Source organism: Primulina tabacum, chromosome 5 (genome assembly GCF_025594145.1).
Source record: "Primulina tabacum isolate GXHZ01 chromosome 5, ASM2559414v2, whole genome shotgun sequence".
Classification (NCBI taxonomy): domain Eukaryota; kingdom Viridiplantae; phylum Streptophyta; class Magnoliopsida; order Lamiales; family Gesneriaceae; genus Primulina; species Primulina tabacum.
The window spans coordinates 24,131,881-24,203,969 of NC_134554.1; the positions used below are offsets into that span (position 1 = coordinate 24,131,881).

The 72,089-nt window shown below is 38.1% G+C and overlaps 1 protein-coding gene, 1 long non-coding RNA gene and 1 pseudogene across 2 annotated transcripts; 1 reads left to right on the top strand and 2 right to left on the bottom strand.

The window, feature by feature from the left end:
- Positions 1-12,109: 12,109 nt before the first annotated feature.
- On the bottom strand, positions 12,110-17,069 carry LOC142547347 (putative serine/threonine-protein kinase PIX13). Its single transcript, XM_075655606.1, has 7 exons — positions 17,028-17,069; positions 16,841-16,913; positions 16,410-16,744; positions 13,469-13,604; positions 13,148-13,287; positions 12,953-13,076; positions 12,110-12,859 (listed from the first exon to the last, which is right to left on the bottom strand). Exons 2-7 carry the CDS (start codon positions 16,902-16,904, stop codon positions 12,510-12,512), a joined length of 1,149 nt encoding a protein of 382 aa, XP_075511721.1. The 5' UTR covers positions 16,905-16,913; positions 17,028-17,069; the 3' UTR covers positions 12,110-12,509.
- Positions 17,070-23,481: 6,412 nt separating this feature from the next.
- Positions 23,482-24,458, bottom strand: LOC142547348 (uncharacterized). Its single transcript, XR_012820666.1, has 3 exons — positions 24,169-24,458; positions 23,978-24,075; positions 23,482-23,766 (listed from the first exon to the last, which is right to left on the bottom strand). It is a non-coding gene; the product is annotated as an uncharacterized LOC142547348 (long non-coding RNA).
- A 770-nt stretch (positions 24,459-25,228) lies between these two features.
- On the top strand, positions 25,229-26,676 carry LOC142547349 (putative ribosome biogenesis protein RLP24; annotated as a pseudogene).
- The last annotated feature ends 45,413 nt before the right edge of the window (positions 26,677-72,089 follow it).

Here is a 72,089-nt window from a genome sequence, read left to right on the forward strand (position 1 = left end):
TAAATAAATTATTTAAAATATCTCATCCCCAACTTAAAATAAAATACTGCATTTTAAAAATTGCCAAACTCGTCACCGGTCTCTATTCCTCGATCCCGCCTCGAATAATCGCCTGAAATATGAAACTTGAAAAACAATACAACGTGCATCACATAAACATTAAAATAATGCAATTTAAATAAATCATGCATCACTAAAAATCATTTTAAACTAAATAAATGATTTAACAATTAAATATATGCATGGGTTATACGTGTACTGAATTTGGGCACTACAGTTTATGGTATGCTATAGATTCATAGTTCAATTTAGTTGGATTTTCTGATACAGATTATGCAGGGTGTAAGCTTGACGGAAAAATTACAAGTGGATCATGTCAGTTTCTGGGAGACCGACTATTTTCTTTGTTCAATTGCAGAATAAGAATACCTAGGAGCAGGGAGCTATTGTGCTCAACTGATGTGGATTCAACAACAATTAAAGGATTATGGAATTGATGCCAAAGAATTACCTATCTTCTGTGACAATTCAAGTGAAATATATAGTACTTACAATCCAGTCTTAACTCATGGACTAAGCACAATGACATTCGTCATCATTTCATTCGAGATCATGTATTGAGAAAAGGATATTAGATTATAATACATCTCAAATGAACAAAAACCAACAGACATAATCACCAAACCACTACCCGAGAGTAAGCTTTTTATTTCAAAAATATTTTAGGAATTGTTGATTTGTCCTAATACATGAATTTATGGGGAATGGTGAATCATAGAGCCCTACTAATGAACTGTTTGTCAATTAGCCTTTGGATATTTAGTCATCAGTTAGGCTCGCAATCGGCGTACTAAAAATATTTTCAACCTGACTGACTCAATCATTTAATAGTGTCGTTTTGCGTTAATTAATGTTGTTTATCACATTATTAAGCGTCTTAATGATTTTGTCTCTCACTTGATAATGAATCAAAATTTTCACAATTTTCCCTGACAGGGTAACACGTGTCTAGTCTCTTATCATATTTAAAATCGCACATGATATATATTTCAAATACCTAACGTAGGCATTTTATCTCTATCATCCTCTTCGTATTATTTGAGCTTATCTATTTTCTTTCACTTTGAAAATCACCTAATTTCTATATATAATATCATAATTTAGATATGGCTGCTCCAGCAACTCCTTCCTATATCATGAACTTACTTGCAGTTGATTTCGGGCTATGGAAGATGTTGTTGTGTCTCGAGTCTTCAAATCTGTTGAGTCATCTAGAATCAGAGCTTTCCCCAGTTCCTCTTTTGACGTCTATGTGGAAGAACTGAAGAATTTCTATGCCAGAAGAGTTACTAGCAACTGAAGATAGGAAGATTCTGATGCCTCTAGGAGAAGATAGTTTGTTGATCGAGCATTATTATTTCTCTACATTATTTCATTTTCCTATTGAAGGGCTAACTGATTTCTCTCTAGTTCCTTAGCAAGCAGTTAAGGAAATGAAGCCGAAGTTCTCTGCATCTGGCGAGAGCATCAAGAAATTAGTAAAAAATAAAGAGATGAAACTGGAATATCAAATTTTGGCCGATGTTGTGGCTAAGCCAATTCTAGCAAAGGCGGGTTCTTTGGAAGCCTACACTACCGAGAAGTTCTTAATAATGACAGCCATTTACACATGACTCAACGTCAACTAGTCAGTTATACTTTTCAAAATTCTCAAGGAAATGAGCATTAATGAGAAGCAATCAGTTGGATTTGCCATCCTTTTAAGCAGAATGTTTGAAGACTCAAGAGCCTTACTAAGTAATTCAGCAACTATGCAAAAGTTCAAAGTTCTCACTGCACCGAACATTCTTTCTTTCAAACCTAAAGGATATAACATCTGAATATTACTGTTGCTAGGATGATAGTCATCAAGAACGAGATTGACAAGGCTCTGGCTACAGAAAAAACTAGATGATAGAACGGGAAACAAGGTAACCAGACCAAAATCAAAGAGGAAAGTAATTTTACAATCCAGTGACTCTTACTAACAACTCCTTACCCTCTTCCGAAAAATGCCAGAACAACTCAAACAAGACCAGTGTCTACACCAATCAAGGTCGTTCCTTTATTTCAGATCCAAGTGGCAGAGGGTTTTGATCTGCCAGCCGGAAAACTAAAACCGATAGCAGCGGAAGCTCCTCTCAGAAAAATCAATATGTCATTGGATCTTGCTCCTCCTAGACCAACAACATGAGTAATAATTAGAGATTCCATCCAGTTCACCAGTTCAGGACTGACTTCTACTTTCTCCACAGCTTCAGGGAAAGGAAAACTAAGATAACTGAAATTCCTATCTCAGAATCTACATCAGCTGTTCAGACTCAGATAGACCAACTAATGTATGAAGTTAATGAAATTGCTGAAGAAAAGATTCAATTCTTTGATGAATTGGTGCAATTCATGACAGTCTTCCTTCCAGCCAAACTGAAGAAAAAGGAGGTACTAAAAAGATTTATAGCATTAGAGAAAGTAGTTCTGCATCAAGTAAAGACTGTAGTAATAACTGAAGCTCTTCAATGACGAGATTATCTTCTAGATCTTCATTCAAAAGCTGACTACAGTTTGTACTGAACTAAGATCTAACTATGATCCATCCAACCCAACTACATTTGATTATATAGATGTGATCAATCAACTAGATATGGATCTGGTCTCTGCAGATAAATATCAAATTTTGGGAGAATGATCATACATTTTTTGAACTAGTGGATACCAAGAAGTGGAAAGTGAATGGACCTTCATATCAAGCTGCATCTAAGAAGCCAACTGATTCTGAACCCAAAGAACCCAACTGATCGACCAGTCAGTCATTTCTCTTTCCCCATCTACGAGGTCATTACTTTATCAAATGTTGACGATTCATTGCACAACAACCAATTGAAGATGATGAGGATAATTTGATTCTGAGTACACTTCTTGCCTCTTCACCAAATAAAAAAGATATTGCCGTTAACCCCACTGAACAGTCACCTCATATAAGGATATCCTGATGTTAGAATCAGCTGAAAATGTTTTTATTCAAGGCCGGGCTTGTTCAAGAGATAGTTGAAGTGGCAATGAGTGAGCATAGTGATCCAATGTCAGCAAAACTCTTCAGTCAGACAATGGAAGAATCGGCTGCTTCAGAAATCTTACTAGTTGATCAAGCAGGACCTTCTACCAGTCTAGGTGTTGAATTAGCTGGTCCCTCTTCCAAAGAGATGCCTCCAGTAGAGCCATCCTCACCTGATCTGACCTAACTGATGGAACAACTCAAGATCAGATCAGCTCTAGCCTAATTGCTATCTCCTCTTCAATCACAATTCTTAGAAGAAACAATTTAATACTGAAGAATCGTTCAAAAAAAAATCTCAAAGAGGTGTCCAAACTATCCATAAGTATGATTGATATTTTTAGTCGACTGGAACAGATCAAAAAAGGACATGCAACAACAACTACTAATCTTGATGGGAAAATTCAAGCCAATAAATTTCAACTTCGCACCAAAATAGAAGACGTTCAGGTGAATTTCAGTGAAAAGATTGATTGTGTTAGTTCTTAGTTAGCCTCCATTCTTGCCTACCTCAAGCTATAATCTGTTAGTTGACAAAAAAGGAGAAGAGAAGAAGTCAACTAGTTCTAGTCAGTCTAGATCATCCTCTGAGCAACAAAAGAAATCTATCGGTCAGTTTAGAAGATAATCAATGCCGATCTAGTTAGTCAGTCAGTCAGTTTAGTTGTGTTCTTTTTTATAAAATTATTGAATTCAGTATTTTGGCATAATTTTATTAAACACCAAAAAGGTAGAAATTGTTGAAACATTTTAGTTTTGATGTTTGGAACCAAACTGAATTCTAGAGGTAAACTGAACTACGAAATCTAACTGGCTAATAATAAGGATAACATGAGCTAAACTGATTTTGGATCGACTAATTTAGACATACCTAAAGTCTATCATTCAATATAAAATCTTTTCACTTTCTGGTAAATCAGCCCGATAAGTGATTAAGGATCAGTGTCAATTGAAAAAACTTTCCGTTTTCACCGATCACTGATTAAGACTCGGAGTTGCAATCAGAATTCTGCATATATCAGAAAGGATGATGACATGACAACAAAAACATCAACATTCACAATCATGAACGATATATTTGGAACATGTTACCATTGTCAAATTGAAGGTATAAATAGATCAGTTAACGTGAATCACTTACAGTTCCGACTCTTGATCATAAAAAGAAAACTGGTAATCTCTCTGTAAAGCCTTCAAAGCCCAACTGAAAATCAACACATACAGACAATTCATTATCAGATCAGTTCAGGATCTCAATCGTAATTAGAACATTTCAATTCTATTTGTAACTGATAGTAAGAAGTCTTACTTCTCAAAATTCTTTATATATTTGCTGATTTGCTGAAAAATCTACTGACAAAAATCAAATTTCAGTATTGCTAACCCAACCAAAATATATTTAGATAAATTTATTTATCCCCTCTGAATTTTAGCTTCAATCCTAATAACATGCAGTTTTTTGAATACGTAAATTCCACTCCAATTATTTCATCTTATTCAAAGAAAGTTTCTCTCTCTGAGGCCCCACAAGTGGCCAAACCCATTTTCCACCCACAATCCGTAAAGCATTAAAATTTAAAACTAACACATTCTTTGCCCGTAATTAATATAACTAATAAATAATAATATATAATTACATTCAAATAATAGCATTGGAATATTTTGAAGGGCCAAAAAATCCCCCGAAAAAGGAATAATCCCAGCGGCGCACGTCGTGGAGCATGCTCAATCATGTTCATTAATTTTAATTACTCTATTGTTAGCATAAATTAAGTTTCTGGTACGGGTATATGTTAATTGTCCCACGTCGGTTGGATAAATAATTTGGTAGTTGTATATATGGGCTTGGACAATCCTCCCCCTTGAGCTAGCTTTTGGAGTTGAGTTAGGTCCAAGTTCCAATCTTAACATGGTATCAGAGCCTGTGTTCCACCGTTATGTGTTGGACTGCCTATAATTAGGCCGCCCGTTCAGCCCATAATTAGGTCATTTGTTAAACTTCACGCTCCATTTGTTCATTTCTGGGCGTGAGAGGGGTGTGTTAATTGTCTCACGTCGGTTGGATAAATAACTTGGTAGTTGTATATATGGGCTTGGATAATCCTCCCCCTTGAGCTAACTTTTGAGGTTGAGTTAGGTCCAAATTCCAATCTTAACAGCATAAACATATATAGCCTTTATTGTATATATAATATTATTTTTAATGCCCTTTTTATGTTGTGATATATTAATTAAAATCCTTTTAATATTATTTATAATTAAGAGTAAAGAGTAATTAAATGAAAATTTCTCCGCAAATTTAAGATTTATTATATACAAAAATGGAGATTTGTTTTAAATTCACACATATATATATATATATATATATATATATATATATATATATATATATATATTTGTGCAAATTTCTTATCAAAATAATTATTATACAAGTCTACGATTACTTTTTTTAGTCAGATGGAAATATAATACTACATGATCAATCAATTAATTAATTGAACAATTAATAATTAATTAACACATGGAAGGAGTTTTAAAGTTGGTGTAATGATTGTTGAACATGCTTAGGGATTTGAGTCATAACATATGATATCATATCGTACTACTAAATTAAATCATACAAAAAAATCAGTATATATCAAATATAAATAATTATGTCACATAAAACAAATCATATATAATAATCTATAATTTTATTTTTTTTTGGCCTCAAACTACAACCAATATTTTTTGCCCAAATGTTGTTCTCATAATGTTTAGAAAAAAAATAAAATTTTTAAAAAGCAAACAATAATTTTGAGTAGAAGAAATGAAGAATTGCTCTAACATCGTTAATTACATTTCAGACAAAAAACAATATTGTGTATAAATTTATATCCTTATTAAAAATCAGTAAACATGCATGTATCGCATGCCAATATCTTATAAGTAATAAAATATTAATTTTTTAAAAATATTAAAACTTAATTCGTAAATGTAAATGGGTCCATTGCTAAACAAGGTGTAAAAAACCAATAAATCATAGAATTAATTCAAACTGAAGAACTTAATTATCAAATTTAAGTCAAATGACACTGGGACCAAATCCATTTCCCGATATTGGACTCATTGTCAACTAAGTTAAAGTACAAATATTTTTGAATTATTTAACGCATGCATCATATGGATTCATAATATATTTGCGTAACAGGGAAGCAAATAATTTTATAAAGGTAATAATAATATTTTGACATCTGGATAGAACCGAAAATGATAGTAAATCATGAATCAATATTACGGTCAAATGTGTTGTCTTGAACTATAGTGGGGTTGGTTCAAGAAAATAACAATTTTTATGATAGAAAATTATATTTTTGAAAACATTATCTATTGTAACATTTTAAGTTTTGTTGATTGAATAAGTTTGTTGGTTCGAAAGATAAATACAGAACTTAACCGAACTGATTCAAGGAAGAAAATTGAACTGAGAATTCTAACTGATTACGAATCTAGACTGATAAAATACAAGAAAAATACTGCTGATTCCAGGCGGATTGCTGAAGCTTAACTGACAGCTTGTCTAGTTGATAAGTCAGAAAAAAACATATATTTCCCGAGCAATCAGTATGATCAATGATTAAGGACCAGATCTCATCTAAAATATCAGATAAAGCTTTCCGTACTAACAATCAATGAACCTTAAAAAGAATGTCAGGTTTCGGCACACTACCAGAACCGTCAGAAAGGACAATGACATTACAACAACGACATCTTCATTTGGAAACAGATATATTTTGAAATATTACCTTTCCAGATTAAATCTATTTATCGGTTCAATAAGCTCTAAATGAGTGATACCATCTATCTTTGGATTATAAAAAGAAAACTTATATTCTCTGTAAAAGCTTTTTGAGAGTCAAACTGAAATAGCAAGCACACATTGATATATCATTACCTGATCATTTTGAGGATCAAATTTGTGCTTAGGATTTCTTTGTGAAATCTGTGTAATTGAGAGTAATAAGTCTTACTGCTATTTAGATTGAAATTTTACTAAGAGTTTCAGTTAGGAAATGTTAAGTCCCTACTGACGTAAGTGATTTCAAATTACTTGTACTTATCAAAGTCTTTTAGGGCAAATCTTCTATGAAGAAAAAAAGAGTGACGTAGGAGTTTTGAAATTTCCAAACATTCAGAAACATCCTTGTGTTTATTTCCTTTTCATTCTACATCCCTTACCGACCTTCTTGTTAAACCATTTATTCAACCAATTTCAGTAAGCATACTTCCGCACGGTTTACTGATTGACTTTCTGAGAACCCAACTGACAAGAACAAAATTACATTGTTGCTAACACAATCGAAATTTTTATTGATAGACTTATTTACCCCCCTTCTAAATTTATTTTTGATACTAAGAAGTGGTATCAGAGAAGTTTATTATTGTCTCTAAACAAAATATTCTAAATGACATCCTTTAGTATGATCTCAGTGTTTTCTACAGAAGATTTTGATTATTAAAATATCAGGATGTGGGCTCATCTAGCAGCTCAAGACGATCATATGTAGTATGTCATCACAGACGGACCAATGAGAATCATGAAAACGAATATTGCTACTGTCATTTCTGATGGTGCTCATATATTATCGAAAAACCAAGGATGAAATGGACTAGTGAGGAAAAGAAGAAGATCTGGATAATATAGCCAAAGACATATTATAAAAAACTTTGGACAAGAATACCTTCAACAAGATCAAAATGTACCCCATTGCCAAAGATATCTGGGATAAAATGATACAATTATGCGAAGGAAATGTGATATGAATCTGGCCGGGTATGATGTACTAAATCTTGTGATTCGAAACTTCAAAGAATTCGACATGCATAATAATGAAGTTGGAAGAATCACATCATTTGGTACCAGAGCTTTAGGTTCCCTTTGATTCAAGTAAGCTTATCCTTTTTTATTTTCAAATATGTCTTTATCCTTCGTTTGTTATCAGATCTATTTTATCCTTTCGTTCTTCGTCTTTTGTGAATCTTGCGATTCTCGAATTTTTTGAGTTGTGACTATTTTTTTTCTTTTTTTTTTTGGAGTTTGCACAGCCATCCTGGTGCAATCCCAAAAAAAAACAACAAATTCGAAAATATCCCATAAATTAGGATATTTATCGGACATCAGCGACGGTATCACCTATCCACTGTGCTAGGTCTCATCATTATGGTTTACATATACGTCGTTAGTCACAACTAATTCTCATCCTTCAAAACAATCATCATTTTCATCACTTAACAAAATCATGCATATACGTAGATCTTTCTTAAAATCAAGTATGCAGCGTAACTTTCATAATTTCATAAAAGTCATATACATGAAGCATAAACATTTAAAAGCATGATAAATTTGTGCTTGGGGCGCTGCCAAGACTAAAAACTCACCCCGGGTGCGAAATGACCATTTTGCCCCTGGAAACCCAAAATGACCAATTTACCCTTGGACCTCAAAATTTCGACCCGAATCTTTCCAAACTCCTTAAAACATCCATTTTGCACCTGGAAACCCAAAATGACCAATTTACCCTTGGACCTCAAAATTTCGACCCGAAACTTTCCAAACTCCTTAAAACATTACAAAACCTAATTAAAAGTATTTATTAGACGTAAATTCGAGCTCGTTCAAAACTTAATCGATTTGTTTGAAAACTTGGACCGGGGTTCCGGTTTTAACCCGAATCGACTCGAAATTTAACCAAATTTTCCCCAACTTTTTACCATACCTTATACGCCCAATAACAACCATAAAACCCTCAAGATCAGACCCCTAAACCTCTCGACCATACCCCGAATGTTGCTGAAAAAAAATTCTGCAAGTTTCCATGCTCGAACCCTAGTGCCCAACTTGAGTTTATTCGATCCTAGCTCTAACCGACCCGCACCATGGCTACCTAGGACCAATTTCCGACTAAAAACACCCTACTGAACCAACCCTAGGCGCGCGCACTGCCCATGCATCAGCCCGCGCGATCTGCAAACGAAAATGGCCGATCTTGGCCCTACTCAACACAAGCGCACAGACCGCCTCTTAGAACACGTCCAGCTGCTGTTGAGCCCTCCTTGGCCACATCACTAACCCTCATGGGCTGCACCGTGGCTTGGTTAGGCTCCCCTACAGCCGGACCTCACCCCACAACCCGATCTAGTCCACAAACGCCCAAACAAGCTCTAGACTCGATCGATTTCCCTTCAAGCTTGATAAACCCGAAACTCCAGCACCTAGTCACCATTGTTCTAGAAATTTGCAGCCCCTTACCTCATATAACTAGCAGCCCCTTGCAACAAAGTCAAGGAAAACGTGAGGTGTGATAAAAAAAAAAAAACATGCATGAATTCGAGTAAAACCGAACAAAAACGATGCTCCATGCTAGAATGAAGGATACCTCATAAAAATACATATATAACAGCCTATAATGATATGAATGATGAGAAAGAACAGGTTTTGGGCGTGCCTTATTGAATACAAGCTTACAAACTCGAAGAGATGCGCGTCGAGGAAGAACTGGAGAAGCGAGGAGGAGACTTGTTGAAGGAAATATGGATGATCGAAATGTGCAGCAATATTGTGCTGGTTTTGCTCGTAAAATGCTGCTGTTGGGTGGGTGGGGCGGTTGCTAAGTGTAGGGTTAGGTTTAGGGTGGATTAGTGTAATATTTAAATAGATAACCAAGTGTTAATGGGTCCTAATTTGGATTTAGAAAGGATTAAAAGGGTTTTGAGCTGATTAAGTTTAAAAATAAACTCATCAAGTCCAAACACACTCCCGAAAAAATATTTCGTTTAGGTACGTTTTTGAAAATATTGTCTGAGCCTTCAAAAAGTCCTCCGAATCGTTAAAATTTGTGTACCAATAAAAAATATGACCAAGCGAATAAAAATACCCATTAAGGCCTATTTTCGAAAAATACACTTAAAAACACTCCATAATACAATTCATAAAATAATTTTTTCCTGATAATTTCCCGGTCTCCGTACCTCGTTCGAGTGAGAAAAGTATGTAGAACCCTAATGCATGAACTTTTAAAAATAACGTGAAATAAATCCTAACCATGAAATAATTATGAATTAAATGCATAAAAATAAATAAACATATATTTTAAATAAAACCCTAGATGTATTCAAGTTACGTGAATTTGAATTTTTTGGACCTTACATTTAACTTTTGTTGATTGAATAATGATAAATACAAAACCTAATTGAACTGATTCAAGGAGAAAAATAGAACTAAAAAGTCTAACTGATGACAAAGTCAGCCTGATAAAACATAAGAAAGATATTGTCGATTCTAGGCCGACTGATGAAGCTCAACTGACAGTCTATCTAGTTGATAAGTCAGATCAAATCCATATATTTCCTAAGCAATCAGTATGATCAGTTATTAAAGACCAGAGCCCAGCTGAAGTATCGGATTAAGCTTTCCATATTAACAGTCACTAAACCTTAAACAGAATGTCAGGTTTCGGGGCACTACCAGAACATATCAGAAAGGACGATGACATGGAAACAACGACATCTTCATTTGGAAACAGATATATTTTGAATATATTACTGTTGTAGATTAAAGCTATAAAATAAATCAGTTGAACAAACTCTAAGTGAATGACACCATCTATCTTTGTATTACAAAAAGCAAACTGATCTTCTCTATAAAAGCTTTTTGAGAACCAAACTGAAATAGCAAGTACACACCGATATATCATTATCTGATCATTCTGAGGATCAAATTTGTGCTTATAATTTCTCTATGAAATCTGTTTAATTGAGAGTAAGAAGTCTTACACCTCAAAGTATTTAGATTGAAGTTTAACTAAAAGTTTCAATTAAGAAATGTTAAGTCCTACTGAAGTGGGTGATTTCAAATTATTTTTAATTACCAAAATCTTTTAGGGCAAACCTTCTGTGAGGTGAACGTAGGAGTTTTGAAATCTACGAACATCCAGAAATATCCTTGTGTTTATTTACTTTTCAATTTACCTCCTTTACTAACCTTCTTGTTAGCCATTTGTTCAACTAGTTTCAATAAGTATATTTCCGCACAATTTACTGATTGACTTGTTGAGAACCCAACTGACAAGAACAAAAATTTAGTATTGCTAACACAACCGAAAATTGTTATTGATAAATTTATCACACCCTCTAAATTTATTTTCGATCCTAACATAATCTTTTTTTTTTTAACTGTATATGGGAAATATATATTTATGTTGAAAAAAATTGATAGTAAAAGAGGTCAACTTCTATGCAATTGATTATGAATAAAATAATTTCACAGTCGTAACCATCAACTTGTAAAAATAAATTATACCAGTAATGATTTGCATGTCATGTAAATGGCCGAAAATAACTTTTGGTCTGTAACATTTTTTTTAAAATTATAATGTAAATAGTTTTGTGTTAAAATTTTTTAGATCATATTAAAATTTTAGAGATGATTTTTATAAGATTGTTTTATAATTGCTCAATATAATTATTTGAGCAGGATAAATTCTTCTGATAATTATAATTTATCATTTTTATAATAATTTTAAATTTATTTTTAAGTTGAAGGTGATATATTTGCCATGGCACACTATACAAGTCATCACAAAAACTCTCGCGAGGCGATCTAATAGATCATTTTTGTGATACTGATATTCTATTTTGTTTACTGATGAAAAATATTACTTTTTATGTAAACATAAATTTTTATTGTAAACATGAGCAAGGTTGACCCATCTCACGAAGAAAGATATGTGATACCGTCCCAAAATACTTACTCACAACTGTAGAGATGGCAATTTTCCCCGCGGGTGCGGGGCCCCGCGGTGAAAACATGAAATGGGACGGGTTCGGGAGAAAGTTAATGGGTTTAGTTTCGGGGACCTTTCATCAATAAAAAAAATAGATGGTATACGTACGAAATTATTTAATTCTTCAAATTTAAAAAGTTAAAAAATTACTAAATACTAGGGGAAGTAAATATTCATGATGATATTTTACAGGAAATAATTGAAATTTGCACATTTACTAAGCCACAGTCAAATCAAATCTTTTGACTTCCTCTACACGGATACAACTACAGAAACACAGATTGGGCTAAATGACAAATACAAAGAAGGGCCCAAAAACTCTCACATCTGGTGGAAGCTGAAAATATGCAACTAAACATCAATAATTTTCGAACAGAAAAATTTGCAAAATAACCTCGGTCAATTATTTATTTAAAAAAATATCTCCTCGTGTCTATTTGAAATACACATGAGAAGGTCATTTTCTTAATTCGAAGGCTCATTCGAACTTCGGCGTCTCCCGGTCCCGGTAGCACCGCCTCCAGCTCCGCCTTGACCATGGTGGGTGTTTTGTGGTGTCCATTGGGGGGGGGGAGAGGAAGGTCCTTTACATCCAACTAACCTTGTCTCTGCTTGGATTTTGATTTCATGGGCTTATTTTGAATTCTACCGATTCGGTCCAATATCTCCGAGACTTCCTCCATATTGGGCCGACATTTTGGGTCGGGCTCGAGACACTGTAGAATGAGTTCTGATACCTGGAATGCGGCCTTTGGAGGGTATTCGTCGTTAAGTCGAGGGTCGATTAGTTTCTTCAACTTGTTCTTGCGAGTCAACATAGGTTTAGCCCACTCCACCAAATTCGTTTGCATGTTGGGCCGGTTATGGTCTATCACTTGAAGGCCCGTGATGATCTCCAACAGCACCACTCCAAATCCAAAAACATCACTTTTCACATACAAGCGACCTAGAAGAGATCAATAATGCAAACTTTACATCAATATTATTCAAAATGTTGTGATATTATTGTAATTTGAAGATAGTAAATTTAAACAACTACCCGTAGCCATGTATTCGGGAGCAGCATAGCCGAAAGTTCCAACGATATTCGTGGAAATATGCGAATTTCCGTCGATCGGACCCAATTTAGCAAGTCCAAAATCCGAAAGTTTGGCGTTGAATTCCTACAAAACGAAACGAAATTTAGGGACCAATTCGATAAATTCAAATGTTTTTAATTTTCGAGCTAACGAACCTCGTCGAGTAAGATATTTGAAGCCTTGAAGTCTCTATAGATCACTTGCTTCTCGGTTGTATGCAGGAAAGCAGCCCCACGAGCAGCTCCTATTGCTATTTTAATTCGTGTATCCCATGGTATTGTTTCGCCTCCTCCCTCTGAAATAATAAAATTATCAATATACACATAAGATAATAATTAAATTTAATTTTTATCATATAATATATCGCATGTTTCATATATACCAACAATTTTTTTATATATATATAAAAGATATGTTTAAATAATAATTTAAGAATTTATACTTTAAAAAATAAAAATTAAACACTATTTGCTTACTTCTGAAGAGGTGACTTGCCAAGCTTCCTTTTTGCATGTACTCGTACACTAGGAGGAATTGTTCCTGTTCCCAACAATAACCCAATAATTTAACAAGATTTGGGTGGCTGAATTTTCCCAAGAATTTCACCTCCGCCTGTAAATTTAAACCAGTATAATTCTTGATTAATGTAAATATTAATATTATAGAAATCAAAATATTTATTTTCGGAAATTTCAATTAATACAGCTTTAATTTTTTAAGATATATTATTGGTCATATAATTGAAGGAAAAAAAATGGTACTAGTAATTAAAACTTGGACGACAAAGTGGGAGGAACGCACATTATATCGCATTTGACTTCTTGCACTAATTTACAATTTTGACTTCCATGCGCAAGTATTAATCTTTATTTTGGAAAATAAGAGTTAAAATATTTGAATTTTGAAAATAAGAGTTGTAAATATTGAAAATTAGTGTGTAATGATGTATTTATTTTTCGATTATTTCCAAAAAAATTCTATAAATAGTTTTATAAAGTGTGTTTTCATTGTGAATTTTATAAACAATTCAATATGTCATTATGCTTTCATTAAGAAAACAACATCTGGATGTGTAATTATTGATGTATATGTTGATGATTTAAACATCATTGGAACGAATAAAGAAATTCAAGAAGTTGTGTTGTACTTGAAAGAATAATTTGAAACAAAAGACCTTGGAAAAACAAAGTATTGTCTAGGTTTGAAAATTGAATAAAAAAATGTAGAATATTAGTTCATCAGTCAAATTATACGGAAAAAGTTCTTAAACGTTTTAATATGGATAAATCTAATCCTTTAAGTACTCTAATGGTTGTTAGATCATTAAACATAGAAAAGGATCCATTCCGTCCATATGAAGATGATGAAGTTATTCTTGGTCCAGAAGTACCATATTTAAGTGTTATTGATGCCCTTACGTATCTTGCGAAATTGTACAAGACCTAATATATCTTTTGCTAGAAATTTATTGGCAAGATTTAGCTCATATCCAACAAAGAGACACTGGAACGGAATTGAACATATATTCCGTTATCTACGAAGAACGACAGATTTGTGACTTTTGTATTCAAAAGATATCAATCAAAGCATAATTGGTTATGCTGATATTGGGTATTTATCTAATCCACACAAGGCACGTTCCCAAACCAGATATGTATTTACTCGTGGAGGCACTGTAATTTCTTGGAGTTCACAGAAACAAACACTCTTAACAACTTCATCAATTCACGCCGAGATTATTGCACTACATGAAGCAAGTCGTGAATGTGTATGGCTAAAATCAATGACCGAACATATCTAAATCTCATGCGGATTATCAATCAACAAAAAGCTTGTGATACTATATGAATGTAATGTTGCATGTGTTGCTCAAATGAAAGAATGATACATAAAAAGCGACATAACTAAACATATCCTCCTAAGTTCTTTCGCATTCACCCAATAGCTTGAGAAGAATAAAGATATTGATATTCGTTACATTCAATCAAGTGAAAACTCATCAGATCTCTTCACAAAGGCGCTTCCAACGACAATACTCAGAAAGAATAGATATAATATTGAAGATGCGCAATCTACGAAATTTGTGAAGAATTGTTCGTGTTAATATGAAGGAGAGTTTATGTGACTGCACTCTTTTTCCCTTACTATAGTTTTTATCCCAATGGATTTTTCCTAATAAGGTTTTTAACGAGACAGTACAAAACACGTACTAAGACAATGAATCTTATCCAAAATTCAAATGATTATTATATCAATTCCCTTAAAGTTACAATAAAAAACCAAAATCATTTAAAAGTAATATTTTTATTTTTTTTGCACAATATATATACATATATTTATATATTTTTCATATGGCTGTATACTATATAGATATAATAAATTACAGGTTTGTCCGTCGAGAAATCAAAGCAATAATGCTAAAAAAAAAAGGACGCATTTTGGTCGTGAAGTCTTTGCGTGGGCTCACACAAGTGTTAGATATATGTTGACCCATGGCAATGGTCGTCGGTTTATTAGTTGTAAATATTATATTGTAATTTATCAGATTTTCAGAATACATTTATATTTTGTATCTATTTTCATTATTTTTAAATGGTATTATTTCTGTTGTATTATAATATCCAAATTACATTTAATTAATTTTTAAATGTTATTAGAATAATTGTTTTTTAGTTATATGTTTATTTATTAATATGAATTTACCACTTTATTTGTTAAACATCAATTATTTCTATTTACTTTTAGAAATATTATGTATCTACAAAATGACAAAAAAAAAAAAAAAAGAAAACTTTTAGAGTTCGAGTTCATATTATTTTATTGGAAGGCTTTCGAAATTGTTATCATATCTTACCTAAATTTACAAAAATCTAATAAAAATAGAATCGAAACTTCTTCCGAGTCGTTGCTCTATTAATTAATCCCAAACACAAACACTATGCATCAAGTTCGAATTTCTAGTTCAAGCTGAATTTAACATTCTCTCCACTTAGCATACTTTCAAATTCAAAAAAAAAAAAAAAAACGATCAATTTGATTTTAATCCGACTCGATTTAATTTCCATAGAATAAGTTATCGAATTGTCTATCTTTTGAGATATTTATAGTTTTTTGTTTATTTGACACTCTGATACATATTAAAAGAATTTATTACATAATATTAGAGTTCGAGTTCATATTATTAACGATTTTCAATATATATAGTTTTCATATCTTACATAAATTTACAAAAATCTAATAAAAATAGAATTGAAGAAGGTCGAATTTCTAATTCAAGCTCAATTTATCATTTTCTCAACTTAAAATACTTTCAAAATTTGAAAATTTAACTCGATTTAATTCGTTTAAACCCGAAACACCGCAGCATAGTGGTTTATTAAACTCATTTTCTTTTTCATATAGAAAAAAATATATTACCAGCCATTCCTTGAGACCTTGTTCACTATCAGGGTTGGACTTTTTGACAGCAACAGGAATCCCAACCCCGACCCTCGACGGCTCGTAGGTGCTCTCATCCAGCCATCCTTTGAAAACCGTCCCAAATCCTCCCTCCCCCAGCACCGTGTCCGGCCGGAAATTCCTGGTCGCGCTCCTCAGCTGCGCGAACGTGAACATCTTCAAGTTCGGAGTCGTGTTGATCTTCCCGCTCTCCGGTAGCTGCACAGTACCCTCCGCACCACCTCCACCAGGTGGTGACACGTGATCAGTTTTCTGACTCCTGTTCTTGATCCCCTTCCCATCATTATTATTTCCTGCAAGATCAAATCAAAACAAAAGCCGAAAAACTTCTCAACCGTGCATGAATCGGAGGAGATTACACATACAAAAAAGCACACAGACACTCACACCTGAACTAGAGGGCGTGACGGTGCTCAGTTGATTATTAACGGGCTTCGGCCAGCAGTTTCCCATTTTTTTCCTCTGTTTACTCGAAGTTTAATATAAATAATTATGGGAAAATCTAGCGAAATTTGCGAGAAATTCTAAGCAAAGAGTGAGGTTTCTGGGAAGGAAGGAGGGAGCAGAGGAAAATACCAAGGAAAAAAGAGAAACCCTTCTGCCTCCTCGATAATTGATCTTATCATTATTTTATATATATATATATATATATATTTATTTATTTATTTAATATGGCGGACTTATTCTAACTTGACCATTTTACTTACTCCAACTTTTTTTTTGACTCTCAAATTAATTAATTTTTATTTTTTTGGGGACATATTCCCCATGAAATCCAAGATAGATAGATCATGATATAACGTATAAAATATTGCCAATGAAAAGGGGAATTTTTTTGTACGTTAACTCATTACATGCATCGACACGGCCACTTAGGTTCAATTTGTGGTGGTCGGTGGACAATTGCTTTCCAACTCCATGTCATATTACCTTCAAATTCATTCTACTCCTGTTACATTAGCGAGCGAGTATACTATAGATGTAATATTATCTTGTATATATATATATGTTGTGAACATTAAGGGAGCGTTTTCAGACAGTTTTTGTAAGGTCCAGAAAATTTAATTTACGTAATCTGAATGCATGCAATTTAGGGTTTATTTAAAAAAGACGAATTTATTTATTTTTATGCATCTAATGCATAAATATTGCATGATAGGAATCCTTTCACGATTATTTTAAAAGTAGGTGCATTTTGCGCTCGATCGAGCAACGAAGACCGGTGAATTATCAGGGAAAAATATATTTTTATTGCATGTTTAATTTTTATTTTATTAATATAAGATGTTTTAAGTGTATTTTACAAGAAATGAGCTTTGTTGGGTATTTTTATCCGTCAGAGCATATTTTTAATCGATACACAAATTTTAACGATTCAGAAGACTTTTTGAGGGCTCAGGCAATATTTTCAAAAACGTACCTAAACGAAATATTTTTCGAGAGTGTTATTGGGCTTGATGAATTTATTTTATTGCTTAATGGGCTCAAAATCTATTTTAACCCTTTTAATTTAATTAGGACCCATTAGGGTGTTATTATATTAAATCTAAACCTATTTTCACAGACCCTATACCTAATTATCATAGCAGCCACCCCTCACCTCCATTCAACAGCCTCCTCTTAGTTTTCCTCAGCTAAAGGCTTTGGCCATTGGTGCTCTTTCAAGAAAGATCATTTTTCGCCTCTCCGGTGCCTCCCCGACGTGAAATTCATCAAGTTTCGATCTTAAACCTTCAAGGCACGCTATGTATCTTCCTTGCTCATCATTCACGCTATAATCTTATGCTGATATGTTTTTCTTGGTCGTTGGTTGCACGGTTTTTGCATGTTATTACATTATTTATTTTGGTTGTCATGAAACCTTCATGTCACGCATGGTACTCACATTTTCTTGAATATTGTTGCTAGGGGGCTGTCGAGTGGTGTTGCTGAAGGTGTTATGTTCGAGGGTTATGTTGTCCAGGGGCTGGAGTCATGGCTTAGGCGAAGGAGAGGGGGTATCTAAGCGAGTGTGTCTGGTTATGGCTTGTATAGGAGAGATAGAGAGTTTTAGTGGGTACAGCCGTGCATGGATCGTTTCCAGCTAAAGATCCGACCCTTTTGGGTTTGTGACAGGGCTAGGAGAGGGCTGTGAGTGGCTGGTCGTGGTCCATAACTGCTCGAAGGGCTTGGTGCTAAGTTGCTCTCGGGGGTTTGCGAGGATGGATGGTTGCGCACGTCCACAAGTTTGGGGGCTAAAGACGTGGTTCGGTTGGTCCAGGGGTGAGTCCTCAAGCTGTTCAAGGTCCTAGGGTGGCCTCGTTCTAGGCCGTCCATGTCAGGGAAAGCTAGGATCAAGTGAACTCAAGTTGGTGCACTTGGGTATTTAGGTTCATGCGCAAGGATGGCTTCCAGCAACTTCAGCTAGGTTTTGGGCGTCTTATGAGGGTCTGGAAATATTGGATTAGGGGCTGGATTAGGGCTGGATTAGGGGAGTTAAGTTATGGTTTAAGTTTGGAGAAATTTGATTCTCGGGTCGATTCGGGTTAAAACCGGGACCCCGGTCCAATTTTTAAAACGAATCGAATAAACTTTGTAATGAGACCAATTTTACATCTAAAAAATACATTTTGGTACGGTTGGGATATTTTAAGGAGTTTGGTAAGCTTCGAGTCGTAATTTAGAGGTCCAGGGGTAAAACAGTCATTTTGGATTTCTAAGGGAAAATTGGTCATTTTGCACCCATGGTGAGTTTTTGGTCCTGGCAGCACCCCGGACACAAATTTATCATGTTTTTAAATGTTTATGCATCATGATTATGATTTTTATGAAATTATGAAAATTACGTTGCATGTTTGATTTTAAGAAAAATTTACGCATGTGCATGATTTTGATAAGTGATGAAAATGATGATGTTTTGAAGGATGAGAATTAGTTATGACTGACAATGTACATGTAAATGCTTAAGATGTATATGTAAATGCTGATGATGAGGCCTAGGCACAGTGGATGGGTAATAATGTCACTGATGTCCGACAGCCGTCGGGTACCACGGTTTTATGTAGATGGATCCATGATATAATGATTCTTCAGCTGAACACGTCATCAGTTATCGGGAAAGGACATTCAACCGACAGTGGTACACAGCAGACTGTTACTTAGTGGAACGCCGCATTTCAGAGATTGCAGTGTACGGTTGTCAGAGGAATATTGACGTGGCAATCAACGAATATAAAGATTCAAATATTATTTATTGTTACCGTTGGAAGAGAATCCTATAAATAGGAGGAGAAGAATAGTCGCAAAAAAACATACGAACAACTATTCTATTCAATCTTGCTGTTACGCTGCTAAAATCACTACTCGTATTCAAATATCAAAAGCTCACTCTTATCAGATTGATCAGTAGCAATCAAGGCTACATTCACGAGCTTGTTAGCACTTTGAAATCATTGTTAGATTCATTCAGTCATGTTAAATTCAGTCACGCACTGTAAAAGTTTTTGTGAACTAAGAGTTTCAGTTTTGGCAGTGTTAAGTCTAAACTGAAGTGGGTCAGTACAACTTTTGTATTCGATCAAAGTCTTTTAGTGAAAATTCTATCTTCGTGATAGAAAGGGTGACGTAGGAGTTATTCTATTCTCCGAACATCCAGAAACAAACCGTGTGCATTTTATTTCAGTTATTATTTTCAGTCAGTTATTCAATCTCTCAGTCAGTTTACTTCCGCAACTGTTTTTCAGTTAAACTGATTGTTATCGACTGACGAGATACCGAGTGTCAGTTTGTCACTAAACTGAACCCAATTTTTCGAAAAATATATATAATCCGTGAGTGTTTATTCAACCTACCCTTCTAAACATTTATCACCTTCTAACCGATCCTTTCAATATATATATAGCACAATAAATACTTGACAATATTTATAAGTTTTGGTATATATTATATTCTTATAAGATAATAATATATAATATAATAGCTCAGCCCGAAGGAGTTCGAGGGTACTACTGATCCATTCTTGGCAGAGTGATGGATTCAATCTCTGGAGCTGCACTATGAGTATCTGTAGATGAGAGATGGCGACCGGGTCAGGTGCGCCATTTATATGCTGAGGGATGATGCATCCCTATGGTGGGAGGGAGCAGCTCATGCAGTGGGCTTGGTTACCCTCACCTGGGTCAGATTCAAGGAGATATTCTACGGAAAGTACTTTCCAGCTGACGTCAGGGGCCGCCTGACAAGAGAGTTTATGATTCTTCGCTAGGGGAACTCATCTGTGACGGATTTTATCCGCAAGTTTGACATGGGCTACCATTTTTTGCCCATGATAGCAAGAGATGTTACCCAAAAGCTGAGGCATTTCTTGGACGGACTGAGACCCACCCTTTGTCGGGATGTTATGCTGATGAGGACGGCAGGTTATGATGAGGCAACCGCCTACGCTTTTCATGCAGAGCAGGCTCTGCGGGATATAGATTTTGAGATGCAAAGGAAGCGGCATCAGACTCAGTCCAGCTCCCAGCCACAGAAGAAACAGTATTCAAGGCCACCGATGCAGCAGGGGCAGCAGAAGCCCCAGGGAAAGGTTAGGAGACCCCGGCAGCAGATACCTCCTCAGGCGCCCCTAGTGGACAGACAGTCATGCACGCAGTGAAACAAGTTCAATCTCGGCAAGTGTTTATGGGTGACCTACAGATGCTTCGTTTGCGGCAGGAGGGTCACAAAGCAGCAGACTGCCCTAAGAACACGGGCCCCACTAATGGCCGAGCTTATGTGATGCATGCCGAGAAGGCCGATGCAGCGGTAGATTCGACGCTGATTACTGGTAACCCCTATATTTAATATTTTAATTTATTGCATGATTGCTTGGATTTAATGCTGGTAATGAGGATTAATTATTGGGATTGATAACTTAGAAGGAATTAGGAAGCATGCTCTACCTAGTTGAGATTAAGAATGTAATTGTTTAATTGGAGAACTTAGGACCCAATTGTAATAACCAATAATTTAAGAGGTTATTTTTGAATTTTATGTAATTTGGGGAATTCGACATTTAGGTTCGAGAATTTCATAATTTATGAGGTTAAGTTCCAAAAATTTTATGGGGTCATGTTGCAAAAGTTTTACAAAAAATTTAATATTTAATTTTTGCGTAGTAGTTTATTTATGAATTTTAGCGTAGTATTTTATTTATGAATTTTAGCTCAGTAGATTATTAATTTTGTAAATCATGCATGGGTTGTTTTTTTGCTAGATAGATTAAAAACCGTTGCTTCATTAAGCTACGGTTTTTTGAAAGACCGTAGGTTAATAGAGCGACGGTTTTGTAAATAAACGTAGTGACAGGTTTTGTCAAACACCGTCGCTTAATATAGCGACGGTTAAATTATTTGTATAGAACCGTCGCTTAAATTAGATATTTAATGGAACGCGGTGCTCCATAAATTACGAAAACCTAATCTTATCCCAAGAATTTCTTGTTTTTCTATATCAGCTTTGTTTCTATCAGACAATGCACCATTCTATTTCCCCGGATTCAGCATCATGTGCTCTGGCGTTGCTGCTGTAAGTCACTTAGTCAGAATTGAAAATAAAAGCCACATTTACAAAGATATTTGCTCGGTCGGGAAAGTTAAATTATGATGAGTTGCTTGATTTGTACAGATGATAGCTTTCATTCAAAGCACAATGATCATGCCTCCTCCTGCTGCCACTCATTGCAGCATTGATACTACCAACCCTGCAGAGCCCGTAGTTTAAAGCTAATACTTAGCGGCTCAGATTACAGTCTAAATCTTTAGCTGCATCGATCTTTTCATGTATCGATGTGTAAATGAATGTCTATGGAATATGAACTTCATAAGCTAAAGATTTACAAATATAGAAGAAACCAAAGATAAAAAGATAGTGTGTCGAGCTATAATTTGGTTTAGGCAGTCATTTTGGTGATATCATTATTGTTGAATACATGTAAATTTCTTAAAGGTTGTTTCATTCTCATAAAAATGAACCGTGAAAAGGGATAGTAGATAGCGTAGATCCAACGCATCATTCCATTTACTGCTTTCAATTCTTTCACAAAATTGAAAACACAAACCAATTCAAGTAAAGGCCCGCGTGTCATTAGGGTGTGCTGCTAACCATAAATATGCCATCACACCGTATACATCTGCTTAGATGAACATCTATACAAGTTTTGCATTATAATTATTCAACCATAATAAACTGTCACATATCTATTTACAAGCACAATAATATACAGTTCCCCTATAGGCCGAATAAAGGTACATTTAACAGGTAAAACGGATACCTAATATGCTTGAAAGACTATTCTAAGATAAAATACTCCAGTGATCAAACCTAAATGTCTTGTTCTCTAATATGCAAGCTACTTATTAAAAAGTGCAATATGCACTTAGGCTCATGGACAGCATAGTGCATTGACGCAACTTAAGCATGTACCTAGTGACGTGCCTCAGTTGATAAGATCCATATAAACTATCAAACACAAAAGTAAATACTTCCCAGCCTATCAGGATAATTAATGACCATAATCTTTCAATTTACTTTGTATTTACAAACCCCACATTTAAGACACACTTGAAAAGTAGGCAGACAGTTTTTTGTTTTAAAAAAGCATGCAGACTCGAGGTGCGAGCTTCATCAAAAGAATGAACCTTTGATTTGTGTTGAGGCACACCGCGGGAGAACTGATCCTCAAAGCTAGTTGCAATCACTGTATACTTACAATAATGGGTTACAACGTTGCATAGAGATGATCTAGGAAGTCTACCTTTGATGGAAAAATCTTGAAATTTCATGATTACTTTCTTAAACTTAATATTCCCCCTCAACCGCCCAAATCATCTGGTCACGGGATTCTCATAGTTTCTCGTCCTCTCACCAGTTTAATTTAATATACTAAATGCTCAAAAGATTCACTCATTATTCAATGAACGATAAATTAAATCCAATGTGGTGTCCAATAATATCCTCAAGATAACAGTCTTGATATTAATTCAATAGTACGAAAGCTAACATTTTAAAAAAAAAAAATTAAACATGAACTTTAAGGAAATGGATACCTGTACAAAGACGGTGCCATCAGTGTAGGCATGTGGATTGATGGCCCGAGTGGTACGCTGGCCACAAACATTGCAAGTAAATGCAACGCGCATCCGACGCCGTGGGGATTTTGTGAAGAGTGACCACGGGAAAGTGGACACTCGTTCCATATCCAAATCAGAATCCAACCCGACTGGAACTGATGGTCCCTCCATGCTCGATCCTGTAGTCCAACCTCTCACGTTCGCAGCACTTAAAACCAACCCCATCACTGCATCATACATAAACACGCAAAGCCAAATAAATCATGCCCATGAATTGAGTTTATTAAAAAAGAAAGTTTCTCAGCTATGTAACAGCAGTAATTTCCTTGAATCAAAAGTTCAAGTTCCGTAAAGAAAAGGGAGCTGGAAGGGAAGAAATTATGCAAATCATAAAAATCTTCGAACAATTAGAAAGGGGAAAAAACAAAGCTCATGTACCTTGGAGAGCATTCGATTTCTGAGAACGGGGAAGAGAGAAGAATCAGCACAATCCGACTGGGGATCGGGTTCACAGTTATTCTTACCATCGTTATTATCTGCAAGAAAACAAACAAGAAATCAAAAAGGATCAGAGAGCTGAATAACAAAAAGGAGAGAAAACATAAGGGAAAAAAACACAGAGAGCTGACTTCCGGGGAAGGAGGAAAAACGGACGAGACGTCGGTTAGAAAGATGCTTCGATTTATTGGGGGAGAATATCGGCAGAGAAACGGCGCCGGTGGTGGTGGTTATCGTTTCCATATCCGATGAATTATCGAATTCAGCAGGGAGAAAATTTGTAATGGGCGGTGAACGAGAGAAAATCGAAAGGAATTGCCGTCGACAGTGATCCCACCAATCCAATTTGCTGCGCTGACCAAAAGAAAAGAAAAATGGTTTGAATAGCTTAGCTGTGAGGAGGAGATATTTTGCCTTGTTTGTGAGGAGCTGGACATTAGTTTGGGCTTAGCTTAAGAACTATGTCAAAACCTACTTTTGTTGCTTTTCAATTACAGACCCACGTAAATAAAGCCCATTAAGGTTCTTGTCTCCTTGTTTTCATATAATAAAAATTGGATATTTGGTTCAAACTTATATTGTATTAATTCAGTTATCCACCAAAATCGATTTAACTGAATTTTTTTTATAGGAATGGGTAGCTGAATTAACCGATGTTTTTTCAAAATAAAGTATAAAAAAATAATAATTATATGAAATTTTTATTATAATAAAAAAATTAAACCTAATTTTTTTATTTATAATATTTATTTTAAAAAAGCCCTAGAATTATACGGGTTTTCAACCTAATTTTTTTTTCAAGGAAAAGTGGTTTCATCTGAACGACACCGTTTAGACCTAAAAACCCTAACCCCCCTCGTCATACTACTTTCTTCTCTCGGCCGGAGTTTACGTTCTCCTCCTTGCCCCATAAGAGGTTCGTATTTTTGCATCTGCCCGTTCAATTCTTCTTCTGAATTACTTGATCCTTTTTTGTCATCTGTTTTTCTGAGAAACAACGTTAAAATTCAAGTATTTCTCAAACAAGTGCTAGATACTTTGATTGTGAGATAGATCTCATTAAATTTATTATTCGTGCTTTGAAAATGCTGACACACTTCATGTGAATATACCTGTTGTGTCTGACCCGAAAACTGATTAGTTTTGTTCTTGCTGGTCCATGGTACTGATTTAAAACGTTCGTAATCGCAGGGAATATATTTTTTTCCGTTGACTGTACAACCAATAGGTAGTGTTCTTTACTGTGAAATAGAGGAACCATGAGGTTGGAGAAGTGTTAGTTTTGTTCTTCTACTGTTTATCCTGGGCACGGGATTCACTATGTTCGAAATGATGTTAAGGTTAGAGTTTTCATTCTACCTATTTCTCTCTATATAGTTTTGTTTTTTGCCAAAATTGTGGTTAAACTTGATTAAAATTTGGAGTGACTCATGGAAGATCATATCTATTAAAAACTTCATCTTTAATTTGGTTATTTGTCTCACAGTTTCACTTATGTGAAGCGTTATTAATCTCTGATGTATTTGTTTAGCTGGAATGGATCGATTGGCAGGATACTGATTGTTTTCACCTGTCTGTGAAATTGTAAATTTCTAAAATGGGATGTGCTTGAGCGTGAGGGGAAATTTTGATTACGAATTTGACATAGTTTTTATTATAATGTTTTAATTTGATGAGAAGGGCATAACTGTTATCACATTGCTTTATCTTGTTTAGTAGGCTGACATATGCAGCTAAGCTTTTGGGGATTTTGTTACAGTAGTTGTACTCTGGGATGATGATCAATCAAATTTCGATTCTCAAATGTATATGAAAGAAGATTAAGTGCTTTCTCTCAAAACTTGGTTACAACTAGTGTTTGTTTTTAGTTTTTGTACAATTTGAGTCCATAAATGGCCAACCTTTTGGTTATGCAGATCTTTAGGTTTTGTCGTTCTAAATGCCACAAAAACTTCAAGATGAAGAGGAACCCTCGTAAAGTAAAATGGACCAAGGCTTACAGACGGCTACATGGCAAGGACATGACTCAGGTTAGAATTGTCATCACTGTTCATTCATATCTTACTCGATTCAACTGCGACAAGCTAATATCTCTCTTTGGTGTTGTTTGAACTTAAAGGATTCAACATTTGAATTTGAGAGGAAACGCAATAGGCCCGAGAGATATGATATGAATGTGACAGAAAATACTCTCAAGGATATAGAGAAAATCGATAAAGTCAGAATTGATAGGGAAGCAAGGCACCACGCCAAGAGGTTCTTCCTTGCCAACCATTGAATGTTTTTGTTTATCAATTTATATTTAATGGTTATTGACATGTATTACAACTTTGAACAAAATGAAGGGAAAGAAGGCCCAGTTGCAGAGAGAGGCATCAAGGGAACTGGAACAGAGCATTCACATGGTCAAAGCGCCTGCTATTCTCCAGCAAGATCCCTCACTCACATTACCAAAGATCAAGGTCCAAGTTTCCCAACAGAAAACCGAGGACAATTGCATGGAGGAATAATTGAATTATGTTGGCTCGCTGTCTTTTTACTTATCAGATTTCCTGTTTTATGAGTGTAACGAAACTGAATCTTCCATTGGACTCTGATAATTCGATCCTTAATTATGGCTATTTGGATATTTTGTATTACAGTGTGCGCTGGGTGTTAATAGAGTGGATTAAAAAAATAAGTTAACCAAAATAGGAAAACTAAGCACACTACATTGATTTCTCTGACGAGTTATGCACGAGGTTACTCAGTAATAAGGCTAAAGCTTCAAGTTCATATGTATTCTGCATTTCCTTTTTGTTTTTCCATACACATAATTATAACGCTCGAGTCAAATGATGGGATTGCTCTATCTTTAGTCTCTCCCTGTACTCTTTCAGTTCTCTCTGATACCTTTCTTTGTCCTGGACTCCATAGCTTTGGTAAATCTGTGTTACAATTATACATATGATGCAAATGAATACACATGGGACTCGGGAAATATAATTTATACAACTGTAATTAAAGTATGGATTGCATCTGATAACAAATCATATATATAGATGGCCATATAGTCGTACCATTCTTTCATCAGAGGAGAGCTTGTTCCATGACTCCCCTATCATCTTTGTGAACTCCCTCTCTCTATTCGGGTATAGAGATTTCAGATGTGAATGCCTTTCTGCAAAAAAGAAGTTGTACCCGCTCCTGTTGGGTTTCGGACGGCCCGGATCTCCTGATCTTCTTTGTCTCCTCCGACCTGTTTGGTTAAGCTGTTGGGTGTAGGATATGATAGTGTTGCAGGGTCGAGGAGTCAACACAGAATTACCAACAGGACAGCTTGGATGATAGAGCACACCATTTAGTGTCTCCTCCCCCACTTTGATTGAAACCAGGTATCCACAATCAAATTTTTCATCAGTTGTTCCAATGGCTTGGAAAGAGGAACTTGTTGTTGAGAAAATAATAAGTTACACAAGATGTATTTGTGGGATTTGTTGTCATGCTATAGGATAAAATAATTAAATCGTATACATTATTTTTGTAAAATATATTTTTCGAATATATAATGTAAGTTTCGATTAAAAAAATATCTGATAAAGATGACGGTCATATTCAACTTGTATATGACTAGCGTGTTAACCCTCTGTTCATTATGTAGAGCTCAAATTCAGTACACGTATAACCCATGCATTTATTTAATTTTAAAATGAGTCTTACTGGTGCATGATTTAGTTAAATGCATTATTTTAAATTATTTACGTTTATGTAATGCACGTTAAAATGTGTTTCGAGTTTCATGTTTCAGGCGATTATTCGAGGCGGGATCGAGGAATAGAGACCAGTGACGAGTTTGGCAATTTTTTTAACGCAGTATTTTATTTTAAGTTGAGGTTGGGGCATTTTAAATAATTTGTTAAGTTTCAGCATCTTTAAAGCCTAAATTATTTATTTAGGAATTTTGGAGTTTTAAAACTTTTAAAGATTTATTTCTTGTGCACTTTATTTTAAATTAAGGGATTTTGTTAAAGTTAGAGGTGGATTAGCATTTTTATTAATTGTTAATTACTAATTAAGCAATTTATTTACCTAATTAACATCCCTAATCCCTTCCCCACTACCCAAACACACGCACACACACACTCACACACACAAACACACGACACAAACACACACACACATACTTTCAGATTTTTTATTATTTCAGAGGAGAGAAAAGTTAGGGTTCTTAGCCCTAGTAGCAGCCGCCCCTCCCTCTTCAAGAATTTCAGGGATTTTCGTCCCTTTTCTTCAAGGAAAATAGTGCCACGTTCGTCCCGGATCGTCTCTCGCATCATTCCCGCTTCGGTGTCGTTGTTCGGTAATGTTAAGGATTTAAAGGCACGTATATACTATTTTTCCTGCATCAATCATGTCATATTATGTGTTGCGTTGTTTTATGCGTAAAAATCCATGTATGATGTACAAGGTTTGGACAGAAACATGTTGGATCGATTTTGAAACATTTTTAGATCTAAAATTTCGAAATTTAATGTTCTTTTGAAAACTGCGATTTTTCGGTCATGATTCTGAGAAAACTTTCAACATAAAAATTGTAGAAATTTTTGATACCTTCGATTCGATATAAAATTCGAAATATTTGGATATAAATTGAGTGAGTTATGATCATTTTCGTGGGACTGCTCAAACTGCGTTTTCTGAAAATATGTTATTGATGTGTTCTTGAAGTTTTTGAGTTGCAGGCTTCGTTGGAAATCATTGGTGGATCGTTGCTGCGTTTGGGTATTGTGAGTATGACACTGGGATAAATTTTGGTGCTTAGTCTTGTGTCGGTAGGCACTTGGTTGCATTAGAAGTCGTAGGAAGTATTTTGGTGTCAAATTCATGTTAGGGATTATGCTGCGTAGTTGTTATGCGTCATTGTTTTGGGGACATTGGTTTGAGTTGAATCCCTGTCATAGCTTCCTAGGATGAGTCTCGATAGATTGGTTCATGATTCATATGATTTAGTAGGAGTTTTAAGCTTCGTGTCGCGGAGTCCAGAAGACTCGGCACCCGAGCCGTAATATATTACCGCTCGAGCGCCACTCTTTCTGTCCGAGTATTTTCCCCAGAAGGCTCGACGCTCGAGCGGTAATTTATTACCGCCCGAGCACGGACCCTGGCTTTTATTTTTGGGAAATGTTCACACATCATTTTAGAGATTGTTCGGGGTTCGATGTCATGGGTTAGTACGATGATTTAACGAGGTCAAGTTTCGAGTGATCTAGAATGTCATAAACTATCTATTTACTTTGGTGGTGAGTGCGCGTACCTACGTCTAAGCTATGCAAGTTAAGTGTTGAAATTCATGTTAGTATGTGCAGTAGTGACTCCAAGCGGGCTCCAACGAATCCCTCAACGCCAAGTAAGTATGTTCGACGTGCAAAAGAAAATATTTCAAGTTTTTGAGGTATGCTAAATGTCTTGTGACCAAATTTATGAATAATGGGTTTTGAAGTCGGTGAACGTGGCCGAGGACCTCTCCACCCCGTTAAATCTGAACAGGTTTAGATCAAGATTGGGAAGCATTAAAGCATGAACTGGGACCAATCCACCCGTTAAAGCATGAACGGAGATCTCATGTATGTGGCAGTGGATACGTCCCTGTCGGCCCAGTACTGTGGTTTAGTCTGATCAGACGATTTATGTTATGGGTCACTTGCTTTGAAACATGCCTTTACGCAAAATGATGAAGTTTATGTATGTTCATGTATGTACAAGTACGCAAGCACGTTTAAGAAAAGCTTTATGTTTATGGCACGTCTATGTATGTACGTATGTAAGTTCAAGTTTTAGTGCAAGTTCAAGTTCATGTATGTACGCTCTATTTTAAAGCTGCATGTGGTTTTATTACGTATTACTCGTTACTTCAAGTTTATACGTGTTGAGTCTTTAGACTCACTAGACTTGATTGATGCAGGTGAGGATGATTTCGAGGAGACTAGGGGTGGGAACCAAGGAGCTGGCTTGGACTGAACAGGAAGCTAGACACGAGGACCGCCCAAGTTTTTAAGTTTTTATGAAATGTCAAACACTCTGATTTCACGCTACTGATTATGAGATTTTAAACAAATACTTTTGTCAAACTTTATTTTTAGATCTTTTGTTGTATCTACTTTTGAGACGTGCGGATTATTTTAAATCGAAATCGAGAGTTATTTTATAATTTAGAAAATTTTTAATTTTTCCCCAAATTTCAAGTAGTTCAAAATTCGGTACGTTACACATTAAGCCAGTTTGAATCGGGCCGGGCTGAGAGTGAAATTTAATCGTATTGGATGTGGACGACGTTAGCATCATCATGAACTATATCCATATCAAATACGAAAATCATATTAGATTTAAGACTACATATAGCATAAACTAATTAAAAAAGAAAAAAAATGTTAATATGTAGCCAACTTTAGCAGTACCCACAGAATATGAAATAATAACGTTTGTGGCTTAGAAATTAATTAAAAGATTTGTGGTTCCTATGTTATTTATTATCATCAACTTAGCGCTTCAATTAATGATTCCCTACGCTTCTATAGGTCCAAGATTTTCCCCTGTAGGCAATATGCAAGGACAAAAGTTTTTCTTACAAATATACATACGCATGCAATTTAAATAAATATATCTCATATTTCAAAATTAAATAAATATGTCCCACTTCCCAAAAAAGTTGAATCAATAATTTATCATTCATTTTGTCGGATATACTGAGTCTATCGAAGCTGAAACTCGTTTTTATTCCATATATTTTAATAATCGAATTGGAATTTTTTTTATACAACCGGGTGAAAGGATTTTCTATCTCACTAAACAAAAAGCACAAATGAGATTTATGGAACTATATTTTATAGCTTGTAGTCGATGGGCCAACTTTATTGTATGTCAATGTTGCAAGAACGTCCTTAATCATGCATATTTTGCGTATTCTATAACATATATTCTGTATGAATCTTTTTTTTTGAAAGGTATTCTGTATGAATCTTTAATCAATATGATGTTAAGAGAAAAGCGTAAGTAGATGCAATAATCTTTAATCCCTCCACACAATGGTTAATCACTGGCCAACAACGAGAACAAAGAATTATGCCACAAGAATAGAATTTTATCATCGAAACTATTCACAATCTCCCAGTTTGCTCCATGAAAAATCAAAAGGAAAACAGAAAATTTAACCGTTTTGCAAACTTCATGGTAGTGCTCGACGTCAAAGGCGACTCGTCGATGAGTATGAGCCAATCGTGGGAGGAGCCGGCGCGTCGGCGGATGCTCACTACAAAAAAAACGGTTGGATTAGCGACGGTTATAGGATAAACCGTCGCTATTATAGCGAAGGTTTTTGATAAACCGTCGCTACCTTTACTAGGCGACGGTTTTCATAGTAAAGGTAGAGACGATTTATCAAAAACCGTCGCTAATATTGCGACTGTTCGAACAAACCCGTCGCCATATTAGGCGATAGGTTTTTTTACTCGTCGTCATGTGCGACTGTATATTACAAGACCGTCGCAATAATTAAGTGTTGGGTATTAAACCTGAGATTTTGTTCTAAATTTGAGATATTGATATCAGAAACATCAGTTAATTATTGATATTTACAATTCATGATTTTATATTCACATAATAATACATCTTTTTTGGTATATTTTGTAGCTCAATATATATAAATTTTAAGGATTCAGCAGCTATGATCATTTTCATAGTCGTTTTTCTATTTGAATATGTCTATCACGCACATCTAGTAATGCTAATGTTATATATGTGGGGACCCGGACGCTAACTCATCTTCTAAATCATCTTTGGGATTAATTGGATCAATTAATTAAACTGGGTCAAATTTTTTTTTTTAAATACACAAGTGTACAAATAGTGACAACATGTGATAATCAATCTTATCTAATTTACAAGCTCAAGTTGAATATCTACAACCCGATCAAAAGTACAAACTTGTTCAAAATAAAATCATACAAACTAAGGTTCAACAACTACATATCAAATGTTGAAAACAATTCTACTTCTGGGCCCGGATCTCCACTCTAATCTCGATCTCTCATCCTCTTCTCGACCCTGATCCTGTCCCACCTGTTGTTATGCACACATACAAACACAACAACAGCTGGATAACTCCGGTGAGAATATAATTCCCAGTAAAAACAATGTATACATGCATTTCATATACAAAAAGCATAAACATTTATCAATTAGCATGTATCAAAATCTGAAGAACATGAATCGATATAAACTGTAAATCAAACTCTTCGACTCTTAATCTTTGACTCGACTCTTATCTAGGGATCCCTGTTCCCGGACTTTGGTACATTATATCGAATCTCCACAATAGGAGTCGATCTACTCCTAAGAACATCGATATAAACGAAACATCCAGTGTCTTGGCATCTCTGCCAAAGACTTGGCACCACTGCCAAAGATCTTTCTCCATATCTATCTTCTATTATCTGCTTTTCTATAAATCAATAGAATAAGCATATTCATTCAAAGAATACAAAGGTATTAAAACAATAACACATAAGTATGTGGTTTTGGGAACTTAGTCGTATCTGACTTGAGTTATCTATCCCGATTCAACATTGGTTTATACCTTTCTTTTCGTAGTTCTTGGTTGACGAATCAAATATCAATCTGGTTTTGTTCGGTCTTCGAAGCCCTCAATACCAAATCTGGAATAACATATTCGAGAAGTACAATATCAACATGCACTTCAAAACAAAACATCTCAATCTTATCAAATTCTGACGGCATAACGGTACAATCTCAAAATATCCGGTAACTCAATATCAACAGATACCAATCATAACCCATAATCAGTAACAAACAAAATTTTAGTGTCAAATCCGTATAATCTCAATCAAATCAATTCTGGAAAATAATAACAATTTCATACAGTGTCCGTTCTTCGATCCGGTTTCGATTATACGATTGCCAATATCTCAAGAACACATAATATAAATCATATCATGATTTCTTCAATATCAGATTTTCGAATCATACCGAAACATAAGAAAACTTACGTCCTTTTGAAGGTCTTGACGAGAGAAGCACGATACTAAGTTCGGATTGAAATTCGGACGGGCGGATCTTGCACAAAATTCAAATTTCTAAGATTGGAAAAACTTGAGAATTTTCTCTGAATTCTTGCCTCGATTCTTGCTACCATTATGAGGAAAATGAAGTTGTTTACTTTTTAACATGCGTGGCAAGACATGTGGCTTCTTCCTTGTTCAGCACGTCTCGCGCATATGCGCGTCCCTCAATGGCGCATATGCGCGAGACCTACTATCTCGGCGCATCGAAAATCTGCTGCTCGCGCATATGCGCGAGACCTACTGTCTCGGCATAATTCAATTACACCAGCTCGCGCATATGCGCGCCTCTCTTCGCGCATATGCGCGCCCTCTCTTCGCGCATATGTGCGAGGTCTTTTGCCTCGGAATTTGCTACTCGCGCATATGCGCGCCTCGTCTCCGCGCATATGCGCGAGACCTACTGGACCTCACACATACGAATCATTCTCCATTCTTTTCCCACGTCTTTCCTCGGTCTGTTCCTTTCATCATCACGTCACTTTATCAATTAATCATTTTGGATTAAATAATATAATCTCGGGCATTACAATTCCCCCCTCTAAGATCTGATTTCGTCCCCGAAATCATAGGCAATCAAATCAGATAAAATCAGAAATATATAACAGAAGCTAAATAAGAAACTCACATCAGTGAAATAACTCTGGAAATTTCTGTCTCATGTCAGATTCAGTTTCCCAGGTAGCTTCTTCAATGCCATGACAACTTCACTGAACTTTCACAAGCGGAATAGTCTTCGTTCTGAGTTGCTTTTCTTTACGATCAAGAATCTGAAGGCTTTTCAAAATAACTCAGTGTTTCGTCAAGTTCGGCCTCATCTGGCTGAAGCACATGAGAAGCATCAGAAAGATATCTTCGTGATATAGATACATGAAAGACATCATTTATTCCAGATAGAGATGGAGGAATAGTAAGCCGATAGGCACGATCACCTATCTTCTCCAGAATCTCATACGAACCGATATAACATGGAGATAACTTCCCTTTCTTGCCAAATCTGACAATGCCTCTGAAAGGAGAAATCTTCAAAAATACTTTATCTCCTGTCTCAAATACTAACGGTCGACGTCGAATATTTGCATATTTGGCCTGTCTATCCTGATCTATCTTAATTCTTTGTCAAATCAGCTTAACTTTCTCAGTCATTTCTCGAATCATATCAGGCCCAATCTCAGGTACCTCGGAGATATCATCCCAATACAGAGGGGATCTGCACTTCTTGCCATACAACGCTTCAAACGGAGCCATTTCTATACTCGTCTGATAGCTGTTGTTGTACGAAAATTCAAAAGTGGCAAAGAATCTTGCCAACTAGTGCCAAAGTCTAGCACTACAGCTCTAAGCATATCCTCCAATGTCTGGATAGTCCGTTCTGACTGTCCGTCTATGTGAGGATGATATGCAGTACTCAGATGTAATTTCGTACCTAGAGCTTGTTGCAAACTGTGCCAAAAGTATGAAGTAAATCGAGGATCGCGATCTGATACAATGGACTTCGGCACATCATGCAATCTGACCATTTCTCTGACATAAATATCTGCCATCTGGTCATGTCTGTACATCATTCTGTAAGGAATAAAACATGCTGATTGGGTCAATCTGTCAATAACGACCCAAATTGCATCGCAACCTCGGGAGGATCGTGGTAGCTTCGTAACAAAATCCATGGAAATGTGATCCCATTTCCATTCTGGAATAGATAAGCTATGCAACAGACCTCCTAGTTTCTTCCTTTCAGCTTTCACCTGTTGGCAATTCAAACATTTGGATACAAAATCTGCAATGTCTGATTTCATCTGTTTCCACCAAAACTGTTTCTTCAGATCATTGTACATCTTTCTGCCACCAGGATGAATACTAAAACGACTACATTGTGCCTCTGTCAAAATCTGGTGTCTCATATCTGAAACATCTGGCACAACAAGACAATTATTCACATATAACACATCATCACGAACCTGATATTCTGAACGATGCCTTGATCTGACTATCGCAATCGAATTCTGAATATTCTGATCAACTTTCTGTGTTTTTTTGATTCTCAAAATCAGTTCTGGTTCAACTTGAATGACATAAAGTCTCAAAGGTTGACAATCTGTCTCAAATATTAATCCAGAAAGGCAGCAATCTTCAATCAAATTCGAAACACCAATCGTCGATAGGGATAAAGAATATACCTTTCGACTCAGTGCATCAGCTGCTGCATTCGACTTACCCGGGGAATATTTGATTTCACAATCAAAGTCTTTCAATAAATCAAGCCATCTTCATTGTCTCATATTCAGATCTGACTGTGAAAATAGATATTTCAAACTCTTGTGATCAGAATAAATCTCAAACTTCTCACCATATAGATAGTGTCGCCAAATCTTCAATGCAAATACGATGTCAGCCAATTCAAGATCATGAATCGGGTAGCGAGTCTCATGTGATTTCAATTGTTTCGAGGCATAAGCAATAACATGTCCTCGCTGCATCAAAGCACAACCTAATCCTTTGCGAGAAGCATCACAATACACAACAAAATCACCAGTACCTGACGGAATAGTCAACAATGGAGCACTGGTCAATCTCTTCTTCAGCTCTAGAAAACTGGATTCACACGCCTCTGACCAAACAAAAGGGGTATTCTTCTGAGTCAGCTGGGTAATCGGCTTAGCAATACTGGAGAAATCTTTAATGAATCGATGACAATAGCCCGCTAAACCCATAAAACTGCGTATCTTTGGCACTGATGTCGGTCTCAGCCAACTGATCACAGCCTCAACTTTGCTAGGATCAATAGAAATACCATCTCCAGATATAATGTGTCCCAAAAATATCACTTGTTTCAGCCAAAACTCACATTTAGACAGTTTTGCATACAGTTTCTCCGTTCTCAGAATTCTCAATACAATTCTCAGATGCTCAGCATGATCAATCATATTCTTTGAATAAATCAAAATATCATCAATAAAGATAATCACAAAATCATCAAGATACTTCTGAAATATACGGTTCATCAAACCCATAAATACAGCTGGAGCATTTGTTAAACCAAATGGCATAACTATAAACTCATAATGGCCATACCTGGTTGTGAAAGCTGTCTTCGATATATCAGAATCTCTGGCTCTCAGCTGATGATATCTTGATCTCAGATCGATCTTGGAATAAACAGAAGAACCCTGCAACTGGTATCAATTCAATGCTGAAGTCTATTTCTCGAACTGGAGGCAAACCCAGAATCTCATCTGGAAAGACGTCAGCAAACTCACATACCACTGGCAGATCTGTCAATGAAGGGCTCGACTTCAGTACATCTACTGAATACACAAGGAATCCCTCTGCTCCTTTTTATAATAATCTAGTCATAGACAAAGCAGTTATCAAAGGAATTCGAGCTCTGGAACCCTTACCATAAAATTTCCATTCATCAGCCATCTCAGGTCTGAATCTTACAATTTTCTGGAAACAATCTACGGTAGCTCTGTACTTGGTTAGCATATTGATACCAATAATGCAGTTAAAATCAGACAAACCGAGTACAATACAATCTAACTCAATTTCATTCCCATCATACTGCAGTATACAATGATTAACAGACTTAACTGATATAAGACCTCTCCCCAAAGGTGAAGAGACAGATACTACAACAGATAATGACTCAACATGCAAATCATGTATCAATGCAAATCGTTCAGAGATAAAAGTATGAGATGCATCCGTATCAATCAATACATAAGCAGAGTAACCATAAAGAGAACAGTTATGTAATGCCCTAGATTGTATGTGGATAAAATGAAAAGATGAAGTGTTGCTTGAGAAAGGAACCGCACCCGCGCCTAGAGAAGCACCGCACCCGCGGTGCATGGATAGAAAGATGGCCATTTTACAGTAGGGTCACCGCACCCGCGGTCAAAGACAGAGTGCACCCGCGGTTGATGGACAGAGAGTTGGAAAGTATTTACAGAAATGACACCGCACCCGCGGTTCAAACGTAAACGCACCCGCGTTTATGTCACCGCACCCGCGGTCGTCGATTTTGGAAAGTGGATGGACCGCCTAAGCTTGAGCGCACCCGCGGTTCATGAACTACCGCACCCGCGGTCATGCGTGTTACTTGAAAAATATGACACTTGCCCCTCAACATGCAAGATATATATAGTGTGTGTCTTCATTTCTCTCCTAGCACAGCTGAGACCACCGAGAGAAAGGGAAAAGTTAAAGGAAATGGAAAGTTCTCTTCTTTTAAAGCTAGTTTGTACAAGAATTTCACATCCAAACGTTAATCCGATTTCGGTTTTGAACTCCTCTCATCAAAGGCTTTAAGGGGATGTAAGTTTCATTCATTTCTTGCATGATTTGAAATATTGATGTTGGGGAAATTGTGAATTACACTAGATTATGTGTTCTTGTGAAGTTAGTGACTATATATTCGTAAACGGATCGATTATCGGATGTCATATGCAATTGTTATGATTTTCCAGCATATTTAGAGTTAAATATGCAGATTTTGAGTACTATCATGTGCTTATGATGATGATTATGAGTTGAGACTTATGAATTGGTGATATATGTTGAGAGTTGGATTGACCGGTATCAAGAAATTACGTCGTTATGCCGTCAAATTGTACCGAGATCAAGTATTGAATTTGATATGTGTTGATTGAGATTAGAGATTGATAGAATATGTATCAACATTTCCATTTCAGATTTGATATTGACAGATTCGTCTTCGAGACTTCGACTACGACACAGATTGTGCGACGAAAGGTATAATTCATGTTTTGTTTGGGGAAGACACAACTCAAATGAGATTCAATTTGAGTTTCCCAACCAAATCACATACTAGAATTGTTGTTTATCTTTTGATATGATTATGATTTGTGTATAGATTATATTCAAATCTTTTGATATGCTTATGCATTTATAGATTTATATTCATGCATTTGAGATAGGAGAGTCATTGGCAGATTTGCCAAACTTCTAGACGTTCGGTGTATCGACGCATAGGAGCAGACATCCTCCGATTGTAGACATTCGATACAGACATGACCGAAGTCTAGGAATAAGACGTACAGTTACCCCGATTAGGAGGGTAGGTGACAGACATCGACGTCTTATTCACACCGGGATCCCTAGAGTAGAGTCGAGTTGAGTCAAGACAGGATTTGACTTGAATAGCATGTTTATATAGATTGGTTTCATAGACTATGGAGCCCATTATTATTGCTTTGATTCATGATTTATGATTATGTATCAGCATGTATACATGTTTTATACTGGGATTTGTTCTCACCGGAATTTCCGACTGTTGTTATGTCTGTATGTGTGCATAACAACAGGTGGGGCAGGATCAGGGTCGCGACAGAGATGAGAGATGGACATAGCGTGGCGATCACGGGCGTAGCAGATGAACTAGTAGTTGTACTTTCGATGTGTACTGTATTTAATTACTGGTTGTAGAATATGAATAAAACGAGGCATGTATATTATGTTTGTTGTAACGAAATGAATATAGAATTATCTTGTGCTTGAGTTATAAACATTTGATTTAATGTGAAAAGCAAAATTTTGACCCGTATTTTCGGACAATGATCCGATAAATCCTGAAAAGAACCAAGTTAGAGCCCGGGTCCCCACAAGTTACCTGCAACAACATCATCAGGTGCTTCCTGTGCCTGTTCTTCAGTTAATGCAAACACTCCGGCCTGCTGTCTCGGAGGCTGGCTAATAGTCTGGCTTCCTCATGGCCTCTGCTGTGACTGGGTAGTGGGTGGCTGGAAAGAGTGAACAGCAGATGATCGTCTATCAGCCTGAGCCACTGATCCAGATGATTCTGCTCCCTGGGATCGTTGAGAACCTCGCTGTGGACAGACTCTGGCAAAATGTCTTTGCTGTCGACAGATATTGCAAATACCAAACACTCCTTGGCATTGCTCTGTTGGATGTCTTCCTCCACAAGTTCTGCAATAGACCCCTGTATAACTCTGGTTCTGTCGTGAACCACTGGAGCTAGATGAACTACTACCAGACTTCTTAAACTGTTTCCCTCGGGCTTTCAAATTATCTTTCTTCCCACTGCTGCTACCACCACTATCAAATCTGGGAGTGGGTTGGTGGAATGGGATTGAGGGTTGTTGCTGTTTCTGTGTTGGAGCAACATATGAAGTTCTTTTCTGTCTAATCAAACCCGCTTATGCTCCTTTGGCTCTGTTCAAGGCATCAGCCAAATTATTTGGTCGCCCTGTATTTACCAGTGTAAAGATATCTGGATTCAATCCATTAATGAACTGATCAACAACTGCTTCATCATTCTCAGCAACATGAGGAGAAAATCGTAACAAGGTAGAGAATTTGGCCACATATTCTTCGATATTCAAATGACCCTGTCTCAGATTAGCAAACTCTGCACCCTTGTCTTTTTTGTACGATACTGGGAAGAATCGTTGATAGAACACAGCTTTAAAGATCTTCCAAGTAATAACTGTACCTCGATGCTCCAAAGCTCTCTTGGTTGTGAGCCACCAACTCTTGGCAACGTCATGCAACTGGTGCCAAATCAGTCTTCGCTCATCTGTGTAATCAAGTGAATCAAACAGCATTTCAATGTCATCAAGCCAGCTTTCACACTCGATAAAATTCTCAGTGCCTTTCAAAGTCGGCTGTTTGAATGACTAAAATCTCTTCAGCAGTGTTTCCATAGGTGTCGCTGTAACATCCATCGGATTAGTAGAAGTACTACCCTGTTCTGGGATTCTTCGAGGAGGCATATATGATTATCAAAATGGTTAGTAATAAAATCTAACAAATCTGTCTCAGTCCTTCTCTGATCATCTACTTCTGATCGAGAATCGGTTCTGATTCATTCTTCAATAATACAGGTTTCCAATCAAATCAGATAATCAGGTAAACATGAATTTTCAAAGCAGTAAAACATGCTAGCATCACAAAAGCAGGAAAGAAAACTCAATCTACCCCGCTCACTCACTTCTATCTCAGCCTAAGGAAAGTACAGTTACAGCTCTGATACCACCTGGTGTGGGGACTTGGACGCTAACTCATTCTTTTCAATCATAATTAGAATTAAATGGATCAATTAAATAAATTGGGTCGCATTTTTTTTTAAATGTTGAACACCTTATAAACAAGTGTACAAATTTCTATAACAAGTTAGGTCCCATCTTATTCAAATCACAAGATCAAGTGCAATAACTACAACATGATCCAAAGTACAAGTCTTGTACAAAATACAATCATAACAAACTAGGGTTAAACTACTACATATCAAGTGTTGAAAATCAGTTCTACATCTAGGCCCGGATCTCCAATCTAATCTCGATTTTTCATCCTCTTCTCGACCCTGATCCTGTCCCACCTGTTTGTCATGCACACATACAAACACAACAACAGCCGGATAACTCCGGTGAGAAACATATTTTCCAGTATAAACAATGTATACATGCATTTCATACAAGCATATATAAAAGCATACAACATTTGTAAACACATGCATCGTAATCTACGAAAACATAAATCGATACAATGTTGTAAATCAAACTCTGATACTCTTAATCTCTGACTCGACTCTAATCTAGAGGTCTCGATTTGAATAAGAACGTAACAAGTCTCCCACCTACTCTCCGAGCTGGATGGTGGTACGTTCTTATTCCCAGACATTGGCCCTATATATCAAATCTCTACAATAGGAGTCGATCTTCTCCTAAGCACATCGATATAAACCAAATGTCCAGTGACCTGGCACCTCTGCCAAAGACTCAATGCATGCTTTGCTATAACTCAATAGACTAAGCATATCAATCTCCAGAATCGCAAATACATCAAAGCAATTACAATAAAGTATGTGGTTTTGGAAAACTCAAGCTATCTCTTACTCGAGTTGTATCTCCCGGTTTAACATTGATTTATACCTTTCTTTTCGTAGTTCTCGGTTGATTCAAACCTCAATCTGGCTTTGATCTTTCTTCGAAGTCTTCAATACCAAATCTGGAATGACATTTCGAGAAGTACAATATCACATACAACTCAAGGCAATATTGGATATGATCAGAATTCAATATAATTCTTTTTTGACGGCATAACATCACAACCTCGAGATACCGGCAATACAATATCAATAGATACCAATCTCAACAACTCATAATCATAAAAACACAAGCTGATATTCTCAAATTCTGCATAATCTCAATCAAATCAAATCTGGAAAATGATAACAATTGTATACGGTGTCCGTTCTTCGATCCGGTTTCGATTATACAATTATCACAATTTCAGGAACACATTATATATATCAAATCATGATTCCCCCAATATCAAATTTTCGAACCATGCTAGAACATAAGAAAACTTACATCCTTTTGAAACCTTTGACGAGAGGAGCACGGAACTAAACTCGGATTGAAATTCTGACGGTCGGATATCGCAAAATCACAAATCTAAGATTCAAGGAATTTGTGAATTTCTATGGCTCTCGGTTCTTGTTTCTGAAGGTCTGAAGGGGAAATGAAAGTTGTTTATATCTTTTAAAAGCATGGCAAGACATGTGGCTCACTCTATGTTCAGCACGTCTCGCGCATATGCGCGTCCATCACCGGCGCATATGCGCGAGACTCTCTGTCTCAGCAATAATGAATTCACCATCTCGCGCATATGCGCGTCACCTGTTCGCAACATTGCATCTGCTCGCGCATATGCGCGCCTCATCTCGCGCATATGCACGAGACCTACTGTCTCGGCACTCGGGAAATTCACATGCTCGTGTATATTCGCGCATATGCGCGAGGTCTTCTGCCTCGGCACTTGCTGCTCGCGCATATGCGTGCCTCGTCTCCGCGCATGTGCGTGATGTCTGCTGGACCAACATACATACAATATCCATGTTTCCCCAAATCTTGTCTCGGAGTTGTCTTTCTATAATCACATCAATTCATCAATTAATAATCTCAGATTAACAGGATAAAATCTCGGGCATTACACAACACCTGAGGACCGTATTGCAGACTCTACAGGACATATGGTTGTATGCCAAGTTCAGTAAGTGCGAGTTCTAGATTGACAGAGTGGCATTCTTGGGCCACATTGTATCTCAGGATGGTATTGAGGTCGACCCTAGTAAGGTCGAAGCAGTCAGATATTGGCCAGCGCCTAAGAGCGTGACAGAGATCCGTAGCTTCTTAGGATTGGCTGGGTATTACAGGAATTCATTCAGGACTTCTCTTCTATCGTGGTGCCTAAGACCGCCTTGACAAAGAAGAATTCCAAGTTTATCTGAGGATATGAGTGCCAGAAGAGCTTTGATAGACTGAAGTTAGCATTGACCACAACACTAGTTTTAGTTATGCCATCGGGGCAGGGAGAGTTCGTGGTTTACACAGATGCTTTGAAGCTCAGTTTGGGTGCGATTCTGACGCAGCATGACAGAGTTATAGTCTACGCGTCCAGACAGTTGAAGGTCCATGAGAAGAATTGTAAGGTCTGAAAATTTAAATCACGTGACCTAAATGCATGCAATCTAGGATTTTTATTTAAATTATGTGTTTAATTATTTTTATGCATAATTCAAGCAAGATAAGATTTATTTCATGAAATTCTATAAGTTCAAGCATTAGGGTTTCTAGGTGCATTTCGCGCTCGATCGAGGAACGGAGACCGGAGAATATTCAGAAAAATTATTTTATTACATGATTAATTTTTATTAATTATTATAAGGTGTTTTTAAAGGTATCTTTCAAGAATGGTCTTATTGGGTATTTTTACCCGCAAGATTTTATTTTTAACCGGTACGTAAATTTTATCGAATCAGGGGACTTTTTGAGGGGTCGGCTAATATTTCCAAAAAATTTCCAACACAAAATATTTTTTGGGAGTGTGTTTGGATTTAATGAGCCTAATTTTAAGTTTATTGGGCCTAAAAATCTTTTTAATCCTTTATTTAACAATTTAGGGCCCATTAGTTATTTATTAACTATTTATATAATGCTAATTAACCCTAAACCTAATCCCTCCCCAACCAGCCGACACCCTCCCCTATCAGAGCATTCTCGGTTTCAGCAAAACCTCAACAAGGAGGCCACGGCCAAGCTCATTTCTTGAAAGAAAAATAGTCTCCGGCACTCGTTCTTCGATGCCCTCGTGCCTATAACATCAAAGGCATGCTTTGTATCATCTTTTCTCGCATCATGCACGTTTTATATACTGATATTTGTGTTCACGCATAAAAATTTCCGATCCAAGCATGTCCTTGAAAGATTTTCGGTTTCAATGTGTTTTCTTGCAATCTATATGTGTTGCTCACGATTTTTCTGAACTTTGGTGCAAGGGGCTGCGATTCTTGATTGTTAGGGGCTGCTTGTGGTTTCAAGGTGCTGTCTTGGGATTTAGGATGGTTGCTGGATGTATCAAGGGGAGGACCGAGAGGAGGGTTTCTTAGAGGGTGGCTCGGTTCTTGGGTTTTAGCGTGCAGGGGACGAACCAAGGTTTGGAATAAACCATGCGGGGTCTGAGCCGTGGTTGAGGAAGGCCTGAGTGCTGTTGGTGCGACCCCTGGGACAGATCGAGTGTGGACTAGGAGGAGGGGCCGCGAGTTGGCTTTCTTGCGGTGCTAGCATAGAAGCACGAATTCTCTTGTGCATGGGGCTAGGCCCGTGGTGTTGGTAGGCTCCTTAAGGGCTGGTATAGGTCCTTGATGACTTGATTCATCGTTGGTGCGAGTTGGTGCGAGCCTTGGGGTGCTAAAGTGCGAGTGGTGCCATTTTCGGTTTGGGAAGGGAAGTTGCATTTTTTTCAGCAACTTTCCAGTAGCTTAAGGGGGATAGTTTCGTGAGTTTAGGGGCCTGAATTGTTTGGTTTTAGGACTTTTAAGTGTTTTTAAGATATGATAATAAGTGAGGAAAAATTTGGTTAAGTTTCGAGTCGATTCGGGTTAAAACCGAGACCTTGGTCCAAATTTTAAAACGAATCGGTTAAGTTGTAGAAGGGGCTCGAGTTTACGTCTAGGAAAGTTTTTAAAATTGTTTTGGGACATTTTAAGGAGTTTGGTAAGTTTCGGGTCAATTTTAGAGGTCACGGGGTGAAACAATAATTTTTGGGTTTCCAGAGGCAAAATGGTCATTTTGCACCCGAGGTGAGATTTTTGTTCTGGCAGCACTCTGAGCACAAATTTACGATATTTTAAATATTTATACATCATGATTCACGATTTTTAATATTTTATGAAAATTTACGTTGCATGCTTGAATTTAAAGAAAATTGAATTTGTGCATTATTTTTATAAGTTATGTAAATGATGATATTTAGAATTATGGAAATTAGTCGTGGCTATCGAAGTATGTGTAAATGTTTAAGATGTATATGTAAATGCTGATGATGAAGCCTAGGCACAATGGATGGGTAATCATGTCACTGATGTCCGACAGCCGCCCGGTACCGCGGTTCTATGTATGATTGATCCATCGTAAATGATGATGTACGTTAGTCACCTCTAATGAACTGAATGATGAATGATGATTAACGATGAGCTGTTTTGACAACTTACGATTGCATATGACACGTTTACATTAAACTTTTAAAGTTCATGAAAGATATGTTGAATATGATATTTTTCATTGATGTGTGCTATGTATAGGTATTTGTTATTTATGGTACAAGTGTGTTGAGTTTTTAAACTCACTAGTTTAAACTCACTACCGGCAATACAATATCAATAGATACCAATCTCAACAACTCATAATCATAAAAACACAAGCTGATATTCTCAAATTCTGCATAATCTCAATCAAATCAAATCTGGAAAATGATAACAATTGTATACGGTGTCCGTTCTTCGATCCGGTTTCGATTATACAATTATCACAATTTCAGGAACACATTATATATATCAAATCATGATTCCCCCAATATCAAATTTTTGAACCATGCTAGAACATAAGAAAACTTACATCCTTTTGAAACCTTTGACGAGAGGAGCACGGAACTAAACTCGGATTGAAATTCTGACGGTCGGATATCGCAAAATCACAAATCTAAGATTCAAGGAATTTGTGAATTTCTATGGCTCTCGGTTCTTGTTTCTGAAGGTCTGAAGGGGAAATGAAAGTTGTTTATATCTTTTAAAAGCATGGCAAGACATGTGGCTCACTCTATGTTCAGCACGTCTCGCGCATATGCGCGTCCATCACCGGCGCATATGCGCGAGACTCTCTGTCTCAACAATAATGAATTCACCATCTCGCGCATATGCGCGTCACCTGTTCACAACATTGCATCTGCTCGCGCATATGCGCGCCTCATCTCGCGCATATGCACGAGACCTACTGTCTCGGCACTCGGGTAATTCACATGCTCGTGTATATTCACGCATATGCGCGAGGTCTTCTGCCTCGGCACTTGCTGCTCGCGCATATGCGTGCCTCGTCTCCGCGCATGTGCGCGATGTCTGCTGGACCAACATACATACAATATCCATGTTTCCCCAAATCTTGTCTCGGAGTTGTCTTTCTATAATCACATCAATTCATCAATTAATAATCTCAGATTAACAGGATAAAATCTCGGGCATTACACAGCACCTGAGGACGGTATTGCAGACTCTACAGGACATATGGTTGTATGCCAAGTTCAGTAAGTGCGAGTTATAGATTGACAGAGTGGCATTCTTGGGCCACATTGTATCTCAGGATGGTATTGAGGTCGACCCTAGTAAGGTCGAAGCAGTCAGATATTGGCCAACGCCTAAGAGCGTGACAGAGATCCGTAGCTTCTTGGGATTGGCTGGGTACTACAGGAAATTCATTGGTGAGAGGAAGATGTTGGGTCCAGAGTTGGTCCAACAGACAGCTGATGTTGTTGCTGTTATCCAAGAGAGAATGAAGACAGCACAGTCGAGACAGAAGAGCTATGCTGATGTGCGTCGTAGGCCATTGCAGTTTGAGGTTGGAGACCATGTATTCTTGAAGATAGCACCTCTTAAAGGTGTGATGCGGTTTGGCAAGAAGGGAAAGTTGAGTCCGCGGTTTATTGGCCCATTTGAGATCTTGGATAGAGTTGGTGATCAAGCTTACAGGTTAGCACTACCGCCAGATCTTGACAGAGTTCATAATGTTTTTCATGTTTCAATGCTCAGGAAGTATATTGCGAATCCTTCCCATGTTCTTCGCCACGAGCCATTGGATTTGATGCCGAATTTGACGTATCAAGAGATTCCGGTCCAGATTCTGGATCGCAAAGTTAAAGTGTTGAGAAACAAAGAGATCTGTATTGTTAAAGTCCTTTGGAGGAATCATTTGATTGAAGAAGCCACGTGGGAACCAGAGGATGAGATGAAAGAGAAGTATCCTGAGTTGTTTGCGCAGTGACTTCAATTTCGAGGACGAAATTCCTCTAAGGAGGGGAGATTGTAATAGCCAAGCCTGGTGAACGGTACGGTCTAAGATTTCATATGATTATTGACTATTTGGTCGAGTTTAGTATGGTTTGGATGTTAAGAATCTTGATTTATGGTTTATAGTATTGTTGTTTATAGTTGTTGTGTGGCAATTATTGTATCAGCGTTGCTATTCGATTTTAGTTGCATAGAGTTTGTTGTTGGTTTCAGGTGACAGTGCACCCGCGCTCAAGAGAAGACCGCACCCGCGGTCTTTAATTCAGACTTTTGATGAGATTGCCGAAGTCACACCGCACCCGCGGTCGTCATGTTTGGATTTTTGGTTGAAATGCCGAAGGCATAGCGCACCCGCGGTGCAAGGTGTAGCGCACCTGCGGTCGATGAACAGTAGAAACGTGTTTTCGGATTTAAGTGAGATAAATGGATGAGTTGCTCACTTTTCTCTCATTTCTTTCCCTTTCTCTCGGTTTCTTCAGAGCAAGGAAGCTAGGGTTCCTTTTTCTTTCATTTCCTTCCTTTGATTCTTGCATCTTGTTGGTTGTTTGTGTTGAGAGCAAGGTTATTTTGGGTTCAAGGAAGTTAAGGTAAGCTTTTGGTTTAGTTTATTCTTAGTTTTGGTGTTGGGAGAAATCATGGGTTTGGTGATGGTGTTGGTTTTATGGATTAATTGATATGGGTTTATGTTTATTGAGATGTTGATGGTTCAATTCATGGTTTATTGTTGTAGGTTGTGTACCAAGAGATTTATTCAAGGGTTTTATTGGTTGTAAGTGGAATTCCATTCCTTGTGCTCACATGATAGTATATGTATGGTGTTTCAATGGTTTTATCATGTTATTTCCTTCCATTTGATTCATATTATGTATTGATATACTTGGTTGTATATTAGAGGCAATTGAAAGTCTCAATTGTGAAAAAGGGAATACAAAAGAAAGAGTATGCAAAGTGTTTGTTTAAATGCCCAAGAGAGAGTTCAAATGATTTATGAATTGATAGATACATAGTAAGAGATTGCATGCAATTAGTTGATCAACGACCATAAGCTTATATCCCTCAGAGTTATCGATTTATGTCGATGGGATATAGGTACAGAGATAGAGTTACTATATAGATATCAATCTAACAGAGAAAAGAGAAATACCATCGTTATTGTTATTCATACTATGATATTCATGTTTCAGAGTTGATGGTATTTAATGTTTTCAAAGTCAAGTTTTTCAGAGTATGCTATGTATCCATTGCTATGTAAGAGTTCCACTTGCTGAGTTATATACTCATTTCAGTTATTTCATGTGATGCAGATAAGAGCGACGGACCGGGACGTTGATTGTGGGCCGGAGTCATGTGCATATAAAGAAGGAAGGAAGAAGATATTTTGATAGCATTTTGGACATGATCACAAAAATGATATTTTGTATTTTGTTGTATCATTTGATTGATCATGTATATGCATTTGTTTGTAAAGGTTTTATGTAAAGAAATTTTAATCCTTCCTCCCTTCAAGAAAATTTTAATTTCCGCTGCTATTTTATTAAAGTGGTTCAGAGGGTGTTACATTTAGTGGTATCAGAGCACCGTTCTTCGGACCAATGTATATGACTTCGTCTACTTTCAACAGTCCGGGTATGTCTTCTTCTACATCTATTCATTGTTATCTATTGATATGTATTGTGTGAGCACATTGTAGGAGTTATGCCTCCTAAGAGGAAAGCTGCAGAGGGGGAGGATAGTTCTTCCTCTAGAGTTGTCGATGAGTTTGGCAAGTTATTGAAAGAGCAAGCTAAGGTCCACAGTGAGCAGATCCAACAGTTACTTCGTTTGCAAGGTACAGGTCAAGGTAGAGGTCAAGTGAGAGGCCAAGTGGCACAAGCAGTTGGTACTGATGGGATCTTTACTGCTTTCAAGAAGATGGATCCGCCTGAATTTGCAGGAAGCACTGATCCGTTGGTGGCAGTAGAGTGGATCAAAGCACTTAGGCGATATTTGATCATCTCAAGTATGAAGACAAGGACAGAGTTGGATGTGCAGTGTTCATGTTAGTCAAGGCTGCACGCATTTGGTGGAATGCTACCAAGGTTAGTGTGGATGTTCCGGCATTGAAGTGGTCAGAGTTCACTTATCTTTTCTATGACAAGTACTTCCCAGACGCACTTCGAGCTAGGAAGGTGACTGAGTTCTTGGAGCTTCGACAGGGAGGTATGAATGTTGATGAGTACATTCTGAAATTCGAGGAGGGCTGTCTTTTTGCCCCGTATATTGCTTCCAATGACAAAGACAAAGGTGCTCATTTCATTAGAAGCCTTAGAGCAGAAATCAGAAGGGACATTAATATGTTGAAGGCTGTGACATTCAAAGAGATTGTGGCTAAGGCTCTGTTGGCTGAGCAAGATGAGAAAGACATTGCTAGGGAGAGACAAGCGAGGCAGCAGGCCATTGCTCAAAGAGGCCAAGGTTCAAGTCAAAGAGGAAAGGGCAGTTTCAAAGGGAAAGGCAAGTTAGAGTCGAGTCCTAAACCACCGGCAGTTCCATTTGATCCCGAGAAGCCATTTTGTCCCAAGTGCGGTAGGCATCATCGGGGAGAGTGCATATTTGGTACTCATACTTGCTACAGATGTGGCACTGCATGCCATATTTCCAAGGATTGTCCAAGAGGAGCGAGTAAAGAGAAGGTGCAGGGACGCATCTTTACCATGACAAAGGAAGGTATAAACCATGATTCTTCTGTGATCTCTAGTACTATTTTAATTTCAGGCAGAGTAGCTATGACATTGATTGATACAGCTGCTACTCATTCTTTTATGTCTGAACCATTTTTGAGATCTTTGGGTATAGTTCCTTCTGTTATTCCCCTCCAGTTTAATGTTGTATTGCCTTCGGGGGATGTGTTGTGCCCGACATCTATTGTGTATGCGTGCTCTGTTCAAATTGATGAGCGAGTGGTTTATGCTGATTTGATTGTTATCCCTATGGTTGCGTTTGATATTATACTTGGCATGGATTGGCTATCAACCTATCGTGCAGTGATTGATTGTGTTGCTAAGACGGTGAAATTTGCAGATGATGGCAATAGGGAAGGTATGCTCGCCAGTGCAGGTACTTCGCTGGTCCTTCCTTTTATTTCATGTCTTGAGGCTAAGAAGTTGTTGTTTAGAGGTTGTGATGGGTTTTTGGCTTCGATTGTGGATGTGGATAGAATTGTGAAATTGAACATTGATAATATTGATGTGGTGAGAGAGTTCCCTGATGTTTTTGAGGATGATGTGCCGGGTTTGCCGCCGGACAGAGATGTGGAGTTTGTGACTGATTTAGTTCCAGGTACGGTTCCTATTTCCAAGGCTCCGTACAGAATGGCCCCTACAGAGATGAAAGAGTTGAAGACGCAGTTGCAGGATCTTTTGGATAAATGTTTCATTCGGCCGAGTTCTTCGCCTTGGGGAGCTCCGGTTCTTTTCGTCAAGAAGAAAGATGGGACTTTGCGGCTGTGTATTGATTATAGAGAGATCAACAAGGTGACGATTAAGAATAAGTATCCGTTGCCACGGATAGACGATCTGTTTGAGCAACTGCAAAGGTCTACCGTGTTTTCGAAGATTGATCTGCGATCTGGCTATTATAAGTTGAAAGTTAGGGAGTTTGATATCCCTAAGACGGTGTTCCGGACCAGGTACGGTCATTATGAATTTCTTGTTATGTCGTTCGGTCTGACTAATGCTCCTTCAGTCTTCATGGATCTGATGAACCGAGTGTTCAAGCCGTATTTGGATAGCTTTGTCATTGTTTTCATCGATGACATATTGATTTATTCCAAGACCAGAGAGCTTCATTCAGAGCACCTCAGAGTTGTGCTTCAGTTGTTGAGAGAGAAGAGGTTGTATGCTAAGTTGAAGAAATGTGAGTTCTGGTTGGAGCAGATTTTTTTCTTAGGCCATGTTGTTTCGAAGGATGGTATAGCTGTTGATCCTGTGAAAATCGAGGCGATTCAGAAACGGCCTATCCCTACCATTGTATCAGAGGTACGCAGTTTTCTTGGTTTGGCGGGTTATTATCGTCGTTTTATTTCAGATTTCTCCAAGATTGCTCTGCCGTTAACCAATCTGACGAGGAAGACTGTGAAGTTTGAGTGGTCCAATGAATGCCAAAGTGGATTTCAAGAGTTGAAAGATAAGTTGACGTCAGCTCCGGTACTTGCATTGCCCAGTGGTTCAGAGGACTTTGTTGTTTATACTGACGCGTCGAAGAAAGGTCTTGGTGCAGTGCTGATGCAACGTGGAAAGGTTATAGCCTATGCTTCTCGCCAGTTGAAGGACTACGAGAAGAATTATCCTACGCATGATCTGGAACTGGCAGCTGTGGTATTCGCCCTGAAAATCTGGAGATATTACTTATATGGCGAAAAGTGTGAAATTTTCACGGACCACAAGAGTTTGAAGTATTTGTTTTCCCAGAAAGAACTCAATATGAGACAGAGACGGTGGTTAGAGCTTGTCAAAGATTATGATGTGACTATTAGTTACCACCCAGGGAAAGCGAATGTTGTAGCAGATGCATTGAGCCGTAAGTCAAGTTCTTCCTTGAGTTCTATGATCCAGAACCCGTTGTTGTTGGACTTGCAATGAGAGGAGATAGCTTTGGTGGTTCCGGGAAACATTGCTCATTTTTCAGCGTTGATCATTCGGTATACTTTGACAGACATGATCCGTAGAGAGCAAGCCATTGATGCACAGTTGACAGAGTTGAGAGCCAGAGCAGAGGAGAGAGGTAATTCAGAGTTTGGATTGAATGGAGATGGTTTGGTGACTTTCAGAGGCCGTTTATGTATTCCTGTTGGTGATGATATTCGGCGAGACGTCTTGACAGAGGTACATACCGCGCCATACTCGATACATCCAGGTGGTACCAAGATGTATCAGGATCTTCGTAGACTCTATTGGTGGCCGGGTATGAAGAAGGATATTGCCATGTTTATTTCTCAGTGCCTAACTTGTCAGCAGATGAAAATCGAACATCAGAGACCTGCTGGGACATTGCTGTCATTACCGATTCCTCAATGGAAATGAGAGCATATTACGATGGACTTCGTGACTGGTCTTCCAAGGACGCAGAAAGGTTTTAACTCTATTTGGGTTATTGTTGATCGGTTGACCAAGTTAGCGCATTTTCTTCCAGTCAAGACGACGTATTCTATGAACCAGTATGCCGAAGAGTACATAGCAGAGATTGTTAGACTTCATGGTGTTCCTGTGTCGATCGTGTCTGATCGTGACCCTAGATTTACTTCAGAGTTTTGGAAGAGTTTGCACAGAGCTATGGGTTCACGGTTAGCATTCAGTACAGCATATCATCCCCAGAGTGACGGTCAATCAGAGAGAGTTATTCAGATTCTAGAGGATATGCTCAGAGCTTGTACTATTGATTATCCTGGTAGCTGGGATTCCAAATTGCCTCTTGTTGAGTTCACGTCAATAATAGCTACCAAGCGACGATTGGCATGGCACCGCATGAAGCACTTTATGGCAGAAAGTGTAGATCGCCCTTGTATTGGGACGAGATTGGTGAGAGGAAGATGTTGGGTCCATAGTTGGTCCAACAGACAGCTGATGTTGTTGCTGTTATCCAAGAGAGAATGAAGACAGCACAGTCGAGACAGAAGAGCTATGCTGATGTGCGTCGTAGGCCATTGCAGTTTGAGGTTGGAGACCGTGTATTCTTGAAGATAGCACCTCTTAAAGGTGTGATGCGGTTTGGCAAGAAGGGAAAGTTGAGTCCGCGGTTTATTGGCCCATTTGAGATCTTGGATAGAGTTGGTGATCAAGCTTACAGGTTAGCCCTACCGCCAGATCTTGACAGAGTTCATAATGTTTTTCATGTTTCAATGATCAGGAAGTATATTGCGAATCCTTCCCATGTTCTTCGCCACGAGCCATTGGATTTGATGCCGAATTTGACGTATCAAGAGATTCCGGTCCAGATTCTGGATCGCAAAGTTAAAGTGTTGAGAAACAAAGAGATCTGTATTGTTAAAGTCCTTTGGAGGAATCATTTGATTGAAGAAGCCACGTGGGAACCAGAGGATGAGATGAAAGAGAAGTATCCTGAGTTGTTTGCGCAGTGACGTCAATTTCGAGGACGAAATTCCTCTAAGGAGGGGAGATTGTAATAGCCAAGCCTGGTGAACGGTACGGTCTAAGATTTCATATGATTATTGACTATTTGGTCGAGTTTAGTATGGTTTGGATGTTAAGAATTTTGATTTATGGTTTATAGTATTGTTGTTTATAGTTGTTGTGTGGCAATTATTGTATCAGCGTTGCGATTCAATTTTAGTTGCATAGAGTTTGTTGTTGGCTTCAGGTGACAGTGCACCCGCGCTCAAGAGAAGACCGCACCCGCGGTCTTTAATTCAGATTTTTGATGAGATTGCCGAAGTCACACCGCACCCGCGGTCGTCATGTTTGGATTTTTGGTTGGAATGCCGAAGGCATAGCGCACCCGCGGTGCAAGGTGTAGCGCACCTGCGGTCGATGAACAGTAGAAACGTGTTTTCGGATTTAAGTGAGATAAATGGATGAGTTGCTCACTTTTCTCTCATTTCTTTCCCTTTCTCTCGGTTTCTTCAGAGCAAGGAAGCTAGGGTTCCTTTTCCTTTCATTTCCTTCCTTTGATTCTTGCATCTTGTTGGTTGTTTGTGTTGAGAGCAAGGTTATTTTGGGTTCAAGGAAGCTAAGGTAAGCTTTTGGTTTAGTTTATTCTTAGTTTTGGGTTTGGGAGAAATCATGGGTTTGGTGATGGTGTTGGTTTTATGGATTAATTGATATGGGTTTATGTTTATTGAGATGTTGATGGTTCAATTCATTGTTTATTGTTGTAGGTTGTGTGCCAAGAGATTTATTCAAGGATTTTATTGGTTGTAAGTGGAATTTCATTCCTTGTGCTCACATGATAGTATATGTATGGTGTTTCAATGGTTTTATCATGTTATTTCCTTCCATTTGATTCATATATGTATTGATATACTTGGTTGTATATTAGAGGCAATTGAAAGTCTCAATTGTGAAAAAGGGAATACAAAAGAAAGAGTATGCAAAGTGTTTGTTTAAATGCCCAAGAGAGAGTCCAAATGATTTATGGATTAATAGATACATAGTCAGAGATTGCATGCAATTAGTTGATCAACGACTATTGGCTTATATCCCTCAGAGTTATCGATTTATGTCGATGGGATATAGATACAGAGATAGAGTTACTATATGGATATCAATCCAACAGAGAAAAGAGAAATACCATCGTTATTGTTATTCATACTATGATATTCAGGTTTCAGAGTTGATGATATTTAATGTTTTCAAAGTCATGTTTTTCAGAGTATGCTATGTATCCATTGCTATGTAAAAGTTCCACTTGCTGAGTTTTATACTCATTTCAGTTATTTCATGTGATGCAGATAAGAGCGACGGGCCGGGACGTTGATTGTGGGCCGGAGTCATGTGCATATAGAGAAGGAAGGAAGAAGATATTTTGATAGCATTTTGGACATGATCACAAAAATGATATTTTGTATTTTGTTGTATCATTTGATTGATCATGTATATGCATTTGTTTGTAAAGGTTTTATGTAAAGAAATTTTAATCCTTCCTCCCTTCAAGAAAATTTTAATTTCCGCTGCTATTTTATTAAAGTGGTTCAGAGGGTGTTACAGGGTTGGTGGAATGGGATTGAGGGTTGTTGCTGTTTCTGTGTTGGAGCAACATATGAAGTTCTTTTCTGTCTAATCAAACCCGCTTATGCTACTTTGGCTCTGTTCAGGGCATCAGCCAAATTATTTGGTCGCCCTGTATTTACCAGTGTAAAGATATCTGGATTCAATCCATTAATGAACTGATCAACAACTGCTTCATCATTCTCAGCAACATGAGGAGCAAATCTTAACAAGGTAGAGAATTTGGCCACATATTCTTCGATATTCAAATGACCCTGTCTCAGATTAGCAAACTCTGCACCCTTGTCTTTTTTGTACGATACTGGGAAGAATCGATGATAGAACACAGCTTTAAAGATCTTCCAAGTAATAACTGTACCTCGATGCTCCAAAGCTCTCTTGGTTGTGAGCCACCAACTCTTGGCAACGTCATGCAACTGGTGCCAAATCAGTCTTCGCTCATCTGTGTAATCAAGTGAATCAAACAGCATTTCAATGTCATCAAGCCAGCTTTCACACTCGATAAAATTCTCAGTGCCTTTCAAATTCGGCTGTTTGAATGACTAAAATCTCTTCAGCAGTGTTTCCATAGGTGTCGCTGTAACATCCATCGGATTAGTAGAAGTACTACCCTGTTCTGGGATTCTTCGAGGAGGCATATATGATTATCAAAATGGTTAGTAATAAAATCTAACAAATCTGTCTCAGTCCTTCTCTGATCATCTACTTCTGATCGAGAATCGGTTCTGATTCATTCTTCAATAATACAGGTTTCCAATCAAATCAGATAATCAGGTAAACATGAATTTTCAAAGCAGTAAAACATGCTAGCATCACAAAAGCAGGAAAGAAAACTCAATCTACCCCGCTCACTCACTTCTATCTCAGCCTAAGGAAAGTACAGCTACAGCTCTGATACCACCTGGTGTGGGGACTTGGACGCTAACTCATTCTTTTCAATCATCATTAGAATTAAATGGATCAATTAAATAAATTGGGTCGCAATTTTTTTAAATGTTGAACACCTTATAAACAAGTGTACAAATTTCTATAACAAGTTAGGTCCCATCTTATTCAAATCACAAGATCAAGTGCAATAACTACAACATGATCAAAAGTACAAGTCTTGTACAAAATACAATCATAACAAACTAGGGTTCAGCTACTACATATAGAGTGTTGAAAATCAGTTCTACATCTAGGCCCGGATCTCCACTCTAATCTCGATTTTTCATCATCTTCTCGACCCTGATCCTGTCCCACCTGTTTGTCATGCACATATACAAACATAACAACAGCCGGATAAATCCGGTGAGAAACATATTTTCCAGTATAAACAATGTATACATGCATTTCATACAAGCATATACAAAAGCATATAACATTTGTAAACACATGCATCGTAATCTACGAAAACATAAATCGATACAATGCTGTAAATCAAACTCTGATACTCTTAATCTCTGACTCGACTCTAATCTAGGGGTCTCAAATTGAATAAGAACGTAACAAGTCTCCCACCTACTCTCCGAGCTGGATGGTGGTACGTTCTTATTCCCAGACATTGGCCCTCTATATCAAATCTCTACAATAGGAGTCGATCTTCTCCTAAGCACATCGATATAAACCAAATGTCCAGTGACCTGACACCTTTGCCAAAGACTCAATGCATGCTTTGCTATAACTCAATAGACTAAGCATATCAATCTCCAGAATTGCAAATACATCAAAGCAATTACAATAAAGTATGTGGTTTTGGAAAACTCAAGCTATCTCTTACTCGAGTTGTATCTCCCGGTTTAACATTGATTTATACATTTCTTTTCGTAGTTCTCGGTTGATTCAAACCTCAATCTGGCTTTGATCTTTCTTCGAAGTCTTCAATACCAAATCTGGAATGACATTTCGAGAAGTACAACATCACATACAACTCAAGGCAATATTGGATATGATCAGAATTCAATATAATTCTGTTTTGACGGCATAACATCACAACCTCGAGATACCGGCAATACAATATCAATAGATACCAATCTCAACAACTCATAATCATAAAAACACAAGCTGATATTCTCAAATTCTGCATAATCCAATCAAATCAAATCTGGAAAATGATAACAATTGTATACGGTGTCCGTTCTTCGATCCGGTTTCGATTATACAATTATCACAATTTCAGGAACACATTATATATATCAAATCATGATTCCCCCAATATCAAATTTTCGAACCATGCTAGAACATAAGAAAACTTACATCCTTTTGAAACCTTTGACGAGAGGAGCACGGAACTAAACTCGGATTGAAATTCTGACGGTCGGATATCGCAAAATCACAAATCTAAGATTCAAGGAATTTGTGAATTTCTATGGCTCTCGGTTCTTGTTTCTGAAGGTCTGAAGGGGAAATGAAAGTTGTTTATATCTTTTAAAAGCATGGCAAGACATGTGGCTCACTCTATGTTCAGCACGTCTCGCGCATATGCGCGTCCATCACCGGCGCATATGCGCGAGACTCTCTGTCTCAGCAATAATGAATTCACCATCTCGCGCATATGCGCGTCACCTGTTCGCAACATTGCATCTGCTCGCGCATATGCGCGCCTCATCTCGCGCATATGCACGAGACCTACTGTCTCGGCACTCGGGAAATTCACATGCTCGTGTATATTCGCGCATATGCGCGAGGTCTTCTGCCTCGGCACTTGCTGCTCGCGCATATGCGTGCCTCGTCTCCGCGCATGTGCGTGATGTCTGCTGGACCAACATACATACAATATCCATGTTTCCCCAAATCTTGTCTCGGAGTTGTCTTTCTATAATCACATCAATTCATCAATTAATAATCTCAGATTAACAGGATAAAATCTCGGGCATTACACAACACCTGAGGACCGTATTGCAGACTCTACAGGACATATGGTTGTATGCCAAGTTCAGTAAGTGCGAGTTCTAGATTGACAGAGTGGCATTCTTGGGCCACATTGTATCTCAGGATGGTATTGAGGTCGACCCTAGTAAGGTCGAAGCAGTCAGATATTGGCCAGCGCCTAAGAGCGTGACAGAGATCCGTAGCTTCTTAGGATTGGCTGGGTATTACAGGAATTCATTCAGGACTTCTCTTCTATCGTGGTGCCTAAGACCGCCTTGACAAAGAAGAATTCCAAGTTTATCTGAGGATATGAGTGCCAGAAGAGCTTTGATAGACTGAAGTTAGCATTGACCACAACACTAGTTTTAGTTATGCCATCGGGGCAGGGAGAGTTCGTGGTTTACACAGATGCTTTGAAGCTCAGTTTGGGTGCGATTCTGACGCAGCATGACAGAGTTATAGTCTACGCATCCAGACAGTTGAAGGTCCATGAGAAGAATTGTAAGGTCTGAAAATTTAAATCACGTGACCTAAATGCATGCAATCTAGGATTTTTATTTAAATTATGTGTTTAATTATTTTTATGCATAATTCAAGCATGATAAGATTTATTTCATGAAATTCTATAAGTTCAAGCATTAGGGTTTCTAGGTGCATTTCGCGCTCGATCGAGGAACGGAGACCGGAGAATATTCAGAAAAATTATTTTATTACATGATTAATTTTTATTAATTATTATAAGGTGTTTTTAAAGGTATCTTTCAAGAATGGTCTTATTGGGTATTTTTACCCGCAAGATTTTATTTTTAACCGGTACGTAAATTTTATCGAATCAGGGGACTTTTTGAGGGGTCGGCTAATATTTCCAAAAAATTTCCAACACAAAATATTTTTTGGGAGTGTGTTTGGATTTAATGAGCCTAATTTTAAGTTTATTGGGCTTAAAAATCTTTTTAATCCTTTATTTAACAATTTAGGGCCCATTAGTTATTTATTAACTATTTATATAATGCTAATTAACCCTAAACCTAATCCCTCCCCAACCAGCCGACACCCTCCCCTATCAGAGCATTCTCGGTTTCAGCAAAACCTCAACAAGGAGGCCACGGCCAAGCTCATTTCTTGAAAGAAAAATAGTCTCCGGCACTCGTTCTTCGATGCCCTCGTGCCTATAACATCAAAGGCATGCTTTGTATCATCTTTTCTCGCATCATGCACGTTTTATATACTGATATTTGTGTTCACGCATAAAAATTTCCGATCCAAGCATGTCCTTGAAAGATTTTCGGTTTCAATGTGTTTTCTTGCAATCTATATGTGTTGCTCACGATTTTTCTGAACTTTGGTGCAAGGGGCTGCGATTCTTGATTGTTAGGGGCTGCTTGTGGTTTCAAGGTGCTGTCTTGGGATTTAGGATGGTTGCTGGATGTATCAAGGGGAGGACCGAGAGGAGGGTTTCTTAGAGGGTGGCTCGGTTCTTGGGTTTTAGCGTGCAGGGGACGAACCAAGGTTTGGAATAAACCATGCGGGGTCTGAGCCGTGGTTGAGGAAGGCCTGAGTGCTGTTGGTGCGACCCCTGGGACAGATCGAGTGTGGACTAGGAGGAGGGGCCGCGAGTTGGCTTTCTTGCGGTGCTAGCATAGAAGCACGAATTCTCTTGTGCATGGGGCTAGGCCCGTGGTGTTGGTAGGCTCCTTAAGGGCTGGTATAGGTCCTTGATGACTTGATTCATCGTTGGTGCGAGTTGGTGCGAGCCTTGGGGTGCTAAAGTGCGAGTGGTGCCATTTTCGGTTTGGGAAGGGAAGTTGCATTTTTTTCAGCAACTTTCCAGTAGCTTAAGGGGGATAGTTTCGTGAGTTTAGGGGCCTGAATTGTTTGGTTTTAGGACTTTTAAGTGTTTTTAAGATATGATAATAAGTGAGGAAAAATTTGGTTAAGTTTCGAGTCGATTCGGGTTAAAACCGAGACCTTGGTCCAAATTTTAAAACGAATCGGTTAAGTTGTAGAAGGGGCTCGAGTTTACGTCTAGGAAAGTTTTTAAAATTGTTTTGGGACATTTTAAGGAGTTTGGTAAGTTTCGGGTCAATTTTAGAGGTCACGGGGTGAAACAATAATTTTTGGGTTTCCAGAGGCAAAATGGTCATTTTGCACCCGAGGTGAGATTTTTGTTCTGACAGCACTCTGAGCACAAATTTACGATATTTTAAATATTTATACATCATGATTCACGATTTTTAATATTTTATGAAAATTTACGTTGCATGCTTGAATTTAAAGAAAATTGAATTTGTGCATTATTTTTATAAGTTATGTAAATGATGATATTTAGAATTATGGAAATTAGTCGTGGCTATCGAAGTATGTGTAAATGTTTAAGATGTATATGTAAATGCTGATGATGAAGCCTAGGCACAATGGATGGGTAATCATGTCACTGATGTCCGACAGCCGCCCGGTACCGCGGTTCTATGTATGATTGATCCATCGTAAATGATGATGTACGTTAGTCACCTCTAATGAACTGAATGATGAATGATGATTAACGATGAGCTGTTTTGACAACTTACGATTGCATATGACACGTTTACATTAAACTTTTAAAGTTCATGAAAGATATGTTGAATATGATATTTTTCATTGATGTGTGCTATGTATAGGTATTTGTTATTTATGGTACAAGTGTGTTGAGTTTTTAAACTCACTAGGCGTGTGTGATGCAGGTGAGTTCGATGTCGAGGAGACTGGATGTGCTGGGCTCTGAGTCAACGGACCTGGTGCGCGACATGACCCGAGGAACTTATGATTTTCCGCACGTTTATGATTTTATGTTTTTGAGAGGATATGAGGACTTTATACGCTGTTTTATTTTACTACTGATGTTAGGATTTTACTCGTTTTTACTCCGGTATATTTTCATTGGTAGTTGCTTATGATAATTTTTAAATGATGTTTTTAAGTAGGATTTCATGCATGCGATTTATTTAAATGTTTATTTTCAAAGTGAGAGCTTTAAAAAAAAATTTATTTCCGCACTTTTAAATCGATAGACGTTTCAGTTGGTATCAGAGCAAGGGTCCTATATAAGGTTGTGCCGTCGCCAGCTTCTGCAGCTCAGTCTTCAAAGCCTCAGTCTGGAAGCTTTTACGATTTAATTGTTTTAAATGATTTATTGCTATCACCTTCACGTTTTCATGATTTATGCTTTATGATAATTTACTGCTTTTACGATTTAAGCTTCATTATTTTCAAAACTAGATTAATTGCATGATGAGTTACGCAAATTGGACTGTATTCAGATATGCCTCCCAGACGTGCTCCCAGCACTGATAGGCAGGATGAGATCCCTGGAGGAGGCCGAGGACCTCCACCACCACCACCACCACCGCTAGGGGACCCAGTTACCTGAGTTCTGGAGGGTATGGCTAGGCTACTGGAGCAGGTTCAGCAGGCTCCTAGGCCTCAGGTGTATGTTTTCGAGCCGTTCTGTCGGCTCAACCCGAAGGAGTCCGGGGGCCCCGGGTCCGATATCTAATACTAATAATTATAATTGTAACAAACCAAATGATTTAGTAAATACATAATTTGTGGTTCACAAATTCACATAAACATCGTCAAAATAATTTAATGGTCTCAAATGTTTGAAATATAATTTTCAACATGCCAACAAAAAGTAGTGAACCAAAGAAATCCAAGCATCATCACATAGCTCCAAAGATCCAAGAATCCCACTCTAACTCGTATCTCCTCGCCTGGAGCTGGACTCTGGCATCACAAACCTCGCCTCACCTACCGTCAAGCACATGAAAACAAGAGGTAGCCGACGTGCCGGTGAGTATAAACCCAGTGCGATACAATCAATAACATATGAGAATTAACATTTCAAATATCTCATATAAAATTCATAAAGATGCAATATAATGCAATGCATGATCAGAAGCTGTGGGCTATCAATAAATCTCAAGATCAAGTGAATCATCTGGTCATAGGTTACCCAAGGGAATAGAATCACCCAGCAACATCCACCGACTCATCCGTTCGGGGTGGGGTGCTGTGTTCTACAATCCCAGGACTATGGTGCGCCTATAGAGAGTGTTCAGGCCATAGCAGCGACCTCCGCATACACTATGCCAACTCAACTATAGCCCCATACGTCCAACAAATCAATAAATCAAGGCGACCTTTGCCATATCAAATCTGAATCAAAAAGTGGCTCAATATGCAATGTAATGATGCAAATCAATATCATCATTTCGATATCATAATCAACTCATCTCAATACAACGATCATCATCAAATCACCAATAGTTCATCGAGCCATAGAGTTTTCAATTTAAAATAAAAATGATACTTTTACCTCGTATGTTACCGACCGTAACATACCTTTCAAATATTACCAAAAGAAGATCGAAATGTGTAGGTGAGAAGTCTTGAACCTTTGAATTCTACTATAACTCAAGAACTTTGATCATCTATCAAAACAAAGTAGTTTCTGTTCAAAATTCATAATTAATTCAATACTGCTTCGAATCAAGATCCGTAAATTTCTTAACCGTAATATGCCATAAAAACATTTATTTAATCATTTTATCAAACACATGACATGCGTGCTAAAGAGTTAGCTCATTTACTTTGCCCTTACCTTCAATTCCATTTCTTTTCAAAATATCAATACATACAATAATAATACCATCAATCATTATATTAACAACTTTACCTCAACACTCAAACCAAACAACACATTGTTTTCCCTTCAATCACTAAACCAAGGAAATAAGGTTTCTTACCTTGCTTATAAACTCTTGAGGAGAAGAACTTCTAATCTCCAAGAAAATATTAAGGCTTCAATCAAAGATTAATGTCTTGGAAAAAATTGTATTGAAGGAGAATGAAGAACCCTAGCTCTAAACCAATGAAGAACCCTAGCTCTATAACTCGACCTGTATTCTTGAGATCAATTCTGAACATTCACTCTCATGTTTTGGATGTAGGATATGACTTACCAGAATAGCTACATTAAGAGCTTAGAGAGGAAGCTAGAGAAACTAAAGGAACATAACTATTGCCTAGAGCTGGACAAAGATGAATCAGAGCGTCGAGCAGAACACTTAAAAGATGATGTTCAACGTTATGCTCATTATCTGCATGAGGCAGAAGAGAGGAATAAGAGAACTCAAGAAGAGTTTGAAACCTCCCAAGAGAATGTTGCAGAGTTAATCGAGTTACGTGATACCTTAGTTGAGAAGATCCAAGTGCTTAAGGATCATAATCACCAACTCGTGCACCAACATAATCAATATTTTGAACAGACTGATGCTCAGATTCATGAGTTGCAGAGCACTGTTGAAGTTCTTAGCGACCAGAATGCAGTTCTGTATGGTCATATTGAACATCTGGAAACAGTAATAGCCAACCATGAAGATGAACCTGAGGAGGATCCCGAAGAAGAAGCAGAAGTCGATGAGGATCCTATGGATTTGTGATTAGGAGAAGTGATAGATTAGACATTCAGTAGTAGTTTTTTGTAATAGCACTTGTTTTATTTGCATTTTGTTAGAATTTTCAAAGGTTATTTGTAATTGCACTTTCTCGGGAAATCAATAAAAATTTATTTCTATCCGTTGGTTTCATATTTAATTTTTGGAGCAATTAATCAATTATTGTGATTCCTTTGTTTAATTCTTTTTTCTGCCATCAACCTTAGAGCTTTCATATTTTTAGGAAATGGACGGGAGACCTGTGAAAAACAACCGTAAGCCTCGTTACAATAACCGCAACAATAACCGTAATGATGAAGATGCACAACAACCACCACAACCACCACCAGCAGTTGGCCTCAGTCAGGCGGATTTGATGGCTATAGCCACGATTGTGGCAACCACGCTACAAGGGTTAGTGAACCCTAATGCTAATCAGCCACCGCCACCACCTCCAGCTCAGAATGGGACTAAGCAGTACTATGAGGCTCTCCGAAGAGCAAGAGTCCCAAATTTCGACGGAAGCTTCGATCCTGAGGTCGGACAGAATTGGATGAAGGAGGTAGAGAACCATCTTCGACTACTTGAGGTTCCACAAAGGATCAAGGTAGATATGATTACACCTTTTCTTGTGGATAAAGCAGCCAAATGGTGGGAAGGAGTCTCACCAGCTATGGTAAGGGCGGAACATATCACTTGGCAAAGGTTCCGAGAGGCAGTTCTGAAGCAGTACTTCCCGACAGCAGTTCGAGTGCAGAAGCTGTCAGAATTTGAAAGCTTGGTTCAAGAACCAAACATGTCAATGGTGGAGTATTCATCCAAGTTCCATTCATTGGGAACTTACTCCCCAACCATCATGGGAGACGAGGCCTTGAAGATTCATCGCTTCAAGAAAGGATTGAACAGCCGCATTCAATCTGCCCTTGCTGTTATCGGGCCCAATATTTTCGATGAATTAATGGGAGCCGCCATCCGGGCTGAGAACGACATTAAGAGGCGTGAAAGTGAGAACAAACTCAAACGTCCTCAGTCAAGCCAATACCAATCGGGCCAACAATTCAAGAGGCCTAGGTTTTCAAGCAATAAATTTACCAGTGCTCTATCTAAAGGAATCACTTCTTCTCAGTCAAGCAAAGAGGGAGTCAAGTGCCAAATTTGTGGATTCGCTCACACTGGTGAATGTCGTAGGAATTCTGGAGCTTGAATCCGTTGTGGAAAGATGGACCATCGCATTGCTCAATGCCCTCTTCCAGATCCAAGGAATGGTCCAGCAGGAGGAACAACTCCAAACAAGCCTAAGGAAAACAAGACAAAAGCCTAAGGACCTACTGTCTCGGCACTCGGGAAATTCACATGCTCGTGTATATTCGCGCATATGCGCGAGGTCTTCTGCCTCGGCACTTGCTGCTCGCGCATATGCGTGCCTCGTCTCCGCGCATGTGCGTGATGTCTGCTGGACCAACATACATACAATATCCATGTTTCCCCAAATCTTGTCTCGGAGTTGTCTTTCTATAATCACATCAATTCATCAATTAATAATCTCAGATTAACAGGATAAAATCTCGGGCATTACACAACACCTGAGGACCGTATTGCAGACTCTACAGGACATATGGTTGTATGCCAAGTTCAGTAAGTGCGAGTTCTAGATTGACAGAGTGGCATTCTTGGGCCACATTGTATCTCAGGATGGTATTGAGGTCGACCCTAGTAAGGTCGAAGCAGTCAGATATTGGCCAGCGCCTAAGAGCGTGACAGAGATCCGTAGCTTCTTAGGATTGGCTGGGTATTACAGGAATTCATTCAGGACTTCTCTTCTATCGTGGTGCCTAAGACCGCCTTGACAAAGAAGAATTCCAAGTTTATCTGAGGATATGAGTGCCAGAAGAGCTTTGATAGACTGAAGTTAGCATTGACCACAACACTAGTTTTAGTTATGCCATCGGGGCAGGGAGAGTTCGTGGTTTACACAGATGCTTTGAAGCTCAGTTTGGGTGCGATTCTGACGCAGCATGACAGAGTTATAGTCTACGCATCCAGACAGTTGAAGGTCCATGAGAAGAATTGTAAGGTCTGAAAATTTAAATCACGTGACCTAAATGCATGCAATCTAGGATTTTTATTTAAATTATGTGTTTAATTATTTTTATGCATAATTCAAGCATGATAAGATTTATTTCATGAAATTCTATAAGTTCAAGCATTAGGGTTTCTAGGTGCATTTCGCGCTCGATCGAGGAACGGAGACCGGAGAATATTCAGAAAAATTATTTTATTACATGATTAATTTTTATTAATTATTATAAGGTGTTTTTAAAGGTATCTTTCAAGAATGGTCTTATTGGGTATTTTTACCCGCAAGATTTTATTTTTAACCGGTACGTAAATTTTATCGAATCAGGGGACTTTTTGAGGGGTCGGCTAATATTTCCAAAAAATTTCCAACACAAAATATTTTTTGGGAGTGTGTTTGGATTTAATGAGCCTAATTTTAAGTTTATTGGGCTTAAAAATCTTTTTAATCCTTTATTTAACAATTTAGGGCCCATTAGTTATTTATTAACTATTTATATAATGCTAATTAACCCTAAACCTAATCCCTCCCCAACCAGCCGACACCCTCCCCTATCAGAGCATTCTCGGTTTCAGCAAAACCTCAACAAGGAGGCCACGGCCAAGCTCATTTCTTGAAAGAAAAATAGTCTCCGGCACTCGTTCTTCGATGCCCTCGTGCCTATAACATCAAAGGCATGCTTTGTATCATCTTTTCTCGCATCATGCACGTTTTATATACTGATATTTGTGTTCACGCATAAAAATTTCCGATCCAAGCATGTCCTTGAAAGATTTTCGGTTTCAATGTGTTTTCTTGCAATCTATATGTGTTGCTCACGATTTTTCTGAACTTTGGTGCAAGGGGCTGCGATTCTTGATTGTTAGGGGCTGCTTGTGGTTTCAAGGTGCTGTCTTGGGATTTAGGATGGTTGCTGGATGTATCAAGGGGAGGACCGAGAGGAGGGTTTCTTAGAGGGTGGCTCGGTTCTTGGGTTTTAGCGTGCAGGGGACGAACCAAGGTTTGGAATAAACCATGCGGGGTCTGAGCCGTGGTTGAGGAAGGCCTGAGTGCTGTTGGTGCGACCCCTGGGACAGATCGAGTGTGGACTAGGAGGAGGGGCCGCGAGTTGGCTTTCTTGCGGTGCTAGCATAGAAGCACGAATTCTCTTGTGCATGGGGCTAGGCCCGTGGTGTTGGTAGGCTCCTTAAGGGCTGGTATAGGTCCTTGATGACTTGATTCATCGTTGGTGCGAGTTGGTGCGAGCCTTGGGGTGCTAAAGTGCGAGTGGTGCCATTTTCGGTTTGGGAAGGGAAGTTGCATTTTTTTCAGCAACTTTCCAGTAGCTTAAGGGGGATAGTTTCGTGAGTTTAGGGGCCTGAATTGTTTGGTTTTAGGACTTTTAAGTGTTTTTAAGATATGATAATAAGTGAGGAAAAATTTGGTTAAGTTTCGAGTCGATTCGGGTTAAAACCGAGACCTTGGTCCAAATTTTAAAACGAATCGGTTAAGTTGTAGAAGGGGCTCGAGTTTACGTCTAGGAAAGTTTTTAAAATTGTTTTGGGACATTTTAAGGAGTTTGGTAAGTTTCGGGTCAATTTTAGAGGTCACGGGGTGAAACAATAATTTTTGGGTTTCCAGAGGCAAAATGGTCATTTTGCACCCGAGGTGAGATTTTTGTTCTGACAGCACTCTGAGCACAAATTTACGATATTTTAAATATTTATACATCATGATTCACGATTTTTAATATTTTATGAAAATTTACGTTGCATGCTTGAATTTAAAGAAAATTGAATTTGTGCATTATTTTTATAAGTTATGTAAATGATGATATTTAGAATTATGGAAATTAGTCGTGGCTATCGAAGTATGTGTAAATGTTTAAGATGTATATGTAAATGCTGATGATGAAGCCTAGGCACAATGGATGGGTAATCATGTCACTGATGTCCGACAGCCGCCCGGTACCGCGGTTCTATGTATGATTGATCCATCGTAAATGATGATGTACGTTAGTCACCTCTAATGAACTGAATGATGAATGATGATTAACGATGAGCTGTTTTGACAACTTACGATTGCATATGACACGTTTACATTAAACTTTTAAAGTTCATGAAAGATATGTTGAATATGATATTTTTCATTGATGTGTGCTATGTATAGGTATTTGTTATTTATGGTACAAGTGTGTTGAGTTTTTAAACTCACTAGGCGTGTGTGATGCAGGTGAGTTCGATGTCGAGGAGACTGGATGTGCTGGGCTCTGAGTCAACGGACCTGGTGCGCGACATGACCCGAGGAACTTATGATTTTCCGCACGTTTATGATTTTATGTTTTTGAGAGGATATGAGGACTTTATACGCTGTTTTATTTTACTACTGATGTTAGGATTTTACTCGTTTTTACTCCGGTATATTTTCATTGGTAGTTGCTTATGATAATTTTTAAATGATGTTTTTAAGTAGGATTTCATGCATGCGATTTATTTAAATGTTTATTTTCAAAGTGAGAGCTTTAAAAAAAAATTTATTTCCGCACTTTTAAATCGATAGACGTTTCAGTTGGTATCAGAGCAAGGGTCCTATATAAGGTTGTGCCGTCGCCAGCTTCTGCAGCTCAGTCTTCAAAGCCTCAGTCTGGAAGCTTTTACGATTTAATTGTTTTAAATGATTTATTGCTATCACCTTCACGTTTTCATGATTTATGCTTTATGATAATTTACTGCTTTTACGATTTAAGCTTCATTATTTTCAAAACTAGATTAATTGCATGATGAGTTACGCAAATTGGACTGTATTCAGATATGCCTCCCAGACGTGCTCCCAGCACTGATAGGCAGGATGAGATCCCTGGAGGAGGCCGAGGACCTCCACCACCACCACCACCACCGCTAGGGGACCCAGTTACCTGAGTTCTGGAGGGTATGGCTAGGCTACTGGAGCAGGTTCAGCAGGCTCCTAGGCCTCAGGTGTATGTTTTCGAGCCGTTCTGTCGGCTCAACCCGAAGGAGTCCGGGGGCCCCGGGTCCGATATCTAATACTAATAATTATAATTGTAACAAACCAAATGATTTAGTAAATACATAATTTGTGGTTCACAAATTCACATAAACATCGTCAAAATAATTTAATGGTCTCAAATGTTTGAAATATAATTTTCAACATGCCAACAAAAAGTAGTGAACCAAAGAAATCCAAGCATCATCACATAGCTCCAAAGATCCAAGAATCCCACTCTAACTCGTATCTCCTCGCCTGGAGCTGGACTCTGGCATCACAAACCTCGCCTCACCTACCGTCAAGCACATGAAAACAAGAGGTAGCCGACGTGCCGGTGAGTATAAACCCAGTGCGATACAATCAATAACATATGAGAATTAACATTTCAAATATCTCATATAAAATTCATAAAGATGCAATATAATGCAATGCATGATCAGAAGCTGTGGGCTATCAATAAATCTCAAGATCAAGTGAATCATCTGGTCATAGGTTACCCAAGGGAATAGAATCACCCAGCAACATCCACCGACTCATCCGTTCGGGGTGGGGTGCTGTGTTCTACAATCCCAGGACTATGGTGCGCCTATAGAGAGTGTTCAGGCCATAGCAGCGACCTCCGCATACACTATGCCAACTCAACTATAGCCCCATACGTCCAACAAATCAATAAATCAAGGCGACCTTTGCCATATCAAATCTGAATCAAAAAGTGGCTCAATATGCAATGTAATGATGCAAATCAATATCATCATTTCGATATCATAATCAACTCATCTCAATACAACGATCATCATCAAATCACCAATAGTTCATCGAGCCATAGAGTTTTCAATTTAAAATAAAAATGATACTTTTACCTCGTATGTTACCGACCGTAACATACCTTTCAAATATTACCAAAAGAAGATCGAAATGTGTAGGTGAGAAGTCTTGAACCTTTGAATTCTACTATAACTCAAGAACTTTGATCATCTATCAAAACAAAGTAGTTTCTGTTCAAAATTCATAATTAATTCAATACTGCTTCGAATCAAGATCCGTAAATTTCTTAACCGTAATATGCCATAAAAACATTTATTTAATCATTTTATCAAACACATGACATGCGTGCTAAAGAGTTAGCTCATTTACTTTGCCCTTACCTTCAATTCCATTTCTTTTCAAAATATCAATACATACAATAATAATACCATCAATCATTATATTAACAACTTTACCTCAACACTCAAACCAAACAACACATTGTTTTCCCTTCAATCACTAAACCAAGGAAATAAGGTTTCTTACCTTGCTTATAAACTCTTGAGGAGAAGAACTTCTAATCTCCAAGAAAATATTAAGGCTTCAATCAAAGATTAATGTCTTGGAAAAAATTGTATTGAAGGAGAATGAAGAACCCTAGCTCTAAACCAATGGAGAGAAAAGAAGGAGAAGGAAAATGAGTAAAAAGATGATCCCATTCGATTTTATGCCTTCCCAAACCTCAAAACACGATTTTTAACTTGTTGGGCGCTCGGGCGGTCACATATTACCGCCCTAGCGCCGAACTTACTGGCCACAACTCAAAAATTCAGAAGCAGTGGCGCTCGAGCGGCCGTTTCTTACCGCTCGGGCGCCGCTCTGCGCACAGCTACCGTAAAGATCGTTTCTGAAACGCCTCTTCCCTTCCGAATTAGAAAAAATGGTAAACAGAAAAGTTGTAGCCCTATGTCTTGGCTTTCATCTCCAATTGATTTCATGTCATTTAAAGGTCTGAGTAAAACGTTATGCTCAATCTCCCAAAATGTGTCATTGTAGGAACGACGATACGCACGACACACTTCAGGGCCCTTTTGGCTCGTTTTCCCTAATGATTTGAAAAAAACTCAAAACATGAAAGTTATAGCCTTATGTCTTATGTTTCTAATGAAAGAGGCCTAACATCAATTGGATCAATATACAAAACATTATGCTAAAAACTACAACTACTGCCATATTTTTCACACCATTTCTGCACTTCCATTACATATTTAGCTCAAATTCCACCTTTGATTCTACCCCTCCATTATCTATTCCATTCTATAACATTCATTACCATTCATACTATAACGTAAAGCCAAGAACCATCACAACTACTGCCACATTTTTTCAAAATTCGGGCATTACAATAGCGACCGGGCCAAGTGCGTTATTTATATGCTGAGAGACAATGTATCCCTGTGGTGGGAGGGTGCCGCCCATGCTGTGGTCTTGGCCACCCTTACATGGGCCAGGTTCAAGAAGTTGTTCTACGGGAAATACTTTTCAGGTGACGTCAGGGGCCGCCTGACGAGAGAGTTCATGAGTCTCCGCCAGGGGGACTCATCTGTGGCGGAGTTCATCCGCAAGTTTGACAGGGGCTGCCATTTTGTGCCCATGATAGCGAGAGATGCCGATCAGAAGCTGCGGCACTTTTTGGATGGACTGAGACCTACCCTTCACCGGGATGTGATGTTGATGAGGTCGGAGAGTTACGATGAGGCCACTTGTGCCTTCCAGGCAGAGCAGGCGCTCCGAGACATAGATTTTGAGCTGCAGCGGAAGCGAAACTAGCCTCAGTCCAGTTCCCAGCCACAGAAGAAACAGTTCTCTGGACCATCGAGGCAACAGGGGCAGCAGAAGCCCCAGGGTCAGTTCAAGAGGCCCCAGCAGCAGAGGTCCCCTCAGGTGCCAGGAGCGCCAAGCCAGAGGACAGGCAGACATGCCCCCAGTGCGGTAAGTTCCATATCGGTGGGGACCTACAGGTGTTTCGTTTGTTCACAGAAGGGCCACAAAGCAGTAGATTGCCCTAAGAGCAAGGGCCCCACTACTTTCCGGGCCTATGTGATGCATGCCAAGGAGGCCGATGCAGAGCCAGAATCGACACTGATTACCAGTAACCTTTTTATTTAAGATTTTAATCTTTGCATGATTGCTTGGAATTAATGCTTGCTTGATGATTTATTTAATGGGATTGACAACATAGATGAAATTTAGGATGCATGCTCTACCTAGTTGGGATTAGGAATTTGATTATTGGATTGAGGAATTTTAGAGACCCAATTCCAATAACAAATGATTTAAGGACCAAAATGAAATTTTCGAACTTTAAGGGACTAAATTGCAATTTTTGTTGTTATGAGGCTCAATTTCGAAATTTTTGGGGAAAGATGTTTGGGTTAATTCAGTGATTTTTCGAGGATTTTTGTTTAATTGCCGATAAAGAATCCGTTAAATTCAACAGTAGTAGATTTGATGGTATGTTTTGTCGCATGGAGGATATACATTGCAGGTGTAGCCACACATGCATTGCTAGATTCAGGGGCTACGCATTTGTTTATATCCGAATCTTTCGTGAAGCGACTAGGAAGATGATTCAGGGTTCAGAGTGTCGATTCCATCCGGAGATCAGATGTTCACTTCCCAGATAGTGAAGAGATTGGAGCTCCGGTTATAGAAGTATGCAGTATAGGAATATTTTATTGTGCTACCACTACCGGAGTTCGACATCATATTGGGTATGGACTGGCTATCTTCTTACGGTGCAGTCATAGATTTTCGACAGAGGTCAGTTTCTGTCAGACCACCTAGTGGGAAGCCGTTTGTTTTCGAGGCAGCTAGACATCAGCAGATGCCCCACGTCATTTCTTGCATGTGTGCGAGGAAACTTATGGGGAGAGGCTGCCAGGCGTTCTTAGCCAGCATTGTGTCAGTGACAGAGCCAGATAGTCAGAGGCTGGAGGACATTGATGTAGTCAGGGAGTTCCCCGGAGTTTTCCCTGACGATGTTGCAGGAATCCCACCAGACAGAGAGGTGGAATTTTTGATTGAGCTCATGCCTGGGATAGTGTCGATATCTAAGGCACCCTACCGGTTAGCACCTACAGTGATGAAGGAGCTCAAAGATTAGATTCGGGATCTGTTAGATAAGGGTTTCATTCGCCCTTGCTTTTCTCCATGGGGTTCACCAATTCTTTTTGTTAAGAAAAAGGATGGCAGCATGCGACTGTATATCGATTACAGAGAGCTGAACATGGTCACAGTGAAGAATAAGTATCCGTTGCCGAGGATCGAGGATTTGTTTAATCAGCTTCAGGGAGCCTCAGTGTTCTCCAAGAGAGACCTTCGATCCGGATACCACCAGCTGAGAGTAAGAGAGTCAGATGTTCATAAGACAGACTTCCAGATGCGTTACGAGCACTATGAGTTTTTGGTGATGCCCTTCGATCTGATGAACATGCCATCGATTTTTATGGATCTCATGAATCGCGTGTTTCAGCCATATTTAGATCAGTTCGTCATAGTCTTCATTGACGATATTCTGATCTATTCGAAGAGCAGGGAAGAACACAGTAAGCATCTGAGGATAGTATTGCAGACTCTACAAGATAGACGATTGTATGCCAAGTTCAATAAATGTGAGTTCTGGCTTGACAGGGTGGCATTCTTGG

Coding starts and splice junctions, on each gene's coding strand:
- LOC142547347 (XM_075655606.1), bottom strand. CDS start 16,904: ATGGGAAACTGCTGGCCGAAGCCCGTTAATAATCAACTGAGCACCGTC. Junction 13,605..16,409: donor AAGGTCTCAAGGAATGGCTG/GTAATATATTTT, acceptor TTAAATTTACAG/GCGGAGGTGAAATTCTTGGG. Junction 12,860..12,952: donor TCCCGAATACATGGCTACGG/GTAGTTGTTTAA, acceptor GATCTCTTCTAG/GTCGCTTGTATGTGAAAAGT.